Source organism: Molossus molossus, unplaced genomic scaffold, assembly GCF_014108415.1.
Source record: "Molossus molossus isolate mMolMol1 unplaced genomic scaffold, mMolMol1.p scaffold_m16_p_15, whole genome shotgun sequence".
Lineage (NCBI taxonomy): Eukaryota > Metazoa > Chordata > Mammalia > Chiroptera > Molossidae > Molossus > Molossus molossus.
The window spans coordinates 69,302,385-69,355,101 of NW_023425350.1; the positions used below are offsets into that span (position 1 = coordinate 69,302,385).

General features: G+C 49.6%; 1 protein-coding gene across 1 annotated transcript; it reads right to left on the reverse strand.

The window, feature by feature from the left end:
• Positions 1 to 2,062: 2,062 nt before the first annotated feature.
• On the reverse strand, positions 2,063 to 35,801 carry FBLN7 (fibulin 7). Its single transcript, XM_036263205.1, has 9 exons — positions 35,673 to 35,801; positions 19,231 to 19,281; positions 18,327 to 18,486; positions 14,678 to 14,848; positions 9,560 to 9,685; positions 6,811 to 6,945; positions 5,807 to 5,944; positions 4,125 to 4,263; positions 2,063 to 2,694 (listed from the first exon to the last, which is right to left on the reverse strand). The coding sequence occupies exons 1-9, from the start codon at positions 35,745 to 35,747 to the stop codon at positions 2,322 to 2,324; spliced, it is 1,368 nt and encodes a 455-aa protein (XP_036119098.1). The 5' UTR covers positions 35,748 to 35,801; the 3' UTR covers positions 2,063 to 2,321.
• Between the last annotated feature and the right edge of the window lie 16,916 nt (positions 35,802 to 52,717).

The following is a 52,717-nucleotide window of genomic DNA, read 5'->3' on the forward strand; positions in this document are numbered from 1 at the left end:
TTCTACAATGGGACAAATGACCCAGGACTCTGTCTTCCAACAAGCCTGCAGGTTCTCCAAATATATGCAAAGATGTGAGAACCCCTGTACAGATTAAAGGCGATTTAAGAGGCATATCAACAAATTACAAATCATGGACCCAATTCAAACGGACAGAAAATCATGAACCACTCAGAAATATTTGAAGGTATTAAGGAATTACTGCTAATTGTTTAGGAATGATTGGTATTGAGGTTGTGTTTTTTAAAAAGTACTTATGGTGTAGAGAGACGTGCTAAAATATTTGCAGATGAAATAATATAATTGATGTCCAGGATCTGCTTCAAAATCGTCAAGGGTAGGGTGAGAGCAGAGAAGGAACAAGACTGGCTGTGTGTTCATCACTGAGGCTGGAGATCCGGACATGGGCTCGTTACCCTAGTCTCTCTGCTTTTGCATGTTTGCAACTGTGCATGATAAAGAGTTGAAGAACCCCACTGCCAAATACTATGGAACTCTGTCTCCTGGAAAGGGCTGCACATGAATACCTGTAACTGTTAGCTACTCCGACCCGGCACAGACTGTGAAAGGACAAAGGAGAGTTGGTTTCCACAGGGAAAGTGAGAGGGGAGAGAAGAGAGAACAGAAGGTGTTACCCACGAAGAAGGCAAAATCCACAGGAGGGCCCAAGCAGCCTGGCATTCCGTGTGGTGCTGGATGGCGGATCTCAGGGATGCAAACCACTGCTTTAGCCTGGGCCTATGTGGCATCCAAGTCATCATCACCCACCAGTGTAGGTGGGACACCTGTTCTGGAGAGCCTCTACACACCTCCCCTGGGAGGTGAGCGGCTTGTCCCTGCAGCCACCTGCCTCCAGCAGAGAGGAGGGCACACCCCTGTGATATCTTTCAGGAACGTGGCCTGGCCCTCGGACTCTCCCACTTGGAGTTCTGCAGAGGGGCCTGGGTGGCCTGCAGGCTGCAGATCCGCCACTGCACTCTTTGGAGACACGTGGCTGTGGATAACAGTGTTAATTGTCTTGTAACAACTCGGAAAAGCAGATTTGCAGGCCCTGGTTCTGTTGTTGGAGAGATGGCAGCTAAATCCATGGGAGAAGGAGAAAAACATGCAAGGCAACTCTGGATTGCATCTTATTCTTCATCTGACAAAATAAGACAAGGATGGTGTCCCAGAAACATCTGACGTGGGCTTGAGCACTAACCCGGCATCTCATGTCCCGTCTCCATCTCATACCAAGGCAAATGCAAAGAGTTTTTACAGAACACATCTGTCATGAAATCTCACCTAGACTAACATGTGTTTGGATACTGAAACCTCCTCACAGCTCAGCCAACTTCTAAGTTTTAACCTGAACGGTGTCTACCCCACCCCACCCCATGCCCAACCCTAGCCAGTCACTGGAGGGCAGCTCCCCCTGGCACCTCTGTCGGAAGTAGAAGGCCTGGGATCAACGGCAATTCAAGCATCTTCTTAGACACCCACAGCCAGGTGCTGCCTTACCAATCTCTCGTTTGGCCAGGCCAGTTTCCGCTGTGGGAGCAATCCCACGTTCACCTGCGTGTTCTTTCTTAGTCAGGGAGCTCAGTGGGTGCCGCCCAGACAGGGAGAGAGCTAGGTGTCCCCTCCCACAAGGAACAGGGTCAGCTCATGTTCAGGCACAGGCCAGGTGGCCAGGAGAAGCAATAAGCTTTATTTACTCAGAATACCAGGTTATGTTTTGAGAGATGATTTCTCAAAAGGAACCAATTCAGGCATAATCAACTCTTTAAGGTTGGCCTCGTGGTCTGGAAGAAACTCTGGGGGTCCTGGCCCTGCACCCCTCTCTGGTGAAAAGGTCGGCAGGCATGTCACGGAGGGGACACAGACCACAGCAGAACACAGGGTCGTGGCTGAAGACCCACCCCGTGCCACGCACGCAGGGCGCGGCTTGACCCTCAGCGTGACTGTAATAAGACAGGACTCGCAGCCACCTCGACAACACACACCGTAAGCCTTCACTCCCAGCGAGTTTACACTCAGTGCCATTCACACAGCATTTTCAAAGCTTCCTATTCCCCTGGAAAAGAGATTTCGAGAAATTCATGCATAGTCAAAGGGAACAACCTTAAAGCAGAAAACAAAAGTGATGGCAGCAGTTCGGGTTTTGTGGCCGCCCCTCTGTGCCACTCTGGGCCAGGGTGCGGCGCCGGCCTAGACACCCAGGTGAATGGGCAGGTGAGCAGGTGGGCAGGGAGGGGAGATGGCTCGCAGTCAGTGCCCACAGTTGAGCCTTTGGGGAAGAGGCATGAGCCCAGGTCTCCACACCCCGTGCTCATGCCCCTTTAGAAGTCGTACGGAGACACAAAGATGGTGACCTTGGACACGTGGTTGGCCTGGAAGGAGCGGTCGAGGTATTCTGACATGTCAACGTCCACTTCCAGTGTCTGCGGCCCCTCCAGGGTCTGGATGAGGATCAGCTCCCCTGTCTGGCGGTCTGCGCGCTGCATCACAAAGTGGCCGCGGCTGTTTCCACCCACGATGCCAAACCGCAGGCTGTTGGGTCCGGGTCGGCCAGGCACCGAGGCCATGGCCATGCGGAAGAGTGTGATGGGCGTTGTCAGGTTGGAGGGCAGAGACAGGTAGTGGAAAGAGATAGTCTTGGGCAGGTGGCGGCAGGGTCTGCTGTCCATGGGGCAGGGGTTTCGCTCACACTGACTGGATCAGAGAGGCAAGATGTAGGCAGTCAGCCATGGGGAGATGCAGAGGGGCTGCCCTGACCTGGCTTGTCCCCTGCCTGCCTTCATGCGGACGCCACCAGAGTGACCTTTCCTAGCCACTTGTCCCTCACCACAGGTGCCCAGAGCTACAGGCAAGTGAGTATGTCTGCCATCAAGGTGGCCAAGAAAAAGGCACCCTGCTAACCCACTTGTGTATGTATGTGTGTGTTCCTGTGTGCGAGCATGTGTGTATATGTGTGCATGTATGTGTATGCACATGTACATGCGTGTGTGTGTGTGCATGCATGCGTGTGTGTGCCTGCATGTGTGTGAGTGTGCATATATGCTATTGCTATAGCTCTTATGGAAAGATATAGCCAGGAAGATTGAACAGCAATGTGATGCTGGCATTCAAACCAGGCACCCCTCTGCGCATGCTGAGACCTTCTAACAGTGGGATCCCTGCAGGCAGCTGCAGCATTCTGGAACGTGGCACTCCACACGTGCCGGACTTCCCAAGCCCCCCGGGTTGTTCATTCCTAAAGCAGGAAACCCTGTCTGCCTTAGCCATTCGGGGTCAGGGTCAGGAGGAAGGGCTCCTGCTATTTCCCACCCGAACACAGATGCAGGTAAGCTAATTTGGTGAGTCGCATCATCATGGCAATTAATGCAGGTTGAATAGTGCATCTGGTTGTTAATCAGGGATGTTCCCAAGGCTGAGACATGTGGGTCCCTCCATCCCTTCGCTGAGTGGCTCCTGAGGTCCTCACTCTCGCTAATAGTTGCCTGGCCCAGGGCACTGCCTGTCACACTGCTTCGCTCTGCTGGAGCCCGCAGGGCATTTCAATTATCTAAACTTGGGGAGTCGAGTCATTCTGAAGACAATGCGAGAGCTCTTGGGACCCTTTTCAGAAGAAAATGCATGGACTTTGTCATGGTTGTAGTTATTCTCCCTTAAAGGCCTGCCTCCCACCTTTTGAAGAGAAAAAGCTCTATTAAGTGCTGAGGTTCCTAGAAGCCGAACCCTCTAGCACCAGAGGGAAAGCTGGGTGATGCAAGGTTAGCGGGATGTGCCGAGTGAACATGAGAGGGCGGTCCTCTCTCAAATCGGAGTGTTGTACCTCTGCCTCCTGGCCACAGCACCCTGCTGCCTTTCCTCCCTGAAGCGCAGCCCCGGGGTGGCTAAGTGCCGTCATCCTCCGGGTAGCGGGCAGCACTGGTCAGCGGGCGGCACTGGGCAACTGCTCCTGTCGGGGCAAACTGGGTTCTGGCTGCACAGAGTGGCGGTGCGTATACTGCAACCACTAAAGGGAAACAGGAGCTCAGAGAACCCAGACTCCCAGCTCCCGCCTTTCATCTTTTCTGGGACGTAACTGCACCTTCTCCCGAGAACCTTGGGAATCCAGCCCAGCCGCCTGGGATACTCACAAGGGAGACGTCTTCACGTAGCTCACATTGCCGTTGCCCTCAGGGCATTCGGGGCTGACACACTGGAAGCCTCCACCAGTGTTGATGCACATGGTCCCCCGGGGACACAGGTGCTGTGGGCTCACACACTCATCAATATCTGAAATACGGGCGCCCAGTGAGGGTGAAGATCCCCGACGTCCCCTCCATCACTGACAGGGCCGCTAGAATGTGGAGCCCCACACACGGCGAGCTTTCCAAACACTCAGCTACTTCTTAGAGTGGGGAGCGCTCCTCCCCAGGACCCTGTCCTCCCTCCTGGGTGTGAGAGCTCACAGAGCGTTGGACAGCACAAAGGATGCTCCTGCCACAGTGCTTCTCAGGCCTGCCGCCCCCTCGGCCAAGGTGCCCTGCGGTCTCCCCCTGAGGCTATTATCTCACCCTTTATGATCAAATCACCGAAAGTTCCTACTCAGCCTCACCCCGTGCCCAATGCAGAGGGCCTCACTCTCCTTTGTATGAGGTCTCTGCCCCCCTCATGGGTGAGTTTCCCTGCTGAAGTCTGTGTTTCTTCCCAACCCCACACAAACACTGTGAGATGGACAGATGGACAAATGGATGGATGAGAGATGGACGGGTGGATGGATAGGAGAGATGGATGGTGGATGAGAGAGATGGATGGACAGATGAAAAGGATGGATAGATGAAAGAGAAGGATGGATAGATGAAAGATGGATGGGTGGATGAGAGAGAGAGGTGGATGGATGGATGGATGGATAGATGAGAAGGGTGGATGGATGGATGGATGAGAAGGGTGGATGGATGGATGGATGAGATGAATAGCTGAATAAGAAGGATGGATAGGTGGAATAGAGAGATGGACTAGAGGGTGGCTGGATGGACGATGGCTATCTGGATACCTTCTCCTACTCCAGTCCCAGGTTACCCATTTCTCTGAGTCCTGCAGTGGAGCCTCTAGAGGATGCCACTGGGGAGCTGCCTCCTCTCATTTCCCACAGCCTGTGGAGGAGCCCCCTGCCCTCTCTCCTCTTCTCCCCCAGGAGCTCAGAGCAATTGTGCAGGACCAGCTGGGCTCTCTTCCGTGTCCTGTTTCCATGGGTGAGAGCTGGGGGACATGGCTCTGTCCCTCCTCTAATGTGACGCAGGCCTGGGTTAGCAGACCCAGTTTCTGCAACCCAGAGACCTGCTATATCAGGGTTCCAGGGCTGAGATTTGGGGTGATCACACTAGGGCATGGTGACTTCAGGGTATTTCCCTTTCAGATGTAGATGCAGGCCTGCACCAGCCATGGAGAAGGCGCATTATGCCAGGAGCCTCATGTCTCCTCCAGACTGCAGGCCAGATGGGGACCAACTGGCTGCTCTTCCTTTGGGTCCAACCCTGGCTAAAGGCATTGCTGAGTGGGAGGACACGACCTGACCTTGAAAACAGTTACTGAATAAGGTCGGAAGAGACTATTTGCCCCAATGGTTAAGCAACGTGCTTTCCTATTAATTTCAATGACAATGCAGCCTAGTGAGAGGTCCTTCTGTTGGTGGTAATTTAAAGGTTAACTATATCTGAGACTTTGACTTCCCTAACACCCACTGCATCCCCATCCTGAATCCTGGCAGGTCATAGGAGCAGCGAGTGACCAGGTGCGGAGAACCCCTCGCACCCGCCTCTGGTGCAGGTTCACTCACCCTCACAGCTCTTCCTGTCGGGCAGGGTCCGGTACCCACTGGGGCAGGCACAGCGGTAGGAGCCTGGCGTGTTCACGCAGGTGTGCATGCAGAGCCGGGGGCGCCCGTCCTGCCCGTAGAGCTCACACTCATTCACATCTGGGGACAGAGGTGCCTGGTATGACTCCGGAGCCACCCAGTGAGCCCTGTCCCAGCAGAGCATGGGAGGAGGGGCAGGCATGCTCCCATTCTCCCGAGCCAAGGGTCCAGAGGGAGCTAACCAGGCAGCTTCCAAGGCTCCTCTAAGACTGAAGACAAAAGGGAGACCCAACAGAGGCTGGCCAAGCAGACCTCCGGGCTGCCCAGAGAGCCAGGCCTGGCTGCAGCCCCAGACTCCCGGCCTGGTCCGTGGCTTCTTCTTTGGAAATGGAATAAGAGGGTCTTATTTCTGCTGCTGTAAAATGAGGCTGTTGGCACCAACTGACCAATTCTCAGGTCTGACCCACTGGTCTGAGTTTTCACCAAGATCAGGATGGTTACTAGCAGTGGTCTTGTTGGTAAAGCCAAGTCCAGAGGGAACAAGAATGAGCCCCAGACACCTGTCCAGCTCAGCATGTCTATCAGCGCAGCCCCTACCCCTGTGATTCCAGCCAGGATACAGGGACAAGGGGCACAAGGCTCTTTCAGACTAGCCTGTAGGGCTTGGCTGGTGCGCCGGCCAGGTTGTGACTTGGGGGAGCCTGGGAGCTCCTAGCTACTTTCTCATGACCCTCCCGCTCTGCAATGTCTAGGTGTTAGCTCTGTCTCGGCAGCCACTAGGTCAGCACTAACCTAAAACCACAGGGGTGGGCCCTCTGAGACCGCGCTCCTCCTTTGTGCCCTGGGTGCGCCCATAGCTGGGAGGGCGGCGGCGGGAGCCCCTTACCTCCTGTGCCCCCCACTCCCACCCCACTGTGCCCTTCACTGGCAGCTGGGAGTCCCTTTGTGTCCCTCCGCTCCGTGTCCGCTCCCGCCGGCCCGCCTACCCTGGCAGACGCTGTCGCCGCCGGCTCCGCTCAGCTGGAAGCCGGCCTCGCAGCTGCAGTGCCTGGTCCTCTCCACCTGCGCGCAGCGGGGCGCGCGGCTGAAGGCGGGGTCGTCCGCCAGGCGCTCGGGGGCAGCTGCGGGGAGAAGACGCGTCAGGGCTGCTCCCCGCCCGCCAGACCTCGGAAGGGCCGGGGAGCCAGACGGGTGGCCCCCTGAGACTTCACTCTGCAGGTGGAGATTCACCAAACTCCCGAGGACCGGCCCACCCAGGGGCGCGCGGCACAAACTGGCGGGCACACGCCGCACCCAGCGCCGCAGAGGGGTGATCCCCGCTTCCTGTTCAGAAGGGCTCAACGCACCCCGGTGCTAACAGCCTTCACTGCAGTTCAAATCACCACTTTCGGGGGGTTCTTTTGTGTTGTATTCTTTTTTCTTTTCTAAAGTGTCTAAACTTTTTAGTTTGTTTTTAACCGAGATCAGAAATCTATTTTCTAACCAGAAAAAAACTGTTAGTGTTTGGAAGTTTTCAGAGGAGGGTTAGGGGAGATTGTAGAGGAAAGGGGGGAAAGGTAAGAGGACACACACCTCAGAGTCAGAGACAGAAGTAGCAGGGTTACCAGGGAGGGGCTGGGCACAGAGGGTCAGTTTTGCAACTGAAAAAAATTCTGGAAATGGATGGTGTGATGGTTGTACAACAACATGAATGTATTTAATGTCACTGATCCATACACTTAAAATGGTTAAAATAGTACATGTTATGTTATTTACATTTTACCATTATAGAAAAAAAAAAGGTGGGTGGGTTTAAGAAAAAGTATTGGGCCCTGGCCTGTGTGGCTGCGTGGTTAGAGCGTGGGACCGTGTATTGAAGGGTCTCGGGTTCGATTCCCCATCAAGGGCATGTACTTGGGTTTCAGGTTCAATCCCCAACCATCCCCCACCCCCAATCTGGGTGCATGTGGGAGGCAACCAATTAATGTGTCTGTCCCACATGATGTTTTTCTCTCTCTCTCCCCTTCTGGTGAAGATTAACCAAAAAAAAAAAGAAAAGAAAAGAAAGAAAGTACTGGGAGAGAGGCTCCCCTCAGAGAACTGGAAAGACACCGGTGAGCAAGCTCCTGGGAGCCAAGGTCCTGACTGGATGCTGTGAGGATGGGACTGGCTTTGGTCCGCCTACCACTCCCTCTTTCCCTTTCTGGGGGGTGGGGAGGATCCCGGTGTGGGATACTCTACATATAAAGTGCCCCTGGACCTGAGGAGCAATTGCCTAGAAGTCCTGGTGGCAGGCGGAAGCCATCGGTGTCCAGGACCAGCACATTTAGGTTGAAAGGAGGCCCATTTCTTTTTCCGTCCCGGCTGTAAGTAGGAGAGGCCGCAGGGCTGCCTCCCACCGCCATTTGCACAGAAAGCAGCCCGTGGGACAGAATCTGAGAGGCCTCTGGGCTCCTGCCAGGGCAGCCTCATCCTGAGAAAACTCCCAGCAGGCTGAACAGAACCAAGACACATAAAGCAGCAAATCTCTGGGGGCACCACTTAAAAGTGACCTTGGGCTGGGTCCAGTGCAAGGACATTAAGTATCGACAAAGCTCCTGCTCTCCAAATACTGTGCTAACCACTGTCCCTCCTCCCCACACCGAGGCGCCACACAGAAATCACAGAGGACATGCCAGGCTTTTTGGGCAAAGGAATAGGACATCTTTAGGATCTGATTTTTTTTTTGTTAATCCTCATCCGAGGATATTTTTCTGTCTATCTTTAGACAGAGTGGGAGGGAGGGGGAGAGAGACATGGAAGTGAAAGAGACACATCGACCGGCCGCCTCCTGCAGGGCTGGGGATGAACCACAATCGATGTACATGCCCTTGACCAGAATCGAACCCGTGACTCATTGGTCATTGGGCCGATGCTCTAACCACTGAGCCAGGGTAGGATCTGATTTTTTTTTTTATCCTCACCCGAGTACATTTTTTCATTTTTTTGTTCAGATAGAGTGGGAGGGAGAGAGAAGAAGAGAAAGAGAGAGAGAAACATCGACGTGAAAGGGACACATCGAGTGGCTGCCACCCACACTACCCAACCAGGGCCGGGACAAACTGCAACCAAGATACATGCCCTTAGTGGGAACCAAACCCGGGTCTCTCTGGACCGCAGGACGACGCTCTAACCGCTGAGCCAAAACCGGCCAGGGCAGGATCTGATTTTTTTATATAAGGCATTTTGGTTGCACCCCAGTGTGGGAATCACCATCCACCCCTATAGGTTCCGTATTGAATTTTCTTGCCATCTGCAGGACGGCCGCTGTGCGTCTTCCAGGCCTCCCGGCTGGGACTCCATGTGGACGCCGTCACCAGATGAACAGTCACCCGGCTCTACCGGCACGTTGCCTCTAACAGAACTACGGGTTTTGCAGATGTGACGGGACCGTTGGAAAGGAAAAGCCGCTCTGCTGGTCTGCAGAGGAAAATCTGACCCCTGAAGGTGGCAACAAGGAAACAGCTCAGGCCCAGCCCCAGTCTGGGGAGTTTTCAGGTTGTGAATCAGTCCTTCCTCTTGAATTTTCTTCCATACAAAAGGATCAAACTCTGCACAAAAGAGCTAAACTCCATGCCCAGTAGCTGCCTCCAGGAACCAGAGAGATCAGTGGATGTGACACAGAGAGGAAAAGCCCCTGTCTGACCCGCCTGCCTCTGGTGACCTGACCGGAGTGCCCCTGCGGCACGTGCTCACCCAGCCCACACGGCTCCATACCAGTCTGGGCCTGGTGCTGACACTGGCTCCCAGTCCTTCCTGGAGGACAAATGCATGTGTACTGGTTGACTCCTTCTAAACACGTCCCACCATGCTGACAAGGCTGGCTGGAGCATTCGCTGATATCTAGGGAAATACATAATTTTCAAACACAAGTGTCTGAGTTCTGATTCTAAAACACAAAACACAAAATGACTTTCTTAACATGGCAGTTTGACTCCTGCACTCCGCCCCCCACCCTGCCCTCGCCACTGCCCCGCTGCAGGAGCTCAGATGCAGCCCACCCTCACTCCGCTGGCCACACACCCTGCCAACCCAGAGCTCTGTCAGCACCCAGTACAACACCTCGACTCTGCCCCCACTGTCAGCACCCAGTAGAACTCCCCCGACTCTGCCCCCACTGTCAGCACCCAGTACAACACCTCGACTCTGCCCCCACTGTCAGCACCCAGTACAACACCCCGACTCTGCCCCCACTGTCAGCACCCAGTACAACACCTCGACTCTGCCCCCACTGTCAGCACCCAGTACAACACCCGGACTCTGCCCCCACTGTCAGCACCCAGTACAACACCCCGACTCTGCCCCCACTGTCAGCACCCAGTACAACTCCCCTGACTCTGTCCCCACTGTCAGCACCCAGTAGACCTGCCCCGGCTCTGTCCCCACTGTCAGCACCCAGTAGAACTCCCCCGACTCTGTCCCCACTGTCAGCACCCAGTAGAACTCCTTTTGGGCAGAAACTCAGTTTAGGGGAGTCATAAGAGGGAGGGAGGGATGGCCCATGGCATGTACAGAGGTGAGGAAGTGCACTCTCTCCATCCCAACCAGAAGCCCCCTGTGTTCCCATTTTCCTGTTCGACCACAGAAGCGTTCTCCGGACCGTTCACCTTAATGTTGGAAAAGGAACGGGTTCCTTGCTCATCTACACTACAGTCCCATGGAAAAGCTATATATAGAGAGATGCATATTTTATTTTATTTATTTATTTTTAATCCTTACCCAAGGATATTTTTCTATTTATCTTCAGATAGAGAGGGAGACAGAGACAGAGAAACATCGATGCGAGAGAGACACATCAACTGGTTGCTCCCCCGCATGATCCCTACGAGGGCTGGGGACGAACTGCAAACAAGGTACATGCCCTTGATCGGGATCGAACCCATGACTCATTGGTCCTCGGGCTGACGCTCTAACCCCTGAGTCAAACTGGACAGGGCTGAGATACATATTTTAAAATTTATTAGGTTTATCTCTGTGTGGTAGGTAGTTTTTCTTATTTACCCTTTTTTTGGTCCACTTCCATTTTTCCACAGTGAAAATTTATAAATTTCCGAATTAGGGAAAAAAAGGATCTTTTGAAACCCCGAGGCCTCCTCCGTGTGTTGTGAATTCCGTAAGCCTGGTTTTGGTGGCAGCACTCAGGCACCAGGGGCAGGTCTGTGGGTCCACGAGCTGCCATAGCATCCTGGGGACGAGTCGGAACATGTCCTGAGTGGCACCGATGCATCCTTTCCTGCTGTGTCCATTGAGCGGAAGGGAAGGTCTTGGCTCCTGAGGACAACAGCAGCCTGGTGTGGGTGGGTTGGCCTCCTCGTGACGGGGGTGCCATGCAGACTGTGAAACCGTTTGTATTCATCACGGAAGGATCCAGACCATCCAGATGCTGGGAGGAGCCATTTCAACTTTTCAGTGACCTCAACCTGGCTGAGCTCCCCCGGCAGGTTCCGTTTGCAGACGACCGGTTTCCAGGAATGTGTCTGGAACCACAGCGCGCACGGAGCACGGGGCCTGCAGTTCCCGTTCCCCAGCTGCCCGGCCCGTAGTTTCTCACCAGCAGCGTCTGCAAGCAGCAGACCACGAGGCCGTGAAGCCGTGGGCACGGAGCCAGGGTTTGAACACTAGTGTCTTTCAGTCTGGCCCTGGTGGGACCAGCGCCATAGTCTGTCCCCAGCCGGGCCTCCAGTAGAAGGCACCGAGCCTCGTTACACCTGGACAATGGGGTGCAGGTGGGGTGGGCCCCTTGCACTATCTCCCCTTCTGGATCTTGTGGCCCAGGGTTTTCATTTCGAGACAGGATCTACACAGACTCTTATCTGTATCCACTCTTGGAGGTGTGCCATGGCCCGATGCCCAGGCCTGGCGCCTCATCTGAATCCCGACTGAAGTGTGGTTGTCATCACATCTTGTCTGTCCCAGGCACTGGTACTTAGTTAAGTGCACAGTGACTTCAGAGCTGTGAAAAGGGCTGTGGAGAGGCTGGGAAGGCAAAAGCATGTGATGGGCCCTGGCCGGGTGGCTCGGTTGGTTGGAGTGCCATCCCGTACACCAAAAGGCTTCAGGTTCAATTCCAGTCAGGGCACGTACCTAGGTTTCAGGTTCACTCCCTGGTCGGGTGTGTACATCAACTGATTGATGTTTCTCTCTCTCTAACAAAATCAATAAAAACATAGCCTTGGGTGAGGATTAAATTTTAAAAAGCACCTTGAGGATTCTGTTGCCCCACATGCTGTTCAGTGAGCGCTGACTAGTTCCCTGGGACCGAGCTCACTGTTTCACATGCATGATCTGATTTCTTGTCCCTTTATTTTGAATTCTTTCCCGTGTACTGTCATGTCGTTTCAAACTTTCCATCTCCCCAGTGACTTCATCTCTGAGGTTTGCTCGTTTTTATTTATGCCTTCCTCTCACGGCTTTCTCTTTAAAATCTCTTGCTGCTTGTTTGCAAATAGGACTTACAGCTTTCATCAGTTTTACAGGCATGTCTTTCTGGCATTTCTTCATTGTCTGTAGACTCTGCTCTGTTTTCTACAATAGTGTGTATGGGATTTGATGAGTCCTTTCCTATTACTCATACTCAGGGGAAATAGGTTTTCCCGTCGAGGTCTTCTAGCTCCCACTGGGCTCCCGGTGTCAAAGGTCTGTGTTTGCAGCATGGGCCACACTTACTCAGCTCTGCCCTTTTCAATCCTCTCCCACTCTTCTCCGGACCATCTCCTCCATTTGCACCGATTTTCCTTGTTGCGCTCCATTTGCATTCTCCTCCCAGAGAGTGCACAGCCCTGGGACTTGTCCTGGAATGCCCTGGGGGTTCCTAGGGGCACACTGCTCCAGAGACAGCAACTTCCTGCTGAAGCGACGAGCCCACCCCTGAGGAAACCGGCCCAGGAAGCCCAGTGCTGAGACGGAGCCCAATACAACTACGCGATTTTTTTTTTTTAAAGAAAAAAATCCTTTGGGCAGCCAGGCAAAAAGATTTCTTAGTCATGATGGTAACAACCGTATTGATTAAAACAGAAGACACAGAGAAACATATTGAAGATACTCAAGGAAAGAAATGTGAGACAGGTATTTTATGTCCAGTCAAGATGACACCCAGCCTGGCCAGTGTGGCTCAGTTGGTCAAGCGTCATCCCATGTTCTGGGAGGTCACATGCCCAGGTTGCAGGCTGGCTCCCCAGTAGGGGGCGTGCAGGAGGCAGCTGATAGATGTTTCTCTCACTGTTTCTATGTTTCTATGTCTCTCTCCCACTCCCTTCCTCTTTCTCTTAAAAAAAAACACAGTAAAAACATACTTTAAAAAAAAGATGACACCAGTGGTAAAGCTGCACCTTTTTTGAAGTTGAAGGACTCAGGGGAAACTGACTGGACAGATGTCTGCATGAGGACAACAGATGTCGCCAAGGTGCAGTATCACAGGGGGAGAGAGGACTCCCAGCAGAAGTCTATTGTGCTGTGTGGCCCAAACAAAACTAAACTCTCCCTGAGTCTGGTCAGGCCTCTGGAGTTGGCTCCCAGTTTACAAGGAATACAGAGACAAAAGTACAAAGTCCAGTTAGAAGATAAGCAAGTGCTAGGGGTGATTTCCAACATGACCACTGTAGTTATCAAGGCTGTAGGGTGTAAGAAAGTGATTAAGAGAGTAAATCCTAAGAGTTCTCATCACAAGGAAAAAACATGTTTTCTTTTCTTTATATCTATATGAGATGAAGGAAACATTTCAGGATCAAGGGGAAATCCAGATGCTAGCACGTCCCCCGGCATGTCTGTGGGCCACACGGCTTGTATTTCCCGGCTGGTTCCCAGTTGGTCTGAGAGCTGGTACCTGTGACCACCCTTCAAACCATGCTCTTCCCAGGGGACGGGAAACAAAGTCCAGACCCACGAATGTGGTGCTGCTTGCCCTGTCTTCTCATGTCAGCCCACGCCCGTCTGGACAGCTGGCGCATTTCTGATGTTCCTCTGTGTCTGCAAGTTACTAACGCATTCAAATGCTGCTCTTAGAGGGGAGGAGGGTGTCCTTGGGGGGAAAGGAGAGATAGCTGTAATACTTTCAACAATCAAGATCTTCTAAAAACCTACTTGTTTATGTCATATTTGTGCTTCCCCCTTCCATTCTTGGGCTCAAATCATGGACATCCTGCCGCAGCAGATGTGCTATGAACCCCGCCCGGAAAATGACTGGTATGCATGAAGTTTCGACCATAAATTTTTGAAAAGCCAACACGTGGTATGTGCCAAGTCTGATTTTCCTCGACATCAAGAAAGTACTGTTTTCAAGCCCAACAGAGAGAAGAGAAGCCTTTCATGCCTCCCTGTCACCCAGTGGTCTCCCTGGAGCCGGTCTACACCAACTCCCGGAACAGACAGAAAGGACACCGAGGAATTCCTTCGACCCCACGGGTCACCAGCAGCCTCGAAAACAAACTGCGGCCCCGGAACGGGTTAGCCACGAGGACAGTGTCTGTGCAGTGTCTCCCTCCTGTCCTTCCCACAACCCACAGAAGGCATCCTGCCCCATGGTCCGTGAGAGCCGAGTGAGATGCTAAACAGACGCTGGGGTCAGGGGGTCTGGGTGTGAATCAGCCCAGCCAACTCTCAGCTCTGTGGCCTTGGGCAAGTTCCTTCTGTGCCTCAATTTCCCCATAGGCAAAACAAGACTGAATGGTTGGGAGGATTTAGGGAGCCCACCCATATGGCGCTGAGTCATCAGACACCGCTTTCCTGCCGTTGAAAATGGAGGAATGGGGCGGAAAGTGATCCAAGGAAAGGCCCTTTCTCCCAGCAGGGCCTTGCTGGGCTGTGATGGTCAGCCGGGGGAGGGGAGGAGGGACCGACCTCTGCAGTGGGGCTGCTCCCCTGTCCAGGTGCCGTTGGGAAGACACACCACGCTGCTAGGCCCAACCAACTGGAACCCGGGGTCGCAGGTAAAATGGACTTCGTGATCCACCAAGTACTTGCTTCCAAACTTCCTGCCGTCTGGAGGGGCGTTCAGAGCAGGGCAGGAAACTGTAAGGGGAAAAGGAAGGGCCGTAGCAATGTAGACATTACTCTCAATTACCAGGCTTCTCGTTGTCCGGCGCCTCTCTGTTGAGTGCCTATGCCAGGCTGTACACCAGGCTGGATGTTTTAAATGTCATGTCTCACTGAATCCTCAGAGCACGTGCAGTAACTGCCCACTCGGTGAAAGAGGAGGAGACCTTGGCTCAGAGTGCTGGGTGTGAGCCTTGCCCCATGGGAGGGTCAGGATGGGACCCCTCGAAGCTGTGCTGACCACCTGACACTCTCAGAGCTTCAGGTGGGGCTCAGCCCCGTGTCCAGGCCTTGGCTTCTGCTCTTCTCCCTGTCTGGAATGTTCCCAGAACATCCTATCTCTGGCTCCTTCTCATTCACATGGGTCTCTGACTGAATGCATCCCCCTCCCAGAATGTTCTCTGACCACCATGCTTTGCCAAAACCTCCCAGGGCACCTGCTATGCCGTGAGCTCCCTTTGCTTCCTTCCTAGATTTGTAGCCACTGGAGGCATCTTATCACCATGTTTGTTTCCACATCTGTTGTCAGTGTTCTCCCCAGGATGCGGCTGGAGGGGGTTATGCTGACCTGCGTCCCTGCTGCATGCCCAGCTCAGCCCAGCACCTGCCCCTTCGTGAGCACCCAAAGTAACCCTTCAACACCTGAGTCAATGAGAATCATCCACTGTGTGCTTACTGTATGCCAGGCACTGTATCGGCACTTGGGATAATCAGGGAACAAAACAGACAAAGCCCTGCTCTCAGAAGCCCTTTCTAGCAGGGGAGAGACCGTTGATAACTGAGACCCACGAGCAAACGCAGAGTGAGGTAAGAGGGGAAAAGGGTCGTGTAGAAAATGGAGCCGGGATCGTGCTGGGTTGCACAGTGAGGCGTGTAACTGAACATGGTGGTCAGGGAAGGCCTCACTGGAGCCAAGAGTTGAAGGTGATGGAGGCATAACCACGCAGAATCCTGGCGGACAGAGGGGACAAGCTGGTGCCTGGCAGGTCTGAGGAATGTCAAGGGGACCACTGTCACTGTCACCAGGGAAAGGAGTGGGGTCTCTTTGGGGTGAGAAATCTTTAAAAAGCTAAAAAAAAAAAGAAAAGAAAACCACCTGCTGGAGCAACTCGCAGGTAAACCACACCTGCAGAGATGGCACAGTGCCTGGCACATAGTAGGTACTCAATAAATTAAAGAATGGATACAGAGCAGTTAAAAGTCAAATTGCAGCAATGCTCCAGCCAAAAAGCTGGACAAAATATTTTTCAAAATCTTAAAAGCATCAAGTAGGTAACATAATAGTGATGAAAAACTGATCGGTAAAGACGTTTGGGAGGGTGACAGCAACATTTATGCTGCTTTTGCCTCTGGGTATGTCGCGAGGAGGGAATAAAAAGCAATTTGCAGTCACTTCCCAAGTGGGACCCAATGGCCGCTGTCGGGGTCGGCGTGCCCCGTGGATAGTGTGCTCATCGCTGGTTCATTTCACTACTAGCAGGTCCTGGTGAGCCTGCAGGCCACAGGGAAGCCTCCTCAGCTTCCGCAAGGAGGTTCAGGTCCACGGAAGGAGGTCAGCAGGGAGCACCGCTGGCGGGCTGATGCGAACGGAGTGAGGCTGCCTGGAAAAGCCCTGCAGCCGACAGTTTGTGAAGCTTTCAGGAAAGACAAGCTGGGAAACGGCAGGGAGATCCTTAGGAGAGAAGCCCAAAGAGCAAGGCCTAGGATTCCGAAGGACTAGAAATTATTCTCCCTGACTCCCAGAAAATGCCCTTAGAAAACCAAACAAAGCGAAAGCTAATTTCCCACCCCCTGCAGTGTGACTCGGGGCGAGCTGCGGCCTGCCATGGCCCAGTCACGGTCACCCCACCCGCCCTGGAGGTCTGACAGCTGCCGGACCTCGTGTCCAACACGTGGCAGAGACAGAATGCATGGTGGTAATTAAAAAAAAATAGAATCGCCCTGGCCGGTTTGGCTCAGCAGTTAGAGCACCGGCCCGCGGACCAGAGAGTCCCGGGTTCTGTTCCCGCTGAGGGCACGTACCTCAGTTGCAGTTTGTTCCTGGCCCCAGTTGGGGTCGTGTGAGTGGTAGCCACTCGATGTGTCTCTCTCACATGGATATTTCTCTCTCTCTCTTCCTCCTTCTCTCCCTCCTGCTCTACCTGAAGATAAAAATGCAAAAAAGTGTCCTTGGGTAAGGATAAAAAGAAAATTTTAAAAAAGAGAATTGACTACTTAAAAAAATTCTTGCGTGGTTCAAGGAGGAAAGACCCTGAATCTGGAGAGAACAGGATGAGCAATTCAGCAATACACCTTTCTGTCTGTACTAGTGGGCAGAGGCCTCGAACGTGGGACAGTGGTTTTATAAATTATCTGCTGCGGGTTCTTCTTAGAAACTCCCAGCGGCCGCAGGCAGCTCTGATGCTGTGAGAACAGAGAGGGTCTGTGGAGCGGGGCCTCTAGTAAGAAAAAACAAACTAGGTCTGGGACCTGCTTCTGCGAACTCGCTTCTCTTGGCCTCAGTGGCCTGCCTCTTGGAGTCTGGCTGTGATGAGCCCCCCAAGGAGCCCATGGCACCTGGGAAAGTGTGAGGGGGTCTGGCCGGCAGGTCTGACTCTGCACTGGGGGGAGCAGAGGAAATCAGGAGTTGACTCAGTGACGTTGACACCATCATCTCTGAAAAGGTCGGAGATCCAGCACCTTCCCCAGGAAACTTGATTTCACACAACTAAGAAGGCCCTTGATAATGCGAAGTAAGTGCATGAATGACATCAGGCCACAGGCTCATGGCTCTCCCCCACCTCGAGACCCCATCACCCCGAGGAGAGACCAGAGGAAATCCAGCCACCCACTTCTGGGCTTGGCAACCTGAAAGCCATTATTGAGACAAGCAGGGTCAGAGCCCACCCACTGTGTCTCATCTGACAGATGGACTGCCCTCAGCAGCCTCCCAGCCACCCCACGGCACCAATGGGCACTCCTGTTGGAGGAGGAGTTTTCCTGCTTGAAAACTGCAGCCAGCGTTGGCTCATGGACGGTACCAGGCGTGCCGCCCTGGTGCGGACGCTGATGGTGGGACAATGTGTGTGTTCAGGGAGGGCGTACATGGGAACTCTGGGCTTTCCACTCAATTTTGCTATGCACTAAAAAGTGCTCTGAAAATTAATGTTAACGTCTTAAAACCCCGAACTGGAGCCAACTGGAATCCACCCGGGTGGGGATGGGGACAGGAGGAGCAGCTCTTGCTTTAAGAGTGGTGCCTTCTGAGGATCCTGTGCACACAACCTGCAGATGTGGGCACTGCGAAGCCTAGAATGAGACACTCTACGAGGGAACCGGTGGCATTCAGACGGGGTGGGGGATGGGGAGTCGGGGAGCCAGCAGGTGAGACATGGCGAAGCGTGATAGGTGGGGACGGGAGAGGACCCAAGGGCCTGAATGTCCTGTACTCAGTGGTGCCGACTTGGGGACCCACCTGGGGGGCCGTCCGGACCCGCTCTGTTGGCAGAGCTCTGCAGCGCGGCCAGCCGGCTCCTCACGCTGCGGAGGCCCTCGGCGAAGCGGCTCTCCTGGACCTTCAGCAGCTGCTGCAGCTGGCGGACGGCCGTGAGCACCTGCTGCTTGTTGAGGCAGCTCTGGGGACAGATCACCGCCACCACCCATTATGGCTGGCTCGCTCGCTCTGGGCTTCCAGAAGCCACCCAGACCCCTGGCCCAATGGGTGATGTGAGAGTGACCTCATGGGCATCCTTCCCTGCCCAGAGTTCCCGCTGGACCAAATGACACCCCAACCGCATGTATCAGCCCCGGTTTGCCCTTCAACACAAGCAAAACTCCCATCTTCAGAGCAAAGGGCAAAACTGATGATGCTACAGGACTGGGTGGGCGGACAGTGATTTGTACCCAAAGTGCCTTATATTCAGTAGCTTTTACTGTAAGACTTCCCCAGCTTTTCGCACTGAATTAACGCTCAGAATCTGGACCTTGGTGAACTTTTTCTTTCTCCCTTGGACTTTTTCAAAGCAGGTGGGCGATACGACCTATAAAACAGGCAGACAGGAATGCTCCGTGGTTCCCGTGCTTTAAAAAATGCAACAGGGCAAATGAAAAAAACAAAAAAAACTCAAGAGAGTTAAAGAAGCATTCAACAAAAGTCAATGCCCAGTTCTGATGATGTTTTAAAAGTTTTCAAAACAGGAAAAGGAGGCTTGTGCTCTTCATGATAAAGACTAACTTAAAGCAACACCCAGCATCATACTTGGTGATAAAGGTTTTCAAGTTCCTGATCTCAGTTGCTGTAGGGGCCAGGATGTGAGAGAGGGGGAGGGGGAGGGCGGTAAATACGGGGTGGTGACAGGGCCTCAGCCCTCGGGGCTCACCTGGGGACTGTGTGTTACCTCTGCGTGTCCGCGTCTGACCTGACTCGTTACCTGCATGGAACAAAGAACATTAAGAAGAGGTTGACAGTGTTCTATAGGGACAGACTAATGGATCATTTTTTCATTTTATTTTCATGCTTATTTTTTTCCTATAATTTAAGCTTTTTCTAACAGGGCAGCAGGGCGGCTGGGAGTCACGGGGCTTGCAGCCTGGCCACCGCGGTGGAAACAGAGTCACCACCGCTCTCCCAGGGAGGCTGCCAGGCCACTGCACCTCCGAGGTTCTGCCAAACAGATGACTCACCAGCCTCATTCAATGGGCGCTTTTGACAAAGCTGAATCCCCAGTTAACCCACAGGGCATCCTTGGCTCCATCCCCCTTGACCAAGGCCTGAATGTTGGGAAGAGCTTTGCTTGTTTCCTTCTTCCTCCCCCTCGTGTCCTTCCCACTCAGGCCTGGGGCACCCTGGCAGCGGCCTCCTGCAGCCCCCTACCTGCCCGGCACTGCACAGCCATCCCGCCCAGCCCTCATTTCCCACACCCACGTCCCCTCCCTTAAAAAAAGACCTTTTATAGATGGCATCATGGCTTGTGTGTGATTTACATTTGTGAAGTTCACAATTTACAAAGCTGGAGTAAGCCTGTGAACTGTGAGGAAGGTTTGGGATTGAGTCTTTCACAGATGAAGATACAGAGGCTGAAAGTCAAGCAGCTTCCCCAGACCCTGGGGCTTAGGAGCTGCGGAGCCAGGCTGAAGCCTGCTGGCTCCCATCCCGGCCACTCTGAGCCGCCAGGGACCCTCTGCACGGCCTACTGTCCTGTCTCATCTGTTCCCCACAGCCCCCTGGACAGTGAGTGACCTTGACGCATTTGCATTACGAACTGGTAACTTGATGACAAGCAAAATACCCCACAGGAGTGAATGTCTAACTTTTTTGCACATTTCGGGCTGGGCAGCACTGATGGTGGAGCTGGAAGTGGAGAGGGAGCGGAGCGACATCTCTCCGCACATTGAGCCGAGGGAGCGGCTGCCTCCTTCGCTGGGAGAGGGCTCGCTGGGCCCAGGCTGCGGCCAGGGACGGAGAAGGGCTGTTTTGAAGTTGGGGAGAGAAGGTCGGTGCCAAGATCTCTGCTGAGAAGCTGGGGGTGGTATGGAGCCCCAGGAAGTAGAGAAAGGAATGGAGCCTGTGTGGAGGGAAATAGACCCAGCAGCCAAGTGTGTTTAACCCCAGTGTAAGTCCAGGCAAAACTATCCTGGGTCTAGAGACACTTCCTGGGAGCCTTCTTAGCACCCGCGCCTTGGAAAAGGAGCAGCAGCTGCTTCCCCCTTCCTGAGTGCTCACTAGGGGTGAGATGGGCTCCTTCAGTCATAACGGAAAACCCTTCAGACCAAGCACACGTAGGCCACATCCCAGGTGAGGAGGCAGAGGGGACAGTTGTGGGTACACTTGCTGAGGGAATGTTGGGAAGCCCTGGCCCATTCATTCCTGCCTCCAACCTCGAGAGGGTGGTGCTAACAGAACACGGTGGCTGAAAGAAGATCCTTGTGAGCCCAGAAAAAAATCCATGCACAGGGGGTCAATTATTGATGACAGGGGAGCCAGGAATATACAATGGTGATGGGAAAACAGGGCAGCCACACACCGAAGAATGAAACAGGACCCCTATCTAATGCTATATGCAAAAATCAACTCAAATTGGACTGAAGACTTAAATATAAGACATGAAACCATAAAACGCCTAGAAGAAAACACAGGTAGTAAGCTCCTTGACACCAGTCTTGGTGATGATTTTTTGGATTTCACACCAAAAGCAAAATAAACAAGAAGGACCACATCAAACTAAAAAGCTATTGCACAACAAAAGAAACCATCAACCAGATGAAAAGAAAACCTACTGAATGGGAGAAAATATTTGCAAATAATATATGACACAAAGGATTAATACTAAAAATATATAAATAACTCATAACAACTCAACAGCAAAGAAACACAAACAATCCTATTAAAAAATGGGCAGAGGATCTAGATAGGCATTTTCCCAAAGAGGACATACAGATAAACAACAGGTACATGAAAAGGTGTGCAACATCACTAATCTTCAGGGAAATGCAAATTAAAACCACAATGAGATATCACCTCACACCTGTCAGAATGGCTATTGTCAATAAATCAACAAACAAGCGTTGGTGAGCATTTAGAGAGAAGGGAACCCTCTCACCCTGTTGATGGGAATACAGATTGTGCAGCACTGTGGAAAGCAGTATGGATATTCCTCAAAAAACTGAAAATACAGCCGTGGCGGTGTGGCTCACTTGGTTGGGCATCATCCCGACGCACCAAAAGGTTGCCTGTTTGATTCCTGGTCAGGGCATGTGCCAGGGTTTCCGGCTCGATCCCCAGCAGGAGGCAGGCAGGAGGCAGCTGACTGACGTTTCCTTCTCACATGGATGTTTCTCTCTCTCCATCTCCTTCACCTCTCTCTAAATATCAATTTAAAAACATTTTTAAAATAACACATACGACTACTTTATGATCCAGCAATTCCACTTCTGGGTATTTATCTGAAGAAAATGAAAACACTAATTAAAAATGATATATGTACTCTTATGTTCACTACAGCATTCTTTTCTTTTTTTAAAAATTGGTTTTTAGAGAGAGAAAAACATTGATGTAAGAGAGAAACATCCTACTAGGGATCAAGTCTACAACCTGGGCATGTGCCCTGACCAGGAATTGAACTGGTAACCTTTCCATGCACAGCAAGGATCCCAATCACCTGAGCCTCGCTGGCCAGGGCTATCGCATTATTTTCAATAGTTGAGATATATACATATACATATACATATACATATACATATACATATACATATACATAGACATGCGTATACGTATACGTGAGCGCGCGCGCGCGTGCACACACACACACACACACACACACAATTCAGCCATAAAGAAGGAAGAAAATTCTGCCAAGTCTGCCATTTGCAACAACATGCATGAACCTTAGGGCATTACGCTAAGTGAATTTAGTCAGACAAAGACAAATACTGTATGATCTTCCTCATATGTGGAATGTAAAAAACTAAACCCATGGGTACAGAGAACAGACTGGTGGTTGCCAAAGGCCAGGGCTGGGGGGTAGTGAAAATAGTTGAAGGTGATCAAAAGATAAAGGCTCCAGGTATAAGCCCTGGGGACCTGATGTACAACAGGGTGACTGGAGTCAGCAAGGCTGGATTGTGTGTTTGAAAGCTGCTAAGAGAGTAGACCATAAAAATTCTCATCACAAGAAAAACACAGTTTGTAATTATGTGAGGTGATGGATGTGAACTAGACCTACTGTGGTGATCATTTCACAGTATATACAGACATTGAATCACTATGCTGTACACCTGAAACTAATATAATGTTGTATGTCAATTATAGCTCAATAAAACTAGAACAAAATTGAAAATCCCCAGGAGGAAAGGAAAAAAAAGGAAGATTCCTGTGGTCTTGGCAAGCCAGCACGCTGGAACCAGGCCAGGTGTCAGGGCAACAGAGCGGTTTCGTGCCTGGGGACGCCGCACACCGCATTTGATGAGTAAGCTGCAGCTGCTATTATGAGGGTGGCTTATTGATCCCAAGTGCTCAATGGAGCCCTTGGGAGCCATGCTCAGAATCTGTCACCTGCCGTCAGACCTGGGTGCAGGAGTAACGCTTCATCTTCAGAGCTAGGTGAAGAGTCAGGTACTCAAGAGGTCTCCATTATAAGCACGAATGGGGTTGTGGAGGGGCCCTGAAGACCTGAGTGTGTCCCCTTTTCAAACTGAGAAGGCTTTATCATTTCCCTTGATCACAGAGCATACTCCCTACAAAACATCAAAACAAAGAATAAATCCCGTGACCAGAGACACCACGGCTAACTGCTGTTGGTTTCCACTTTCGATGGGACACACACCACAGTCATTTTCATATGCTGGACCACAGGACATGACAGGGGGCTCTGGCATCGTTTCACACCAGCAAGCAGAGCAGCTTGTCGGACCCGGGCCTGGATTTCAGTTCTGTTCCTCTGTGCTCTTTTCAGTCTGGCGAGGGGCTCCTTGCTCCCTCCATCCGTCTGCCCACTGACCTCCCATCTCCTGCTCTGGGCCAGGAGAAGCCCGGCCTGAAAACAAACCATTTCCTTCTTTGCAAATGTAGCTTGTTGAGGTCAGCTGAGGGACTGCAGGGGCTTCCGAGGCTCGGGGACAGGAAGCAAGTGGACCCTCAGGGGTCACCACCTGCATTTTAGCCTGGCCCTGCCACAGCAAAGGGCTGGCTTCAGATGGTCCCTTCCCATCTCAGGGGCCAGACCCCGGCTGTATAAACCAACTGAGGGTCCACCCGCCCTTCCTGAGCTCACCTCCCCCTTGAGCAAAGGCTCCCAGGGGCTGTGATTGGGTAAAGGTCACGCCCACCACCTGGGAGGAAGGGCGTGTCCCGGAGGCTGAGTGAGGAAGGTAGGTGTCGGGGGCCCCCACCTCCACAAACTTCTTCCAGGGCTCTCGAAGGATCCTCATTTTAAATATATTTTTTAAAGAGATCCCCTCCTATGGAGGAGGTTTCCATCCCTTCAAAGCCTGGCTCCCCATCTGGCTCATGCCATTGATGATACATGATGAAAAATAGTTTCCATTTCTTTGAATTAAAAACTTATTCAAAATGGAACCAAGAAAGGACATTCAGTGAAAGCCTTCCATCTTTGAGGGGGAGAAAAATCTAGATTTACCATTTCTGTCATCAGACTTTTAAAGGGATGGGCACCTGGTCTACCTGGACACCAGCAGCAGTGTTTGCAGCCCCTGAACCAGTGAGAGAAGCAACAATGAAGTCACCCATCCAGCAGAGATGGTTCTGGAACATAGGCCCGTGCTGAGAACTGGGAGGGCGGGGGCTGGTCCCAAGGCCCTTGGGAGCCACGAGGCCACAGAACTTCACTCCATCCACCTCACAGCACCCCCCCGGGAAGATCGACTGCATCTTCCCCCAGCGCTTTTGCTCACCACACCCACTGGGTGCTCCCTTTCTCTGAGCCGAGCCGGCCCAGTGGAGGTGACCCTCCAGAGCCATTGCCTACCCAAGACCCTGCCTGCTGGCCCGGGGGCAGATGAGACAAAGACGATGTGTGTCCCCGCGCCAGCTCACCCTGTCATCTTGCCAGAACTTGGTGGGCCTGACCCCTCCCATCCTGTCCAGGCCTCCTGGACTTTTGGACTCAATGTCTACATAAAGTTTAAGACAGAGTCTGCTCTGAAGGCACCAAAGGGGCTAGGTAAAGCTCCAGGGGTGTGTGGGGTGCATGGAGAGAAACTCGAGGTTTTTGTCTCACGTGACCTGACTCCATGGTCTTCTCACAGTGACAGTCTTAGAACAGAGGCTCTTTCTGAGTGCCACCCCAGGGACAGTAGAGCCCCTTGACCCCTGAAGTGACCACGGATGGCCCCGCAGACCTTGAGGGGCCATCTCCTGAGCTGGTTTGCCCTGAGCCACAGCTTTGTGTCCTGTCAGCACTTTGCTCCTGGGAACACAGATGTTTTGGTGCCGTTAGGTCTGAGAGCGGACCGCGCGCACTTGCCGAGTGTGTGCCTGCTGGCCGAGGCTCCTGGCATCTGAGTCATGTCGAATCTGCGCGTGTTTTTCCCCAGAAGTTATTTCCATTCGAGTCGGAGGTGGGTTCTGACTCCCTCATCTTCTCCCGTCCCAGTGGCCTCTGCCCAGTACTCACATGGGTGAGGGCAGAAAGTGGGTGCTCCTGGGGGAAGGCCCTGTGGTCGTCGATTCCCAGAGAAACAGAACCAAGAGGACGTATGGCACACGCTTACGTCTGAGACAGAGTGAGGCAGAGAGTTTGCTGGAAGGACCTGGCTCGCACGGCTGGGGGGGCTGCGAGCCGACAGTGAGCCGGCCACAGGGCAGCGCAGGCTGGAGACGGGGAGAGCGGAGGCTGCAGCTGAGCCCCGGGCGTGGGGAGGAGAGATCCTGCTCCTCCGATGGCGGTCTTTTGCACAGAGACCCAGGCACATTATGGAGGGCAACCTGCTTTATGATTTAATGCTGATCATGGCTATAAATGACCTTCACAGCAACTGCTACACTGGTGTGTGACTAATTATCTGGGTGCCGTGGCACAAAATTAACCATCTCCTTCAGCCAGAGCCTCCTTCTTGGGTCTGGGCCTGGGGTGCTAGGGCATTTTGGGTTTTTCCAATCCTCACTGCCCATAAGTGTATATTTATGCCCAAGTCCCCTTCTGGTCTATTTTTTACAATGGCCACCGGAGTGGTGACAGCAGTGGGTGCCAAGAGCTGGCACTGTGGCCACACTTCACGCGTCACTCATGAGATGCTCACGTCAACCACGGGATGTGGCACCATTATTGTGCCCACTTCACAGGCAGGGAGCCAAGTAGTCACCGCGACACATCCCAGACTTAAACCCCAGTGCACCTGCTCCAGACCCTGATGTGACAGGATGGCTGGGCCCACTCTAAAGGGGTCCTTGGGGACCCTCAGGAGCCCACCTCCTGATGCTCCCTTCAGAGCACCCCGGGCTCCCTGACGGTCACATCTGGTCTCCTCGCCCCAGCCCCTCTGCTGGCCTGAGGGCAGCACACAAACAGCAGACGACTGTGAACCCTCACCCACCCCCAGCCCACGAGGATCTCGCGCTCTAGACGCCCAGGCGGGTGAAGCAGCAAACAGACGGCGAGCGAGGAGCAGGAAGGCAGCAGTGTGAGCCCAGGGCGGCCCCGCCCCCTGCCCAGACCACCTGGTTCTCACCCGCCTGCTGCCAGCTCCCTGGGCAGTGGCCTCGTTCACCTGCACACCTGAGGCGCCTTTAAATGCGTCGGCGTTACCTTCAGTCACCGTCTCCCCGATGCCCGTCCATTCGGAGGGCGTTCACCCGTGGGAACCAGGGTGGGGGACTCTGAGAAGACCTCATTTGTTGGTGGCCCCTCTGAGTCCCCCACTGTCCCCCCACACACACAGACCCTCCGGGGAGCCTTGGCTCTGGTGCGGCTGTTTCAGTGTGCACACACGTGTGTGCATCCACACATGGCCCATGTTCACGTTGCGTGTGAAAGCCAACATCTGGATTGGCGAGGGCCGGATCTTCTGCGGGGCTCTGAGGAGGTGGGGGAGGTGGGGGTGAGGGGGGGAGGGCCTGGGCCTGGCAGGAAGCGTGGGCAAACCCCAACCATGCTGTGCGTTTGGCCATGGCTTGGGCTCTGGGCCTGGAGTCCTTATTCTTAGAGTAACCAGCCTGGGGCTGTGAAGGCTAAAAACGAGTGGTGCATTCAGACTGTCCTACACTCTCCAGAGGAAACCCCGTGTTTCTGGGTGTGACGGAAACTGTCCTGTCCTGGACCACGGCTTCTGCGTCCCACTGCTCTGCACGTCCTCACTGTCCTTCCCAGGCTCTCTGAGGTCCCAGGCCAGAGGCATCCCTTCCGGTGCAGACCCCCCCAGCCCCCCACCCAGGACAGCGAGGTGTACGCCTCCCTGTGGAGCTGGCCGTGTACTCGTTCCTGCTGATGCTGAAAAACTTGGCAGCCCCAACAACACAGAGTATTACTTCCCAGTCTGAGCTCAGGAGTCCGACGTAGGTTATACTGGGCTAAAATCAAGGCAAGATCCCCAGGTTTCGGGGGATGAGAACACAGGTATCTCTGGAAGGGCACTATTCTGCCCACAGAGCCGTGCGGCTGAGCCCTGCCACCTCCACCTGTGCCCAGGTCGAGCCACACCTCTCTCTCTCCTCACACACACACACACCCCGTATCTCCCTTCGCTGTCACCTAATACAATAATGTGAGCACCCTCTGGGAAACCGAGAAACTCCAGACAGGGCTGTGAGTCCCAGTCCCAGGACGGGGTCTGTATTAGCCACACTGTCTGGTTTCTGTGTCTGATGTCTTGGCATCTGGGGCCTTGTGGACCCGGCCAGCCCATTGCTAGAGCTACCGGACATCTGAACACCCTCCCTGCCCCCAGCACCCCTTTTACATGCAAACCAGCCCGTCCACAGCCCATTCTTCTGCCTTTTCTGCTCTTACAGTCGTGAGACGCCAACACATACAGGGTATTTGGACCCCTTTGTTTCTCCATACACCTCAGCAAACTTATTTCCACCTCAGGGCCTTTGCACTGGCTGTTTCCTCTGCCCAGAAAATCTGCCCCTGGTCCTGGAAAGTCAGGCTCCCGTCTTTCCACCTCCACTAGGAGCCCCGTTCTCAGAGTCCTGACCTGCTTATCGAGTACACAGCACCCCATTCCAGTTGTTTGCTTTTGAAATTATTTATTTGTTAAAATGTTTTCATTAATTTTTTAGGGAGAGAGAGAGATAGAAACATCAATGTGAGAGAAGCTGCCTTCTCCACGACCCCCACTGGGGATCGAGCCTGAAACCCGGGCATGTACCCCGACTAGGACTTGAACCGGACCTCTCAGTCCATGGGACAACCTCAATCCACTGAGCCACATCAGCCAGGATCCCTTTTTATAAAAAAATATGTTTTTATTGATTTCACAGAGAGGAAGGGAGAGGGGAGAGAGATAGAAACATTGATAAGAGACAAGAGACATCCATCAGCTGCCCCCTGCACACCTCTACTGGAGATCAAGCTCGAAACCTCAGTGTGTGCTCTGACTGGGAGTCAAAGCAGCAACTTCCTGGTGCTCAACCAGCTGAGTCGCACTGACCAGACCCTTTGATACTTATCAGGTTTATGTTTTTGTTGTTATTAATCCTCTCTCAAAAATATTTTTCTATTGATTTTTAGATAGAGTGGAAGGGATGAAGAGAGAGAGAGAGAAAAACATCGATGTGAAAGAGACGCATTGATTGGTTGCCTCTCACATGACTCCAATGGGGGCTGGGGATCGAACCTGCAACCCAAGTACATGCCCTTGATCGGGAACCGAACCTGCAATTTTTGGGTTTGCAGGCTGATGCTCTAACGCTGAGCCAAACCGACCAGGGCTCAAGTTTATGTTTTTCTCTCCCTGCTTGGTAGCTACGTGACAGCAGGGCCAGGGTCTGCCTTACCTTCCCTCCTCACATGAACAAAGCACTCACTGTAGCCCGGGTTCTCTAAAGGACATTCATTTCCTTCTTCGTAGGACCCCATGAGAGGGGCATGTCTATTATCCCCACTGGTCAGAGCAGAAAACTGAGTCACAAGAGGCAGGAACTTGCCTCAGGTCCCTCAGCCAGGAAGGGAGGGGCCAGGACAGGACCAGGCACTGGGCACCTTCTCCACGTGCTGCACTGCCTTTCAGGCCCAGAGCAGGACCAGGCGGAGAGCAGGAGTCTCAGGACATAGGCGTTGAATGAGCTCAGCATCTAACTTGCTAGACTCCTTCTGGGAGGGAAAAGTCTCTAATTATTATATCAGAGAAAAGGTCTAAACTGCAGGAGCCCCGAGGTGTACAGGTGATAGCAACATGTTTGCATGTGTTCTCACTACAGTGTAAATGACTGCCTGTGTCTGGTGCTTCTCTGCAAGCAGCCATTCTTCTCTGCCTCTATTACTACACACACCCTGCTGTGGAGCTCTGGGGCCCTTTCCTTCGCTTCCTGTCAGCCAGGAACCATCCGATTCTCTCAGCACCCTGGCAGCACATCCCCGGGTACCAGTCATGCTTCTGGAGCCCAGACACCCCTGCAGCGATGGGTGAGCAGAGGGAAAGGGCTCTCCTGGGCTGCAGTGCACCTTCCTCTTTGGTGAGGGTCCAGAGGTAACATCAACTCCAGTGAAAAGTGAAACGTCTGAGTCACTGTCCAACCAGGTGGCCACAGTGGACCAAGGGGCAGCTTGGGGACTTCCACCGACTTCCCTGGAATTCCACCGACCTCCGCCCACCCCTCAGTCCTTGATGTGAACTGTCACATCTTAGTCCTAATGGGACACCCAGTCCTCTGGCCTGGCTTCGCTTGGGAGGACTCTGGTGGCCAGACTGCAAGGAGGGCGTACACTCTCCCACATACAGGGACATTAATCATCACTTCCTTGGGGTGCAGATGGGGGGTGTGGGTCTCGTCAAATTATAGGTGCTTGTTTTTTCTTTAATAAAAATGTGTGGAATGGCCTTCTTTTGGGTCCCAGGCAGTTTCTGAGAAGCACAGAAGATGCTGGCAGAGGGTTTGAAAGGATCTAGAAAGGGCTACTGCCCAGGAAGTCTGCCCTGATGGCCCCAGGGCTGCACAGCCCTTACAAAGTCCAGGGCACACCACTGTCCCTATGGGTCAAGGGAGTGACCAGCACAGTCTGGCCTGTGAAGAGTCAGGAGATGAACACTCCTCCTGGGGCAGCTGGCTGGGACGCAGGTCTGGGCAGGCATGTGGGGGGAGAGACAGTGCCCAAAGGTGCAGGGAGCAGCTCCGGAGACCAGGGGGACCTGGAATCAAGTCTGGGGTCCACAGGACCGTCCAGGGTGAGTAGGCCTGGGAGCGCGCTGGGTCCTGACTCAGAGACACCAGGCAGACCAGAGAAACCACAGCGAGATCTCTCAGTTCCCACCTCAACCTCCACCGCCCAAGGCCCTGGGGCCAGAAGCTGCCCCGAGGCAGAGAGAGGCCTCCACTTTCCTCTGCACGCAGGGCCTCCGGTGACAGGACTCAAGTCCCTTCCTAAAGGAGCCAGGGAAAGGTGGAGACGGCTGGAGAAAGCCACCACGCCAGCAAGGCCTCCCTTCGCCCACCCTCGCCCCACTGCACCCTTTTGCCTAGACACAGGGACCTTCGGGGAGCGACTCTCTGGGTCCCTGTGATGGAAGGTTTGCAGAAACAGCCACAGGCCTCCCGCCCCACACCCACACCCTCTGCAAAGAAACTGCCGCTTTTCCCATAAAGAGGGACATCTGTTTCCCCTCCTGGACCTGGGCTGGCCTGTGACTTGCTTTGGCCAACAGGATGCAGTGGAAACCAAGTCCCAGTCCCAGGACGGGGTCTGTATTAGCCACACTGTCTGGTTTCTGTGTCTGATGTCTTGGCATCTGGGGCCTTAGTGACCCGGCCAGCCCATTGCTAGAGCTAGCGGACATCTGAACACCCTCCCTGCCCCCAGCACCCCTTTTACATGCAAACCAGCCCGTCCACAGCCCATTCTTCTGCCTTTTCTGCTCTTACAGTCGTGAGACACCAACACCCCACGCCCACTCACCACAATCCATCCACTCCAAGGTCCCGGCCAGGCACAGACAACCAGGGCAGCCCCCACTGCGACTCTGCTCCATCACGCCCACCAGCCAATCTAGCTTCATTAGCCCCTCACCCTGTCTCAGCCATTCCTTCCCTCCAAACCCCAATAAAACTTTCCCCGTGTTTCCCTCCCTCTCTCTGCCACTGTTGGAGCCTGTGGCCCCGCCGCAGCCTGGCCCTTCCTCCTGGGAGCTGGGAGTGACAAGCTACCTTTTCAAAGGCAGGATCTCCTATCTGTTGGCCTCACCACACCTGGATAAAACCTAAATCCAAGGTCTCTTAAAAAAATTTTTTTTCTTTATTGATTTTGAGAGAGAGAGATAGAAACATCAATGAGCGAGAACAGCGATTGGTTGCCTCCTACATGCCCCCCACTGGGGATCTGGCCCATAACCTGGACATGACGGGGAATTGAACCGGCGACCTTTTGGTACATGGGTCAATGCTCAACTACTGAGTCACACTGGCCGGGCAAGAATCATAAAATTTTAAAATCTACCTGATTTTAAGTCTTCCTATAAAGATACAGTAATCAAGATAGTGGATTATTGGCAGAAATAGACCCATACATGTATGAAGAATTGATTTTTGACAAGGTTGCTAAGGCAATTCACAATCTTTTCAACAAATGGCATTGATACAATTGGAAATTTATACGCAAAAAGTGATTTTCAACATAAACCTCATATTTTACACAAAAATTAACTCAAAATGGATCATAGCTATAAATGTAAAAATATAAAACTATAACAAATTTAGAAGAAAATGTTCACGATCTAGGGTTAGGCAGAGTTTTTAGACTTGACACCAAAAGCATGACAAAAAAAATTTTTTTAAAAATATTTATTTGTTTGTAACTTTTCTTTTCTTTCTTCTCTTTTTTTAAAATCCTCACCCGAGGACATTTTTCCATTTTTTGTTCAGATAGAGTGGGAGGGGGAGAGAGAGAGAGAAACATCGACGTGAAAGGGACACATCGAGTGGCTGCCACCCACACAACCCAACCAGGGCCGGGGACAAACTGCAGCCGAGGTACGTGCCCTTAGCCGGAACTGTACCCGGTTCTCTCTGGACCGCAGGCTGACACTCTAACCGCTAAGCCAAACGGACCAGGGCCAAAAAAAATTTTTTTTAATTGATCAACTGGACTTCATCAAAAGGCAAAACTTTTGCTCTGGGAAAGACGCTGAGACTGGGAGAAAATACCTGCAATTCACATAGCTGAAGAAGGACTAGTATTTAGAATATACAAAGAACATGCAAAACTTAATAAAAGCACAACCAATTTTTAGTTGGGCAGAAAGCCTGAGCAGACACTTCACCCAGTAGACTACCCATATGACAAATAAGCACATGAAAGCTTCCCAAAGTAATTAGTCCTCAAGGAAATGGAAATCCAAACCACAGTGAGATACCCTTGCACACCTATTAGAAAGACCTGGGAACAAACCAACCAGACAGTATTTAGTGCCTGCGCGGATGCAGAGTAACCGGGTCTTTATACCCTGCTGGTGGGAACACAAAATGATACACTGATAGGGGAGACAGTTTAGCAGTTTCTTCCAAAGTTAAACATACACTTACCATATGACTCAACAATCCCACCCCGAGATGTTTACCCAAGAGAAATGAATATTTACATTCGCACAAATTGCCATGTGGGACTGTTCGCAGCAGTTCTATTCATAATCACCCCAAACTGGAACTGTCACCACAGATGTTGTTCAGTTCAGTGGGAGCATTGATCAACAAACTGTGTGTGTCCACACACTGGAATACTGCTCAGCAACAGTAAAAGAACCATATGTGGACTGGGAGCAACATGGAAGAATCTTAACTGCGCTGTGCTAACTGGGAAAACCCAGACCAAAGGCTGTGCACTCTTTGGTTCCGTTCATGTGACAGTGTGGGAAGACAAATTGCAGCATGAAAAACAGATCGGTTTGGGGTGGGTTTGGAACTGTCCTGTATTCTGACTGTGGTGGTGCTCACCACATACAAAATATAGTTCTATGGTTAAAACTGTGGAAATGTACACCAAAAACATTTTTTTAATTGAACTATAAAAGGCAACATTGCAAATGGGAGGAGGCAACCAGAATAATGAAACTCTAATGGTGGAATTTGGAGCTCCATGACATCTGATCACAAAGAGAGGTTTGGGGGAGGGGGGAGCCTTCTCAAACATCACAGACTCCCTCCCCTGCCCTGGGCAAGGAGCATGCTGAGACCCTGAACTCCCTGCTCACCCACGATAGAGGGTTGTTAAATGTTCTCTCTGTCAGAGTGGGTAAAAGTTTTAAGAAAGGGCCCTGACCCATTAGATCCCTGTTCTGCTCAACCTCCCCTCCTTTCCCACAACTACCTGCTCTCCATATTAGCAGGTCACCTGCAAAGTGACTCCTGACAGTTGTGCTGACAAGAGGGACACAAATGGAAAGCCATGGAGAGCAAATGAGACTGTCCATCCCCACGATCACTGCTGCAGACCCTTGCAGAAGCAACCTGCCACTACCCTGTGACATAGATTTGGGTGCACACAAAAAAACAACACAGATATGCATGTGTGCACACATGCACTATCACACATACAACCATGCATTCACACAGACACAAAGACATGCGCGCGCGTGCACACACACACACACACACACACACACACCATATCTCCCTTCGCTGTCACCTAATACAATAATGTGAGCACCCTCTGGGAAACAGAGAAACTCCAGACAGGGCTGTGAGCTGCTATCAGGAGCTCCCATGCCTGTCCCTAGGGGTCCTTGGGTTGTAAGTACCCTGCCCATATCTCTTTGGCAGGAGATGGTCCTATGGGTACAAGTCATTCTCCAAACACTCGCTGAGTCTCCACCAGCCAAGAGTTCTGGCTCATGGCTCATCCTGTGTTCATATCAGGTGAACTCCAGGTATACAAGTTACCTAAGGTCCTTATGAGTCCAATCCTTTGTCCACTCAAATTTTTTCTGCCCTCAGCCCTTTCCTAGGTCCACAGCTTTTAACTCTGAAGGCTGGGGTTCCTCTGAACCCCAGCTGGGTTTCAGGCACCTGCTTGATTAAAATCACTAGGGACAATTTTTAAAAATACTGATGCCTAAGCCCCAGCCCAGACCAACTGAATCAGAGTCTCTGGTTGAGGCCGGCATCAGGGCTTCTAGAAGATCCCAGGTGATCTGATATGTAGCCAAGATCTGCCCAGAGGCTGCCCAGCCTGGTCCTGCTCAGACCAGCAGCACCAGCATGCTCAAGCTTCATTCATTCCACTGAGCTACTGAGTGCTGGTCCCTGCCCCCGCAGTGGGGAAGACAGACCATAACTTGAAACCTATCACAATGAATCATTATAAACATCATCAGTCCTGTGCTGGAGCTCTGCAGAGGCCCATAAAAAACACAAGGGCAGGGAGGGACCTGTTTAGAGTGAAGAGGTGCTTGTTCTAACAGAGACCCAGAAGGTGAGAAAGCCAGGAAGAGCGTCCCGAGGCCTTCTTCAAGGCTTAGCAGTCAGGCCTCCCCAGGAAGAGGCTGGGAGACCTCCAACCACCACAGGACTTTGGGTGAAGGATAGTTTTACTAGAATTTTTAAACCGACTTCTGTGGGCAATCTCTCTGCTCCCTTCCCCCCTCACAAAGCCCAGTGAGTGGGACAGAAGTTCTTGTAGGTAAAGAAACACAGATTGAGAGAAGGACTTGGAGAAAGCCTGGAAGTGGCCAGGCCAGGATCAGGCTAGATCTCCCAGGAACAGCCTCAAATCTCTGAGAACTGCCAAGGTCTCACCTATTTTTCAAGGAACCTGGAGAGGTAGCGAGAACCCCCATAAAATCAGATGATGGAAGACAGGACTCCCAGCATCTCCCTGCACATCCTGTCCAACTGACCCTCCACTGGCCCTGGCTTGGGGACACCCGCCCCGTGCTTCTCATCTTGGGCTATGGGCTTGATGTTGTGTTTTGTTTGGTAATCTGCAGAGTGGGTGGGAGACTCCTTGCTCAGCTGGGTGGGTCCACCGTGTCCCCAGACTAAGCTGCTGCTACCTGGTGGCTGACCACTTCTGCAGTAACACCACCAGGTCTGGTGGGAACTGAGCACTCCCTGCCTGGACCCTGCACCCCTGGGGCTTCCCGCTAGCCAGGGGGCACCCACCTGGTTCAGGAAATGAGTGCAGGTAAGTGTCTGTAGGGAAGGGGAAAAGTCTGGAGCCCAAGGAGAGAAACTACCTTTGTTCCACTCCTTCTGGCTGTGTGACTTTGTGTAAGTCACCATCTCACTGGGCCTCGGCTCCCTCATCTGCAAAATGGGGTGACAGTAGTCACCACCCCCCACAGGGCTGGTCTGATAGCTGTTTAGCAGACTCCACAGTGCAGGCTTTCCTCCACCGTTACTGTTATCGCTGTGGGCGGTGTTGTTGGGGCACAGGCTGCGCATCCTCCGAGGAGGCCAGTGGGAGGGGCTCTGGCCGCCAGAGCTCACCTGGCGGTGCTGCCTCTGAATCCAGCACTTCCAGTTCCGCCTCCGGAAGACCATTTTTATCTGAATTCTTTCTTTAATTAAATTGGGTTGACACTGCTTAATAACATTATGTAAATTTTCAGGTGTACAATTCTGTAATACATCTTCTGTATATTGCATTGTGTGCATTCTTATCTTAATTCTACTCACCAGTTGTTACTGGTTAACATAAAAATGAGTCTGGTCAAATAAATACACCCAGTGAGACTCCAACGCGTACAACCGGAAGGAGGGAAAGTGAACAGCGAGCCGGCGCGGGTGGGAAAGGACACGTCCTGAATCCAGCCCGCGGGGAAGTGCCGCGATCGTGGGAAAGTCGGCAGCGGTGGGAAGCGATGGAGTTAAAACTGGAGCTGGGAAGTGGGAGGGCGGGGACACCCTGACCCAGCTGGTAGCCAGCCCTTCTCAGGAGGGTCCAGTAGAGACCACCGTTCCAAAACCCGGGGAGACCGTCCCCCAACCCCGACCCCCGCGGAGCCCCTGCCAACCGGGGCAAGCGGACTCCGCGGGGACCGACGGGTCCCGAGCGCAGCCCGCGGTGCGTCTGGAGGACGAGTGGGGTCTGGCGCCTGTCTCTGAAAACCGAACCCAGCCTCAGATCGCCCAAGCCCCCCGCCCACGCCTCCAATGGAGTGTGGACCAGGTCCTGCGCGCTGGCCAGGAGCGGGGGACCCTGAGCTGGGCACTGACCTGGGCACTGAGCTGCGCCGGGAGGGCGACGAGCAGCAGTAAAAGGAGGAGCGCGCGGGGACCGGGAGGCCTCATCTCGCCGGCCCGGACCTCTCTGCCTGGGAGGGAACAACGCTGTCCGACTGCTGCCGACTGTGTCCAGCCCATGCCGAGTGTGTCCAGCCGATGCCCAGCGTGTCCAGCCCACAGGGTCAAGGAGGTGGCAGCGCAGCCGGTCGCCCGGGAGGGTAGGGAAGGGGCGTGAAGTTCGGCGGGTGCGCGCCGCCTGGGACGCCTGCGGTCACCAGCGTCCATGGTCCAGAGGTGGGGGTGGGGGGTGGGGGAGGGAGGCGCCGGCCCCCAGGTCGGTAAGGAGGAGGGGCCGCCCGGCCAGGAATGCGCCTGGAGTGCGCCCAGCCCGGGCCCGGAGGCGGCACAACGCCAGGACCAGGACAGTGGGGCGGCCGCAGGGCCCCCAAGGAAGACGGCGGGGTCCGCGCACTAGCAGGAAGGAGGGCGGGCACCCACCTACGCGAGATCTCCTGACCGGCCCCTTACAGCCAGCTGGGTAGACTGAAGCTGACCCCCTGCCCCCACGCAGTTGCAAGTGGCACAGTGCGACCCCCACCCAAGTCTGTCCACTCCCCAGTCATACATGGGCACCGTCCTCCACCGCAATGTGGCTAGATGGTCTTCACAAACTCGATAGGAGGGCGACGAAGTTCTCCATCCGAGTGAACTAGTGTCCTAAATAATGCTATCGGGGTCCAGGGACTCCAGGCATTGGGACTAGGATCTACAGTTCCCCACCACCCAGACGGAAGGGGAAACAGTCTAAAATGGAGGTGAATTATGGGGACACTGAACGCTTTCCTGCAACCAGTGGGAAATAGCGCTGGGCAAGGCAGACACAAGCAGTCTGGAGTCCCCTGCACCCAGGGGCTGTGGGAGGAAGCAGATGGACTCCCCCAGCTCCTGGAAAACGTATCTAAGTTCCTAGGAGACGTGTTTTCAGAGGCAACGCTGCAGATGGCACGGGGCACATCGCGGGAGCCGAGCCTCAGATCTAGTCCTGTCCCGCTCCTCTCTCAGCAGAGCCCACTCAGGAGGCTAGAGCCTCAGAGCAGGAGCTGTTTTCCTTGGATGGCAGAGGGTTTTAGAGTCCTGCGGGAAGTGTGGGGCAGGGTGCCGGGGGCCACATGAGCGTACCCAGAAAACCATGGTGCCTCTCTGGCCACCTTCCTGCCCGAGGAAATGGAGCAGCCCATTAAGTGCACTGGGCACTCCTGGTGAGACATCCTGAAGAGAGACCTGGTCAGACATTGCTGCTCCCTTGTCCAGGTGGAGGGGACCAGGCAGCCTTGGACACTGTGGTTTACTGCCTCCATCTGTCATGTGTTTAGTGTCTATGCCCAAGCCAGTGTACCCCTTTCTCTCTGTACCCCCAACCCCACTAGTGAAAGGTTTCATTCTGGCCAGCATGGTCGTGTTTATTTTGCCTTTTATCCCACCTTTGCTTACGCTGCAGCCTCCCCCGGAAGGAGGGGCAGCACTGCTGCGGCAGGGGGACCTTAGAAGGCAGATTCAGACCAGATGCCGGAGCACTAAATGGTAGGTAGGTGGCCACAGGACAAGGGCAGCAAATGAAAATTAGTAAGCAGGAAAACACATCCGAACAAACAGCCCCCTCCCCCAAGCCTCACTTCCTGTAAATAAAATCCCTGAAGTTCTGTGACCACGTATTTAAGTGAAAGATCGGTGAGGTTGAACGCAGCCTGTCCTGGCCACACGTGGCTCTGGGAGGAGCCCTGAGTTTGCATCTGGTGGGCAAGTCACTCAGCCACACCTGATTCCGTTCCTTCATCCGTGAAACTGTGAAATCGAGGTCTCTTCTGCTTTTATGAACACATGGAGAAGGTAAGAGAACAGGAAAGAAGGCCAGCGTCCGGGTCCCAGTGGCTTGGTTCTGTCCTCACCACCCTCAATTTGCAGTCATTGAGGCAGGCCTTGCAAAGCCAGACCCTGGCAAGTTTGTCTACAAGCAGCCAGACCGTGACCATACGCCAAGTGCCCTGCATTTGGGGCTCCCAAAATTAACCTCTGACTTCATAGAACGGGCCTGTCGGCTCCATTGTTGCTTCTGTCTACAAAAGAACGTCCAGCCTAGGAAAAAGTCTTGTAAGAAACTAATGACAATTGCCAGGAAGCAAAATCTCAACAGACTGAGAAAAGGCTCCCGAAAATGGCAATGTTACAGCTATTTTATACATAAGAATCAAAGGAGGGTATGTAAGGAGGGTTACGTGAAATCCATTAGTGGGAGATTGAGGGAGCAGGAGAAAGCAAAGTGGGAAAATCTCTGGGATTGGATAAAAAATAAAATGGAGAGACACTTTTTTTGACATTGGTGGGTGCAGGATAGTTAACATTTACAGCACAGACACATGGTATTCAGGGAATGAGATAACATGGGTGTTCTGTGGTCTCACACTCTGGTGCGGTGGGTGTGCCCTGAGGGATCTGGAGATTACTCTCGATATTTCAGAGGTATAATATTTTAGATGCAAAAAGACAATTGACAGGCTCACTTAAGGTAAAGACTGCTCTTTGTCAAGGAAGCTACAGGCCTAGGACGTGGCTACTCCCCATGACTCACTTTAGTTAGGAATTTTTGTGTTCAGACCATTCTATGTGGTTACTTTTGGTCTCTGAATCTGTAAGACCTACCACGCTGAGCTTGTCAGGATTAGCATGTGACCCCTTTTTCGTCCACACTTCTGTTTCCTCTATATTTAGTTTTCAAGAGAACATTCTTGGATGTTGGAGGACTGGTGGGTGGGGTCTACACAGCTAAAGAAAATATTTTTAGAGGTTTTGGCAGAATCAGTTGCCATCTCTGGAGCTCCGTGCTCGCTTTGGTAGCTGGTGCTCCTTGCAAGATGTGAGAACGCAAAGCAAGGCACGATTTGCTGTGGAAATCTCGGACCTGACCGGAAGCGGCACCCAGCTGGCAACAGCCTGTCCTGCAGGGCCCTCTGGCCCCGTGGGGCCTCACAGCACATGGCTCCCCCTTTGGGTTTTATGGGCTTTTAATCAACTTACCTGTGGCCGAATCCTGTCTGATGGCTCATTTGGGGCTGCTTCTCTGCCTTTAGCTCCTTCACCTCGCATCCATCTGTGCTTCTAAATGTCATCAGCCCCCACTGACCAGCTACAAGGGTCACAGGAACAGAGCCCCAGGTGTTAGCCTGGCCCAGGATAACAGAGTAGCACTGGGGAGGTTGGTCGAGCAGGAGTGCAGTCCATTCAATACACAAACACTTAGGAAATGTAAGTCGGGCACAGCCCGGGGCCAGGTGCTACATTATTCTGTCAATCTAGAGGCCCAGCCAACAAACCGTGCAGTCCTGTGTTGAACTTTGAAGAGACTGTTTGCCCATGTATGATGTCATGACAGCTAGGAGAGACATTTCCCCTAGAAAACTGTTTCTAATTTTATAAAATGAAAGTCTGTAGAAAAGCAGATTTACTAGTGCTATGATTAAAGACCAAACCCTGTTCCCATCTGCCAGAAGGAGGAGAACATTGCAAGTCCATTAATGCCATTCCAAATGCCTCTGGAAGTGGCAGAGTGCTGGGCGCAAGCAAGGACACACAGCCCGTGAAATCAGACGCGCCTGGGCCAGGTCTCACCGCCTGCATGCTGTCCAGTGGCATTCAACTCTCTTAATCTTTGCAGGCCTGTGTCTTCATTTATATCCTGGAAACACTATTTATCTGAAGAGTTATGAAGTTCCAAAATAATGAATATAAAGTGTCTAACACAGTACCTGGCATATAGTAGGTGCTTAGTTAAGGGGTGTTGACTAAACTGATTCTGAAAGTCCTTCATATGGGGAAAACATAAGAAAGAAACCAGTATCAAGAACCCAGTGTAGGCCAGGCCCTCTGTTAAGCACTTTACAGCAGCCCAGCGAAATGGGTTCCCTTATCATCCCCATTTTTCAGATTGGGAAACAGGCTTAGGCTGACTGGACTGTAAACATGGGGAGGTAATGGGGAGAGACAGGATTTACCCTTGGGTGTGACGCTGGGGAGTGTGCTGTCTGCTGTGCCACGCTACAGGGATCCCCTCAGGACTTGCTCCTGTGCTCTTCAGCTGTTTTTTGTTTTTGTTTTTGTTTTTTTTTCTTCATTGATTTTAGAGAGAGAGGAAGAAAGAGGGAGAGAGAGATGGAAATATTGAAGAGAGAGAACATCTAGCGGTTGCCTACTGCATGCCCCCACTGTGGATTTAGCCCACAACCTGGGCATGTGCCCTGACCAGGAATTGAACTGGCGACCTTTTGGTGCATGGGTTGACGCTCAACCACTGAGCCACACTGGCCAGGCGCTCTTTGGCTCTTATATGATAGTTTCTAAGGCAGACATATCACAGTTAGCTTCAGGAGAAACTTTCCAGGGTACATTTTTTTGTTGTTGTTGTTAATCCTCACCCAAGGATGTTCTTCCATTGAGTTTTAGATAGAGTGAAAGGAAGGAGGGAGAGAGGAACATCAATGTGAGAGAAACACGTGGATTGGTTGCCTCCTACAGGACCCTGACAAGGGCCAGGGATCGAACCTGCAACCCAGGCACCTGCCCCCGACCCTTCGGTCTGTGGGCCAACGCTCAAACCACTGAACCACACCGGCCAGGGCACTATTGATTGCCTTTTTTTTTTTTTTTTTTAATAAGGTTTTCCACATTTTTTTTCCTTTATTGATTTAGAGAGAGAGGAAACGTGAGGGAGACAGAGATAGAAACCTTGATGAGAGAGAACATCGATTGGCCGCCTCCTGCATGGCCCCCACTGGGAATCAGGCCCACAACCTGGGCATGTGCTCTGATTGGGAATTGATCTGGAAACCTCTTGGTGCATGGGTCGATGTTCAACCACTGAACCACACCGGCCAGACTTGATTGCCTTTAAGTATGGATCATTTTTTCTGGTTTAGTGGTATGCTTATTTTGGATTGTATCTAGTGATTGCGAATGATATCTTATAGATACTCCTTATTCTGTTATGTTACTCGGAATATCATTTCAAAATTGTGATATAATTCACATACCATAAACTTCACCACATTAAAGGGTATAATACAATGGGGTTTTTTAATATATTCACAAAATCATGCAACCACCACCACTGTCTAATTCCAGAACATTTCATCATCACAAAAAGAAACCCCATGCCCATTAGCAGTCATCCCCCAACCCTTCATCCCCTCAACACCTGGCAACAACTAATTTACTTTCTGCCTTTATGGATTTGTCTATTCTGGACATTTTGTAAAAATAGAATCATAGAATATGTGGCTTTTTGTGACTGACTACTTTCACTTAGCATAACATTTTTAAGGCTCATTTCATATTGTAGCATGTATCAGTACTTCATTCCTTTTTATGGTTGAATAATATTCCACTGTATGGATATACCACTTTTCATTTATTTGTCAGTTGATGGACAATTAGGTTGTTTCCAAGTTGTGGCGATTAGGCATAATGATGCAGAGAACGTGTGTAGCCCTGGCCAGTGTGGCTCAGTTGGTTGAGCATTGTCCCATACACAGAATGCTCACCAGTTCAATTCCCAGTCAGGCACATGCCCGGGTTGCAGACTCACTCCCCAGTAGGGGACATGCTAAAGGCAGCCAATCAATGTTTTCCTCTCTTTCATTGATGTTTCTCTCTCTTCCTCCCCTCCCTACTTCTCTAAAATCAATAAAAACATATTTTTAAAAGTTCTTTTTGAAAAAGGGATGTGTGTAAACACATTTTCATTTCTCTCAGGTATATACCTAAGTGTGGAATTAATGAGTCACATGGTAATTCTTTAGCCATTTGATGAACTGAAAAACTGTTTTCCCAAAGTGCTGTGCCATTTTACATTTTTGCCAGTAATTTATAAGGATTCCAAGTTATGCACATCCTTACCAACACTAGTTTTGCCTTTTTCATAATAAATAAAAATGAATCTTATTGTTATAGTCCTTTTAGTGGGTATGAAGTTATATTGTGGTTGTGATTTGCATTTCCCTGATGACTTATAATGTAGAGCAACAATTTTCAACCTCTTTGATCTCATGGCTTTGTGTCTAACATTTCAGTCTTTAATCCATTTTGAGTTTATTCTTGTGTATGGTGTAAGAAGGTGATCTAGTTTCATTTTTTTTGCACATATCTATCCAATTTTCCCAACACCATTTATTGAATAGACTATCTTTACCCCATTGTATGTCTTTGTCTCCTTTGTAAATTATTAATTGATCATAAAGTTGTGGGTTCATTTTTGAGCTCTCTATTCTGTTCCATTGATCTAAATGTCTGTTTTTATGCCAGTACTATACCGTTTTGGTTACTATGGCTTTGTAGTGTAGTTTTGATATCAGGTAGTGTCATTCCTCCAACTTTGTTCTTCTTTCTCAAGATTTCTGTGGCTATTCAGTATCTTTTGTGGTTCCATATACAGAATATTTGTTCTAGTTCTGTGAAATACCCTATTGGTATCTTGATAGGAATTCCATTGAATCTATAGATTGCCTTGGGTAGTATGGATGTTCTAATGATGTTAATTCGTTCTATCCATGAATGAACATGGTATATGCTTTCAGTATTGTCTTCAATTTCTTTCTTCAGTGCTTTTTATTTTTATTTTTTTATCTTTAGGGAGAGAGGGAGAGATGCTAGATAGATAGATAGATAGATAGATAGATAGATAGATAGATAGATTTATTGTTCCACTTATTTATGCATCCATTAGTTGCTTCTTGTATGTGCCCCGACTGGAGATTGCACTGGCAGCTTCAGCATATTGATAACACTCTAATCAACTGAGCTACCTGGCCAGAGCTCTTGAGTGTCTTATAATTTTCCGAGTACAGGTCTTTTATATCCTCAGTTAAATTTATTCCAAGTTTTTTTTGTTTTTTTAACCAACTGTGAATGAGATTGTTTTCTTAGTTTCCCTTTTTGATAGTTTATTATTGGTGTACAAAAATGCAATGAGCCCAGCTGGTGTGGCTCAGTATTTGAGCATTGACGCATGCATCAAGAAGTCGCCGGTTCAATTCCCAGTCAGGGCAAATGCCCAGGTTGTGGGTCTGATCCCCACGGGGGGGGGGGGGGGGGGCGGTGCAGGAGGCAGCCAATCAATGTTTCTCTCTCTCTAAAAATCGATAAAAATTATTTTTAAAAAGTGCAACAATTTCTGGATATTTAATTGTATCCTGCTACTTTACTAAATTTGTTTATTAGTTCTAGTAGTTTTTTTATGGAATCTTTAGGGTTCTCTACATAGAACTATCATGTCATCTGCAAATAATGACAGTTTTACTTCTTCCTTTCTAATTTGGATGTCTTTTATTTCTTCTTGTCTGATTGCTGTGGCTAGGACTTCCAAAACTATTTGAATAAGAGTGAAAACAGACATCTGTGGGTTGACTTCACTTTCTTGATAGTGTCCTTTGAAGCACAAGTTTTTAGTTTTGATAAAGTCCAATTTTTTTCTTTCATTGCTTATTTTCTGTGTGTCATATCTAAAAATCCTTTGCCATATCCAAGTTTATGCAGATTTATGTTTTCTTCTGAGAATTTTACAGCTTTAGCACTTAAATTTAGATCTTTGATTCATTTTGTTAATTTTTACATATACTGTGAAGTAGGAGTCCCACTTCATTCTTTTGTATATGGCTGTCCAGTTGCCCCAGCAATATTTGTTGAGGAGACTGTTGTTTCCCCATTGAATTCTCTTGATACCTTTGTTGAAAATGAATTGACCATAGACATATGAGTTTATTTCGGGTCTATTTTATTCCATTGATCTATGTGTCTTTCCTGTTCCAGTATCACACTGTCTTTTTTTTTTTTTTATCCTCACCCGAGGACATTTTTCCATTTTTTGTACAGATAGAGTGGGAGGGAGGGAGAGGAAGAGAGAGAGAGAAACATCGATGCAAAAGGGACACATTGAGTGGCTGCCACCTGCACGACCATCCAGGGCCGGGGACAAATTGCAACCGAGGTACATGCCCTTAGCGGGAACCGAACCCGGGTCTCTCTGGACCGCAGGCGGACTCTCTAACTGCTGAGCCAAACCGGCCAGGGCACACTGTCTTGATTATAGTTGCTTTATACTGTTTTGAAATCAAGAAATATGAGTCCTTCCCCTTCTTTTTCAAGATTATTTTGGCTATTCTGGGTCCTCTGAAATTCCATATGATTTTTATCATCATTTATACAAATAAGTTGACTGGAATTCTGAATGGGCTTGCATTGACTCTATAGTTCAGTTTTGGAAACACTGCCATTCTAAGTCTTCTGGTCTATGGACAGGGGATTTTTTTTTTCCCCTCATTTATTTTATATCTTACTGAATGTTTTGTACTTTTCAGTGTACAAGTTTTACACTTCTTTTCTCAGCTTTATTCCTAAATAGTTTATTCTTTTTTTTTTTTTTTAAATCGTCACCCAAGGCTTTTTTTTTTTTTCTATTTACCTTCAGATAGAGTGGGAGGGAGGGAGAAGGAGAGAGACAGAAACATCGATGTGAGAGGGACGCATCGAGTGGTTGCCTCCTGCATAACCCCAACCAGGACCGGGGACAAACCGCAACCGAAGTACGTGCCCTTGAGCAGAATCTAACCTGCGACCGGCCAGGGCAGTTTATTCTTTTTAGTGCTGCTGTAAATGAAAATTTTCACATTCAATTTGTTCACTGCATGTTTACAGAAGTATGTTTTGCTTTTGTATATTGATTTTGCATCTTGCAATCGTTCTGAGCTCCTTATTAGTTCTAATAGTTTGTTTTTGTTTTTTTTTTTAGTAGATTCCTTAGACTTTTCTTATACACAGATCATGTAATGTGAGAACATATTTTTGCCTCTTCCTTTCCAATTTCAATAACTTATATCTTTTTCTTGTCTGGTTGCCCTGGCCAGAAGTTCCAGTAGTATGATGAATAAAAGTGATGAGAATAAACAACTTTGTCTTGTACTTATCTTACAGGGAAAGCACCCAGTTTTTTTGTTTGTTTTTGTTTTTGCCATTGAATATGAGGTTGGTTGTGGGCTTTTGTAGATGCCCTTTATCATATTGATAGTTTCTAGTTTGTTGAGTGTTTTTATCATGTTACAGGTGTTCAATTTCGGCTAATACTTTTTCTGCATCTATTAAGATGCTCGTGGCTTGTTAGTTTGTCTTATTGATATAACGTATTATATTGATTTTTAGATGTTAAACATCCATGTATTCCTGGGGTAAATCCTGGTTGGATTTTAATTTCCTTTTCATTTTGTACTACATATTTTCAAGATATTTTCTTAGTGGTTGCCTTGGAGTTTACCACTAATATTTTAATTTATAACAATTTCATTCTGATTAATACCAACTTAATTTTAATAAAATGCAAAACTTTTCTTCTATATAGCTCCTTTCTGCCTATTTTATGCTGTTATTACAGCATAATTACATCTTTGTACATTTTGTGCCCATCAACCTAGATTTATAATTATTTCTGTAATAAATATTTATTTTAAATCTGATAGGAGACAAAAAGGAGTTACAAAATAACATTTATACTATCTTTTATATTTACCTACATATTTATTTCTTCATATGGATTCGAGTTACTCTTTAGTGCTCTTTTGTTTCAGCCTGAAGGACTCCCTTTAATATTCTTTTTTTTTAATCCTCACCTGAGGACATTTTTCCATTTTTTTGTACAGATAGAGTGGGAGGGAGAGAGAGGAAGAGAGAGAGAGGGAAACATCGATGTGAAAGGGACACATCGAGTGGCTGCCACCCGCACGACCAACCAGGGCCGGGGACAAACTGCAACCGAGGCACATGCCCCCAGCAGGAACCGAACCCGGGTCTCTCCGGACCGCAGGCGGACGCTCTAACCACTTAGCCAAACCAGCCAGGGCCCCTTTAATATTCTTATAGGGCAGGATTGCTAGCAACAAAATTCTCTGGGTTGTTTTTATTTGGGAGTATCTTTATTTTTTAATTCATTTTTGATTGGTAGTTTGCCCAGATATAGAAAGCTTGGTGACAAGATTTTTTCCCCTTTCAGAACTTTGGATATGTCATCCCATTGCCTTTTCCACCAAAGTTTTTAGTAAGAAATCAGCTTTTAATCTTATTGAGTATCCCTTTTATAAGTCACTTCTTTGCATGAATGTGGCTCTTTAGATTCTTAGAAATATGCTGGTTGATTTTCAATGTCTCTGTGATCCCTTTCGTTAATTTTTTCCTTTTAAGGTTTTTTTGGTTAATCTATTGTTTGCCTCAATTGTTATTGCCTTAGGCAACTGCAACATTGAAACACTTGACTGCAAATGTTTTTAACAATCGTCACAGAGGAAGAGGCTTTTAGTACTGGGCAAGCTCTCAGCCAGTTTTTTTTAGTAGGTTTTCCAAGAAAGCACTAGACAAATCAGATAATGACAATTCCTTGGAAATGAAGCTTTGGAAGATCTCCAGCTCCATTTTGCTTCATGCAGTACTGGGAATGTGGGCACTTAAGTTTGAAGGTTACCACTGAGCTGGGTTCCAGGGGTGGGGGATGGTAAGACAAATTAAAACACTACCCAGCTTGGTGTTCTTACTGAAATCAGGCATTTTTCTTGAGTAAATGCTGCTTAGGTTGTAGCAATACTGGTTAACTCCCAGAGTTCTAAAAAGTTTAATTCGGAAAGTTTTTATGAGTTTTTTATTTTTATGAAGGGTTCAATTTTCAGGGGTCCTTAATTCTCCATTTTCTCTGGTGTTAAAACCCCAAATTATTTTTTAAGCAGGAAGTTTACACGGTTGGACTAAAGCTGAACTTTCTCTCCCGTTAGCAGAAATCTCAGCTCCTCGTCTTCGGCCTCAGGTGGGTGTGTGCGCCGCATCTGCTTGGTTCAATGAACTGGGCTTATATACAGAATGTGATGCCTTCCTTCTGTGGTTCTCAGGAATTCTTCCACTTTCCAGCTACTGAGATTCTTCTAACCTGTCTTCCAGTTCAACATAAGAGAGGTTTTAGATCTGGGTTTAATCTCCCTAGTTGGCACAAACTATGGCCTGTTATGAGTTATAAAGTCATAAAAATGGGAAATTCAGCCAGTGCAGTTTCCTTCACCAAATGTTAAGTACCTTCCAGTGTCTTCCTGTTTTTTGTCTCTCCAGTATCTTCAAGTAGTTGTTATTTAAACTTTGTATAGAGTTGTCTGTGGGGAAGGTTGGTCCAATAGAAGGTACTTCTTCATTATCAGAACTTGAAACCCACAAATGCATTTTATAGTAAGTTCATTATTTAAAAAGCAACTTTATAGTTAGTGAAAAGGCCAGCTTGTTCATTCTCCTCTTAATATAAATGTAAAAATAATTTTTGCCCAAAGTTGTTTTTTAAGGGAAGATAAAATATATGGAATAGAATGTCTTATTTTCAGTATGTTCATAGTGCTAAAAATAGACACTGTCCTAACTTTATGGACTCTATTCTGCCCCAAAGAAACCTCCACTTATTAAACTAAGCAGAAAATCACAATTGGGACTATTTATGGAAAAACAAGAATTTGGAGACTAGACTGAAAGATAACAGTCACATAAAACGATGTAGCAAGGAATAACCAAAGCATATAAAGTGTATTTCAAGTTCCGACGTGCAGTTCAGTCCTCCCACAGAACCTTCGCCTCTGACCGCAAGGACCCAGAGGCGAGCAGAAGGGCCCAGGAGGCAGGCTTCACCGGGGGCCAAAGCAGCTGGGCGGCTCCCCATTCTCCGGTCTGCAAGGTAAACTCAGAGGACCCCTCCAGCTTTCAAATTCTAATTCTGAGGGAGACTGGAAATACACCAAAACGATAAGCATTTTCCCAGGGTGCTGCTACTCAGTGTGTACATCTTGGATTTTTATTTCATCTCTAAATTTGTTTAATGGCATTTTAGTTAAGTAAATTTGTAAGTTTTTTAAATGCAAGAATTAGAGACCAAAAAATGTTGATTAGACCTCTTCAGAAATGTTACTTTGGCACCATCTGCTGGGGAACTTTTAAAATCTTTCCTGTGCATATATTTTCTTATTTTTCCAAAATGATTTAAAGGAAACTTTGTCAATCACTTAAATCTGAATTGAGCACCTTACCAACTTATGCTAGCAGGAATTTAGGTGTAAATTCAGTATCACTTTAGGGGCACTGAACTTGTTCTGGGTCACTTCGTTCTAAGACGTGTAAATAAGACTTTGAAGGTGTCTGAATTTTATGTGGAGGCACGTTTCAGCCGATCTCGGTGGCACCTGACAATGCAGCACTTTTCAGAATAACCTCGGCCGTCTTTGAAGCCTGCGCACCAGGCACCTGAGACACATTATCTTAATTCTCTAACCAGCAAACATATATTGTTCAGTGAAACGTCCTCTCCCCCAAACTTTGACAACTCTTCAAGGATGCTTCCCAGCATTAGACCAGCTTGTCACTTGCCAGGAAGGTGGCCTTGGCAAGCTGTTTAACACTGTTTCCTTATCTATAAACTCACCGGCTGACCTGTCACATTGGTACTGAGACTACAGTGGTTAACAAAACCTAGAACTAAGTGCTCCCTAAGTCACCATGACTGTTACTCCAACAGACCCTGCTTTTCCTCTGGGAATACCCACCTTGGCCACCCCTACGGCTGGCAGGATTTCAGTGAAGACAACTCTCCTTGCTCCATCTACTTGGGACAGTATGAATTTTATTGATTAATGGATTAAACTGTGACCTGAGACCATGCTTGTTTCTGGTATCACACAGCCTCGTTGTGGCTCTCTCACTTTTTACATAATTATTTCTCAACGTTTACCTGAGGAAACTGGGAAGATAGAGGCTTTTACATCTCCCCCAGTCCGCTGCCCCCAAATAATCTGCGGCAGAAGCCATCGGGTGTCCACGGAACGCACCGTCTCCTTTCACAGGAACTGGAACAGCACACAGGCCCAGGCTGCTGACATTCCATCTGCCCGGCAGTCCACGTGGGAAGACTTTGCCAACGGGATGTGCTGAGGTGTGATGTGCACCTCTCACAGGCTGAGCCCCACACAACTTCCCAGGCTGCACGAACTGTCTGTCCCCTTCTGCTGGATGGATGCAGATGGCAGGTCCTGGAGATGGCGGCCCCCAGATGGAAATGACCTTTGGGTCCCTGAGGGACTGTGGTGGTGCCAGAGGAAGGGTTGCCCTGCACACCTCCATGCCCACCCTAGACCTGCTACATAATCAAAAACCACGCTGACTCTAACCTCTAGCCATGGTGCCACTGGGAGACATTTCTACTGTCCTTCCTGTTCACACGAGTAACAGTTCGCATATGTGAATTTGTGTTTTTCTTACAGTAAGTACTTTTCTGTATATTATATATTCTTCATAATTTAATGGTTGTAGACTATTCTGTAAAGTAGCTGGTCAACTTGTAAACCACAATGGTTGACATTTAGTTCATTTCTAATTTTGTCTCTAAATAATGTTATAATGAACATTTTTGTGCAGACGGCTTATTCTATATTTTGACTCATTTTTAAAAACATGATCAGAATTGGCATTATTCACAGGTTATAAGCACACTGTTGGACATCTTTTCACAGAGTCTGAATCAATTAGTTTAACATAATTAATGTGCTCATTTCATCAGACTTTGAAAGCAAAAGGATCTTATAAATATATAATAGTATAAACTCATGTCAATTTGATTTTTAAAAATTTCCCCCCCTTTTATTCTGCATTTCTTTGATCACTACTGAGGTCGAACACTTTTCCACGTTTGTTAATTAGCTGAGTGGATGAGAAGGGGGCCACATGCTAACCCTGACAAGCTCAGGGGAGGCCTGCACGGTGATCTTACAAACTCGAGACCAAGGGCAAGCACACAGGGTGGTCTGACTGAAAGCAGTGCACGGGGGGCAGTCACGACAAAGGTCAGTCTTCACCCTAACTGAGCCTGCCGTCTTTTTTCCTCCATCTATGATAACATACTTTGGAATATCAAAGTAATTTCCTTTCTTCTCGACCCCTCAAAGCACGACCCCTCACTAGAGCAGACCACAAAGCCCCTCACTGCTGCTATCATGGTAACTGTTGACTGGTACCCAGCTATATGACAGATGTGCGTATCTATCATTTTACTTTTACGCAACCCCAGAGATTTCCCTATTTTGCTTTCTCCCACCCCCCTTATCTATCACCAATGAATTTCATGTTACCCCATAAGCCTCCTCCTTTGATAGTAATATATAAAATACATGGTACTACTGCCATTTTCTGGAGCATTTTCTCAGTCCGTTGAGATTTTGCTTCCAGGCAGTTGTCGTCAGTTTGGCTCAAATTGGTAAACATTCTGCCAGGTTTGGTTGTTTCTCACATTGACAGTTGTACCTCCCCTTGGAAAAACTTTACGTCCTGCTATCAACTGGAGTCTACGTTTTCTGTAGATTTACATAATCTTGTATTAATAGATATTATCAAGAATCATCCGAAAGCAATTTATTAAAAGTCAGAACAAATATTAAGGCACAAAATACATCAATATTTTCAAACAAAAATCTGAACAGTTTTGTCTGACATTCAATTCAAAAGCAACTTTTTCCAAATTATACAATAATTTAACCTTTTTCAATAGAAAAAATATAACTTCTTCAGCCCCTAAACCTTCTTTCCCAATACACGTTTTCCTACTTCTAAAGAAGTTTCTTGGTGTGTAGTAAGCTCCTGCGTTATGATGACACATCCTTAAAAGTCTCGTTTGTCACATATCCATTTGGTACGCTGAGGACGTTATCCGTCAGTATAAGGTCTGGTGTTTTGTTCTGCTCACTGCATGCTGCTGATCATGCAAAGACGCACGTCATGTACCAAACCAGTGACTTATAAATCTAGTACAACATCTCAATTTTACACCAGTCCTGGATAGCCTAGTGCAACAGGCTCAAACCCTTTTTAAAAAAGGGATGTAAAACTCAACCTTATATGTACATTTTCATACTTTCAGTCTTGACATTCTATTAGTGCAAACATAATGTACCACATTACAGTGGGGAAGTTGACATTCTCTGTAGAATATGAAAGATTTAAAAAATTATTTTCTTTACATGAAAAGTATGGAAACGTTTATCTCTCAGCCTTTGAAGTTCATATATTCATCTAGTTTTTCTTATTATTAAAAATTTTTTTTCCCCTTTATTGATTTGAGAGAGGAAGGAAGAGGGAGAGAGATGGAAACATCGATGAGAAAGAACATCGACTGGTGCCTCCTGCACACCCCCAACTGGGGATGGGGCCCACAACCTGGGCATGTGCCCTGACCGGGAATCGAACCGGTGACCTCTTGGCGTCTGGGTTAAGGCTCACCACACCAGCCAGGTTAGTTTTTCTTATTTTTGAAATAAACAAACTTAACTATCCTTTAAAGCAGATACTAATACTAATTTAATTCAAATTATGAAAATTCCCTTTTAAGGAAATTTCATACCACATATAAATCTAGTATAAACTGCAAAATGCTTTCCTAAGAAAGCAAAACATAAAACTGGATTCTTATCCTCAGATCCCTCCTTTAATAGGAAGACCCATGTTTGATGGCACCCTAAGAATAAATTAATCTGACCTTAATGACCAGTTTCCAAAACCTTCACGCAGAAGCAGAATGACAGCAGCTCTAGGTCACTTCTCCCATGTCCTTCGTATAAACTACACTCAGCCCCAGGGTGCCCCCTCCTGTTCATGAGGGGCTCAGAAGGCCCTCCACAGGAATCCTCTATTCGGGTCACAAGGTATCAGCAAAGGACACAATGATCACTAACAGTGATAGACACAGTGCATGCCCTTTGGGAGAAAAAAAAAACTTTTCTTTTTTATTTACTGTTAATCCTCAACTGAGGATATTTTTTCCATTGATTTTCAGAGAGAGTGGAGGGGAGGAAGGGAGAGAGAAAGATTGATGTGAAAGAGACACATTAATTGACTGCCTCCTGCACATGCTCCGACCAGGGCCAGGGATGTGCCCTTGACCGGGAATCAAACCTGCGACCTTGCAGTGCTTGAGCCACTGAGACACACCAGCCAGGGCAAAAAAAACCCCATTTCTGAGCGGCGGTCAGGAGAGAACCCTATTTCTCTGGATGAACAGGAAAGCCTGCACTTCAGCCTGCAGCTAAGCATACAGGCGCCAGCATTTACTCATTTACTTCTCCAGCTGCAGAAAGCAGGTTTTTATAAACACTACTGAGGTTATGTCAGAGGCTGTTTCCCGTCGCACAGTGAACATCAGTCCCCACTCCCACCCCACTAGTGGGCAGCTCCTACTGGCTGGATGCCCAAAATTCTACATTCAAATTCTGCCACAGCCATGAGTTGGGGGTGAACCTGCCTCAAAATCCAGGCGGTGGTCACCTCTGGATCTGAAACGGGCGAGGATGAAATACACCAAAGCCCGAAAGGACCTGGGTGCTGGCAATGTACAGCGTGGGAGCCTAGGACTGTGGCAGACACTGAGAAAGGACTGGAACCCACACCGTGAACTCGGACGCTTGCCCAGGACGGACACCCTGCAGTGATGGCACCTTGAGCACCACGTCCTGTTCCGTACAACAGTTTTGATGTTCACTACTGAAAATAAATCAGAAAGCATCTTTCAAAAGACATTACTACTGGAAAGAAATCTTTTTTACTAGCCCCTGTGAAATAGGTAAATGAGAAGTAAATTCCAAAGAAAAAATTGTGAAAGAAAAATTTTGTTTTGTGGCTTCACAATAAAGAAATGAAAGGTTATATTTAAGTGCCTACACTGCTGAAGACTTGAATGATTCACAATCAAAATTCCTTTGAGGCATTCCTTACGCACGCGCCTGCACAGACAGACAGACCCGATTCTAACTGCAACTCCCACTCCGAGTGCCACTAGCCCCACGTCTCTGGTCATGAAAGCAGCAATCACATTTCCACCATATTGCTTTCAACTGCCTTTCAAGTTTAGAATATTCTACAGTAAAAAAAATTAAAACAAAAAATTTCAA

Coding starts and splice junctions, on each gene's coding strand:
- FBLN7 (XM_036263205.1), bottom strand. CDS start 35,747: ATGAGGCCTCCCGGTCCCCGCGCGCTCCTCCTTTTACTGCTGCTCGTC. Junction 19,282..35,672: donor CGGCGCAGCTCAGTGCCCAG/GTCAGTGCCCAG, acceptor TGTTCCATGCAG/GTAACGAGTCAGGTCAGACG. Junction 5,945..6,810: donor CGGCGACAGCGTCTGCCAGG/GTAGGCGGGCCG, acceptor CTCTGTCCCCAG/ATGTGAATGAGTGTGAGCTC.